The sequence below is a fragment of the Bombina bombina genome, chromosome 3 (assembly GCF_027579735.1).
Source record: "Bombina bombina isolate aBomBom1 chromosome 3, aBomBom1.pri, whole genome shotgun sequence".
NCBI classification, from domain to species: domain Eukaryota; kingdom Metazoa; phylum Chordata; class Amphibia; order Anura; family Bombinatoridae; genus Bombina; species Bombina bombina.
This window is the reverse complement of record NC_069501.1, coordinates 607,130,212-607,202,300: the sequence shown is the minus strand read 5'-3', so window position 1 is coordinate 607,202,300 and position 72,089 is coordinate 607,130,212. Positions and strand designations below refer to the sequence as shown.

The following is a 72,089-nucleotide window of genomic DNA, read 5'->3' as shown; positions in this document are numbered from 1 at the left end:
CAGCTATCTCAGGGTTTATTTTAACTATTTAATAGCTACCTAGTTAAAATAAATACAAATATACCTGTAAAATAAATCCTAACCTAAGTTACAATTACACCTAACACTACACTGTAACTAAATTAATTACCTAAACTAACTACAATTAATTACAATTAAATTAAATAAACTAAAGTATGAAAAACCCCCCACTAAATTACAGAAAATAATAAAATAATTACAAGAATTTTAAACTAATTACACCTAATCTAATCCCCCTAATAAAATAAAAAGCCCCCCAAAATAATAAAAATCCCTACTCTATACTAAATTTAAAATAGCCCTTAAAAGGGCTTTTTGCGGGGCATTGCCCCAAAGTAATCAGCTCTTTTACCTGTAAAAAAAAATACTATAACCCCCAACATTAAAACCCACCACCCACACACCCAACCCTACTCTAAAACCCACCCAATCCCCCCTTAATAAAACCTAACACTAACCCCTTGAAGATCACCCTACCTTGAGACGTCTTCACCCAACCGGGCAGAAGTGGTCCTCCAGATGGCCAGAAGTCTTCATCCGATCTGGGCAGAAGAGGACCTCCAGACGGCCAGTAGTCTTCATCCGATCCGGGCAGAAGAGGACCTCCAGATGGGCAGAAGTCTTCATCCAGACGGCATCTTCTATCTTCATCCATCCGGAGCGGAGCGGGACCATCTTCAAGCCATCCGACGAGGAGCATCCTCTTCCATCCGATGACTAACACTAAATGACGGTACCTTTAAGTGACGTCATCCAAGATGGCGTCCCTTCAATTCCGATTGGCTGATAGAATTCTATCAGCCAATCGGATGTAAGGTAGAAAAAATCCTATTGGCTGATGCAATACAGTTCACCTACCTGACAATGGTGCATGAATACTTAACAAACAACCATCCTTGAGGATATATCCTGTAGTGTACCAGCTATGTGTCACTGGAAAAATTGTGCACTGACAACTTGACACACTGCTAGATGTAATAATTTATTTATTAAAACTAACAGCAATGAGCTCTGAAGCTCATAGTAACATACAGTATACCATATATAACCTAATCACTTGAACAATATTCTATAGAACAATTTGTCATTAGTCTCTCAGGGGGAACAGTGGTGTGATTTCCAGAGGGGTTGCACAGTCTCTATTGATTAGCTTACTGACACACAGGTATTAAGCACATATGAAGGTAAATATGTGTCCTCAGAGGCAAACATCTGTTTAACTAGCTTAGGGCAGTCATCTTGTATGCTTCCACATGAAACTGATTCCAGCAGAGACTCAGGCCCTGTTGATCGAAAGTGCCACGAGGCGGCGATATATTCAAAAGGGATCTGTTGCCATGTCGAGCCAGCAAAATATTGCTAACTGCTAATACCCCCACCGCAAATTACCCCTAACAGTAAAATATTCCAAGTGGCTGCCAAGATTCCAAAATACCCCCACTGCAAACTACCCCGACAGCAAAATATTCCAAGTGGCTGGCAAGATTCCAAAATACCCCTACCGCAAATTACCCCTAACAGCAAAATATTACAAGTGGCTGACATCAGTGTTTAAAGGCAGCAACACTGAGAAGCATTTTACTATGCATAGCAATGGGTGGCAATTGTGGCAAAATATTCCAAGCAGCAATGCCACCTACATTGACAATATGAAGTAAATGATCCATTTTAAAAATATCACCAAACCTAATAAACATAACTTTTAATCCCCTAATCAACATAACCCCACACCGCAAACTATCCCCACACTACTTAACCCCTAACTGCCAATACCCCATCACAAACTACCCCTAATCTATTAACCCACTAACCTCCAATACCCCAATCGCAAACTACCCCTAACTTATTTATTGCCTAACTGCCAAAAACCCCACCGCAAACTATCCCTTTACTTTTTAAACCCCTAAACACCAATTCCCTACCACAAACTACCCCTAACCTATTAATACCCTAACTGCCAATACCCCATCACAAACTACCCCTAATCTATTAACCCCCTAACCTCCAATACCCCAATCGCAAACTACCCCTAACTTATTTACTGCCTAACTGCCAAAACCCCACCGCAAACTATCCCTTTACTATTTAAACCCCTAAACACCAATTCCCTACCACAGACTACCCCTAACCTATTAATCCCCTTACCACCAATAACCCCACTGCAAACTATCTCTACACTACTTAACCCCCTAATGGCCAATAACCTCACCGCAATCTAGCCCTAACCCATTAACCCCTAACCACCAATACCCCACTGCAAACTACCCTTAACCTGTTAACCCCCTAAGCACCAACCCACTTAACTACCTAACACCCTAACCAACAATACCCCCACCACAAACTACAACAACACAGCTACCCCCCTCCCCAAGTCCCTTAACCTAAGACCCCTTAAGTTACACAAAATAAAGAAACACTACCATTACCAATAAAGTCCCCTTTTAAAAAAGCTCACCCTTAAAAAATCTTATACTCTAAAAATTGCCCTGAAAAGAAGTGACTATTTCTTTTGCATCCAAAGTACCCTATACTAAAACTAAAGTAACTACCCACTGCCCCCCCCCACCCCAGAAAAACTCTCTTTAAAAAACCCTAGACTAAAAAAAAAAGATGCCCTTAAAAGCTATTTTACTAACAAATAAAAAAAATATATATTCTAATAAAAGATGCCCTGAAAGGGCATCAGTGATTAAGCTCTTTTGCTAACCCTAAACTAAAAAAAAAAAACTAACGCTAAATCCTAAAGTTCCTCTTCTATCTTCATCCATGGCAGCGCTACGCTGGGGCTTTCCATCCGACCCGTTTTCTTCTATCTTCCATCCGATGCTTCTTCTCATCTTGTATCTTCCATCTGATGTCCTCTTAATGCAGTTACCGCTGCACACTGAAGCTTGAATGTGAGGTACCCCCTTATATAGGGGTGCCCTTGCATTCCTATTGGCTGATTTCCAAATCCAAATTCACATCAGCCAATAGAATGAAAGCTTTTTCTAATGGCTGATTTGAATTTGGATTTAAAAAGCAGCCAATAGAATTGCAAGGGAATGCATTTCTATTGGAGGATTATATGTTTATACAATATTTAAATAATATTAAATTATATGCATTTTCTTGTATTAATGCATATAAGTTTAAGAATTATATAGATTTTAAACATTTAAACATTAATATTTATTTTTCTAAATATTATTATGTTATCAAAGTCTGTAGCCACAACTTTAAACATTTACATAACAGCACTTTACAAAGTTATACACTATGCAGTTATCTAACACTATAAAGTTGAGGCTACTATTTTTTCTAACATAATTATATTTTAGAATAAAAAATGTTAATGTTTAAAATAAAAAAATAACACAGGAATAGTTTAAAATCCATACAATACTTAAAATAATATGCATAAATTGCATATAATTTAAACATTATATACAAACTACACCCTAACTTCCTAACAGCTAACCCCCAACAGCCCTAACATAATGCCCCATAAGTTACAAAAACACTAACATTACCGAGAAAAAAACTACCAATACCGAAACCCCCCCAAAAAACTACTATTTCCAAAAATACAAAAACCTAACATTACAGAAAATAAAAAAGAAATTACCAAAAATAAAAAACCTAGTTAAGCCTATTCTAAAACACCTTAAAAGAAAAAACCCTATACTAACATTAAAGGTTACTATAGCAATAGCCCTTAGAAGGGCTTTTTGTAGGGAATTGCCCTAAAGTGATCTAGCTTTTTTTTAAAAAAAATACAACCCCATTCTACAATAAAAGTACACCCCCCCCCCAATAAAAAGCCTAGCTAAAAAAAATGCCCCAAAAAGCTCTTTTGCTGCCCAATAAAAACACAAAACCTATTCTACAAAAAAACTAAACCCCAAAGATAGTACCCACCAAACTTAAATAGGGCGCCAACTGCGGTGCTCCTTTTAATAGTGAGCCTATCTTCATCCTGGTGGCGACTGCATGAAGAGGACATCAGGGAAGGAAGATAAGAAGAAGCTAAACAGATGTATCGGTTGGAAGATGGATGAAGACTTACCCAAAGGTGCGGCGACAGAAGAGGACCACCGCCTCCATGAAGATGGAGCTGCCATAAAGAGGAGCACCCCATTCGGCGATCACGTAGGGGTTTAGATCTAGTTTTTTTTTGGGTGAGGTTTTTTAGGTTAGGGATTTTTTTTAAAGAAAAAGAGCTGCAATCGCTTTAGGGCAATGCACTACAAAATACCGTTTTCAGGGCAACCTTTTTTTTAGAATAGGGGTGTTTTTAGATTAGGGTTTTTTAGTATAGGGTTTCTTTTTCTCATGGGCAGGAAAAGAGCTATGTTCACTTTAGGGCATATGCCCTTCTAAGGGCACTGCCCAACCAAATGCCCTTTCAGGGCAATCTTTTTTTAGATTAGTTTTTTTTTAAAATAGGGTATTTTTCTCTTGGGCAGTAAAGGAGCTATGTTGACTTTAGGGGCCCTATTTATGATGGTGCAAGCGGACATGATCCGTTATAGCGGATCATGTCCACTGCACATCGATAAATGCCGACAGCATACACTCTCAGCATTTATCATTGCACCTGCAGTTTCTTGTTAACTGCTGGTGCAATACCACTCTCTGCAGATTTGCGGCCAATTTTGTTTTGGGGGGGGGGGGTGTGACTTTTATTGTAGAACTGGGTTGTATTTTTTGTGTGAAAAAGAGCTAAATCATTTTAGGGCAATGCTCTACAAAAATCCCTTCTAAGTGCTATATCTATAGTAATATTTAGTGTAAGTATAGGTTTTTTTTTATTTTGGGGTGCAGTATTTTTAAGGGGTTCTTTAGTTTTAGAATTTTGTTTTCTTTTCTGTAATTTTAGTTTTTTTCTTTTCTGTAATGGTAGTTTTTTTAATGCTTTAGGTTTGGGGTGTTATGGGTGTTAGCTGTTAGGAGGTTAGTGGGCACTTGGTGTGAGGGGTTGTGGCGGTTTTCAGTTTAATAGTGTAGCAGGGCAGTTTGCAATGTGGGGGTGTGGTGGTCTAGTCACGTAAAAAGTTTGAGTGCAAACTGCCGTTGCAATTGCATTTACTTTCAACTTGTAATACAAGTACACATTGCTGCTCGATGCCACCCATAGAAAATATGGGTAGCATCAATTGTCTTAAATTCACGCAAGCAAAGTTGTGGTAATTTAAACACTGCACTGTAATATGGATTTGAGCACAAAAAACACGTTTGCACTCCTTGCACTAACAATTGCCCACACTTGTAGCCTACCTTAAAAAGGTTTGCTATTCTGGATACATAAGTCCAACTTGACACTATCAACTTGGCAAAGCATCTCATCAGTCCGATAGGGCCAAGGTGCATGGCAGAGCCCAAAAACGCACATGGTAAGAGATCAACAAACATGTACACTGCACAGCCCTGAAGTTGTTAAGCAATCATGTGTATAGTCTTGGCCTCAGCTTGACATAAGTTCAGATTGCTTTACAAATAAACACAGAGGCTATTTTTAAATTCTGGTTTTACAAAACTTGAAACAAACAAGCATTTTTGATTATGACAACCCTATATGTGCTTCCTGTTTATACCAACATAGGGCTAGATTACGAGTGGAGCACAATTTATTGCTCCAACTCGTCCGTTAACTTTGTTAAATGTAGGCTTTTTGCGTGCGTCCAGCACACGCATATTTCAAGTTGAAAGTAAAAAGTTTTCGCACAAACGATATCCTGAAGTGCACAAAAAACACCTTTACTTGCGCACAAACCCGATCACATTTTCTCAAGTCACTAACCCGACATGAAATATGAATATTTCAGATTCCAATGTTCTTCACATAGAAAAATATGTTCTATTTATTATTAAATAAATATTTCTAAATATATTTGATGTTTTTTTGTAAAATATATAAGCATTAAATAGATTGTGCTCAAGCAAACAAGTTTATTTCTACTGATAATATGCACGCTACTTTTGATCCGTGCAAATAGCCACAATAAAACCCTTAGCACTTGCGCACAACAGTTTTAATGGCAGTGCACTTCAAATATTGGGGTAGATTCCGATCCTTTAAGAAAATGTATCTAATGATTTTCTACAGAAAATTCCCTTTAAAGTGTATGAGAACTTTTGTGTGTAAATGAGATGAACCAACTTCACTTTCCACAAAATCAGCTGCAGTTACATCTCCAATCCAGCAAGGGTCGCTGCTACGTATCACAACTTACATTGCCAGCGACCCCACCCCTTCCAATGAAGCCCTGCCCCTCAGTGTGTACATATATATATATATATATATATATATATAAAAATATATATAAAACACACATATAAACACACACATATATATATATATATATATATATATATATATATATATATATATATATATATATATATATATATATATAGAGAGAGAGAGAGAGAGAGAGAGAGAGAGAGAGACCATAAATACAGGGCCGCCATCAGGGGGTGACAGGGGTGACTTCTGTCAGGGGCCCCATGAGGCAAGAACTAAAAAAAATTTTTTTTTTTTTCTTTACATTTTGGCAGCCACCAGTGGGTACTACAGCAAAATGCTAATTGAGCATGGGAAATGTTATTACAAGGAATAAAGTATAAGCATTTGAGAGGATTTCTGAGTGTGCACTAAACCACTATGCACAGTGTGAGACAGACTTGGCACTTTGTTTGTACAGTGTGTGCCTGAGTCAGACGGCAGATCACTTTCATTTGTAGTGGAGGTAGGACTTACTTAGCAAATGTTTTTTATTTCTTTGTGCAATTTCGGATTGTAACTTCAGTGTGGTAGTAGTTGTATGGTGGGGCCAGGGGTCCATAAAAACACATTTTTTTTAGCAGCAGTGTATTTATGATTATTTGACAATGCTGTAGAAATTCTATATTTAAAACCATGCAGAAATGTTTCCTCCTCAATACACACATGGTAGGTGCCCTTTTGGCAGATATGCATTTTTTATTTTTATATATATATATATATATATATATATATATATATATATATATATATATTTATAAAATAAATTACAGTTTACTGCCCCTTTATGACTTTCCAGATGCAAGGAGGCATTTTAGCTAAGATTTTTACATCTGCATAAAATGTTATACTCTCAGACTCAGAAGATTGCTCAGTGTTTGAAATGAGACAGGTTAATTTAAAACTGTTCAGTTTACACTACAGCGGACTTAATTTTGAAATACATATCAACAAGCCTAAATCCTGCATTTAACCAGATCTAATGGTATGAGTACAACAGCTTATGGTTCCACCAAGACCATATAGAGTACAGCATTTTCAAAATCCATAAGTACAGCTGACAGATGGGAACATTTGTACACTATATTTGAAGTGGTGCTCTTGGTTGGGAAAAATGGGGAAAAAACAAACAAACATATGTCAACCTTTAAAAAGTACTTTTCTTCATCTAGCCATCTACCCAGATCATTAATGTACAATTTTGAATTCACAGAATTATTTTTATTTACACATTTACAAATATGATTCTTTAAAAAGTGATCGCTTAATTTCTGCATTTATTTTTATCATGCATGTCACACACTGTTGATTTAGGGGATGCAAGGTGCATACATGTTTCCTCCTGTGAGTGTTTCTGTGGGTGTCTGTGTTTATGTCTTTCTGCTTTGGTCTGTGTCTATATGAGTGTGTATGTATTTTTTTCTGAGTTTCTCTCTGTGGTAGGTGTGTATGTCTTTGTGCATTTTCTGTGGATGTCTGTGAGGGTGTGTGCATATGTCTTTGAGCTTTTTCTATGGGTGTCTCTGTGAGGGTGTGTGTATGTTTGCCTTTGTGTATTTTCTCTGGATGCCTCTGTGAGGGTGTGTGTGTATGTCTGTGTTTTCTGTGGATGTCTCTGTGAGGGTGTGTGTGTATGTCTGTGTTTTCTGTGGATGTCTCTGTGAGGGTGTGTGTGTGTATGTATGTCTGTGTTTTCTGTGGATGTCTCTGTGAGGATGTGTGTTTTCTGTGGGTGTCTCTTTGAGGGTGTGTGTATGTCTTTGTGTGTTTTCTGTGGGTATCTCTGTGTGTGTGTGTATGTCTTTGTGTGTTTTCTGAGGCTGTCTCTGGCGGTGTATCCTTGGCTGTATGTGCAAGTTTGAGTTTGTGTGTATGTGTGTGTCCATTGTCTGTTCCTTTTTAGGACATTTTGACCTTACTACTGATTATTCACATCTTTCTAAAGACTTTGAGACAAATGAGACCTTTACGGAAGTCACCAATCCACCATTTAACTTTTAAATTATTGTTTAGGCAGTTCAGGGCCCCTCCTTTCAACCACTGCATGCTGTTGTCATCATTTAGTTGGCATATTCCTTTGCAAAAAGATAATCACAACTCCATATTTTGTTTTCTAAATCTCCTTTTTTATTTTTTACAAAACTGCAGTCTACCTTATTACTTGTCAGGTCAATGTAAACAAGTGCTGAGTGTCTGTTTGGGTGTCTGTGTCTGAGTGTGTTTGTGTGTTTCTTTGCGTGTCTGCTAGAGTGTCTATATGTGAATCCCTATGTGTGAGTGTGTGTGTGTTTCAGTGTATGAGTGTGTCTGTGTGTTTGTATGTTACTACCTTTACAACATTTCCAAGTTTAAGAATAAAGTGCATATACATTTTAGTCACTTGGTCAGAAATTGCACATGTCAAGGGGGGGGGGGGCTGATCAATGGTTAAGTCAGGGGCCCCAAAATTTCTATATATATATATATATATATATATATATAGAGAGAGAGAGAGAGAGAGAGAGAGAGACAGACCTGATCAACCACTGGTAACATATAGCAAATCAGGATGAATGTATTCACAAATACTGTAGCTGGACATGAGAGGATCCATATATATATACAGTTGTGCTCATACGTTTACATACCCTGGCAGAATTTATGATTTCTTGGCCATTTTTCAGAGAATATGAATGAAAACACAAAAACTTTTCTTTCACTCATGGTTAGTGTTTGGCTGAAGCCATTTATTATCAATCAACTGTGTTTACTTTTTTAAATCATAATGACAACAGAAACTACCCAAATGACCCTGATCAAAAGTTTACATACCCTGATGATTTTGGCCTGATAACATGCACACAAGTTGACACAAAGGGGTTTGAATAGCTATTAAAGGTAACCATCCCCACCTCTGATCTGTTTGCTTGTAATTAGTGTGTGTGTATAAAAGGTCAATACGTTTCTGGACTCCTGACAGACCCTTGCATCTTTCATCCAGTACTGCACTGACGTTTCTGGATTTTGAGTCATGGGGAAAGCAAAAGAATTGTCAAAGGATCTGCGGGAAAAGGTAGTTGAACTGTATAAAACAGGAATGGAATATAAAAAGATATCCAAGGAATTGAGAATGCAAATCAGCAGTGTTCAAACTTTAATCAAGAAGTGGAAAATGAGGGGTTCTGTTTAATAACATATTGCATTCATCTTGCCATCAATTCTGACCAAATTTTCTGTGCCTTGGTAGCTCACACATCCCCAAAACATCAGCGATCCACCTCTGTGTTTTACAGTAGGAATGGTGTACCTTTCATCAGTCCTTGTTGACTCCTCTCCAAATGTAGCGTTTATGGTTGTGATCAAAAAGCTAAATTTTGGTCTCATCACTCCAAATGACTTTGTGCCAGAAGGTTTGAGGCTTGTCTCTGTGCTGACACAAAGCAAAATCCCAAAGCGCCACCCAAAAAAAATATAAATAGTTATAAGGAAAGAAACATGTATAAAATTCAAAAAGTGAGCACAATTCTATAAGACATTAATGAATAAACAATATATTACCACAATAGAACTGATCACATAAAACTCTTAAATGCAGAATAAAACAATAAAAGGTTCTTTCTTACCATACACTATTATACAGTCTCAGTACTGAGTACTAATGAATGATCACTTCAGTCCATATGGGTAAGAAATTTACAGTCTTAATCCACACCTCTCTGCTGCTCCTTCAAGATCCACTGGTGTATATTCCGTGGTGACAAAAGCAAAGACAAATCCCTGTTAAAAACAAGAAAAAAACAGGAGTGCAACTCCGTGCACCAAACAGTACACGGAAGATCTAAGTGTAGATTAAAAACAATTTATTTGGTTAACATTACATAGCAGGTTGAAAACATCAAATCAAACACTCACATCGATGCCCTCAAACATATGAGGTATGTGCATGCGGTGAATATAAGTAAATCAAAACTCCACTTCACTGGTCTCCTCCTCTCTCCTCCAAGAAGTATTCAATAGCCAGCGGGTGAGTCTCTGTATAAGTCTTTAGGACCCTCTCTGTTCCGTTCTGACACACACTGCTCTGAAAAATGCCGGCTCCAGTGCAGAGGCTGTCTATTACGTCAGAGTACGTCCAAGCGTATAATCAAGTGGGCGTGGCCTTACGCGTTTCGCGAGGCTCCTCCTCGCTTCGTCAGAGGCAATGCCCACATTGCTCATCAAAGCCCTTTTTAAATCGTTCGCATTGTTGCTTCTTCCCTATTATAGGTTGACATACCTTGTGATTTTAAGAACCGCAAATGTCCATATTGTTTTCTTCATTGATTGAACTAAACTTCACTAATAAATATAACGAGACACATAATAATAAAAACATGATAATAAAAACATGATGCCAAAAAACTTCCTATATGCACTTAATAAAATACATAAGCTAAAAACGTTCCATATTTGAATAATTAATACATAATAATAAAAGAACCTAACATTCTAAAATATATATATATATTCCATACACCATCACTGCATCTATCATTTGATAAAAAGTGAATTAATTACAAAGAGGGATATTGCACAAAATATATTGCATAAAGCATATAATGCAAATAGCAATAAAAAAACTCATGTAAAACACACACTGTGATCTCCAAATAATATTCCATACATTGGGAACAGTATATTTGGGGACAGATGACATAAATACATTGGGAACAATATATTTGGGGACAATAGACATAAATATAGAGGATAAGGTAAAAATATGAACAAATTAATCAATAAAGTGTAATTTTAATAACTTAGCCTAAAATATAATACAGATACTTCCTATAAGCCCATATATATATGGTGTATATATGGTAATAGACAGCCTCTGCACTGGAGCCGGCATTTTTCAGAGCAGTGTGTGTCAGAACGGAACAGTGAGGGTCCTAAAGACTTATACAGAGACTCACCCGCTGGCTATTGAATACTTCTTGGAGGAGAGAGGAGGAGACCAGTGAAGTGGAGTTTTGATTTACTTATATTCACCGCATGCACATACCTCATATGTTTGAGGGCATCGATGTGAGTGTTTGATTTGATGTTTTCAACCTGCTATGTAATGTTAACCAAATAAATCATTTTTAATCTACACTTAGATCTTCCGTGTACTGTTTGGTGCACGGAGTTGAGCTCCTGTTTTTTTCTTGTTTTTAACAGGGATTTGTCTTTGTCTCTGTGCTGTTTGGCGTATTGTAAGCGGGATACTTTGTGGCATTTGCGTAGTAATGGCTTTCTTCTGGCGAATCTCAACCATGCAGCCCATCTTTCTTCAAGTGCCTCCTTATTGTGCATCTTGAAACAGCCACACCGCATGTTTTCAGAGAGTCCTGTATGTCACCTGAAGTTATGTTTGTCTTTGCATCCCAAACAATTTCCCTGGCAGCTGTGGCTGAAATTTTAGTTGGTCTACCTGACCGTGGTTTGGTTTCAACAGAACCCCTCATTTTCCACTTCTTGATTAGAGTTTGGACACTGCTTATTTGCATTCTCAATTCCTTTGATATCTTTTTATATCCCTTTCCTGTTTTATACAGTTCAACTACCTTTTCCAGCAGATCCTTTGACAATTCATTTGCATTCCCCATGACTCAGAATCCAGAATTGTCAGTGCAGCACTGGATGAAAGAGTCCAGAAACTCATTGACCTTTTATACACACACATGAATTACAAGCAAACAGATCACAGGTGAGGATGGTTACCTTTAATAGCCATTCAAACCCCTTTGTGAAAAAAAAAAGTTTTGTGTTATCATTCATATTCTCTGAAAAATGGCCAAGAAATCATAAATTCTGCCAGGGTATGTCAATTTATGGGCACTACTGTACACACACACACACACACACATATATATTTATATATATATATATATATATATATATATATATATATATATATATATATATATATATATATATATATATATATGTGTTTACGTTCATGTTCATATATATGTGAGGTATCATTGCAATTAATTAATTTCTTAATTTTACTTGTAGTACAATTCAGTGGTCACGTGGACTTCAGTATATCCAATTTAGCATAGTTCCATATAGTTAGTTTAAGCAAACAATATAACAATTCTCACTGCAGTTGTATTATATTGTATTCAAGCTTCCACTACTTTGCAACATAGCACTTTGTCATTAATATGCTATTATTAAGCACTTGATTTCTTCCTTTTATTTCTTCCATTTATATCTAGGGGATCCTATGTCATTGTATTTAATTACCTTCTCATATTTGAGAGTAGAAGAATCTAGCCACAATATTAGGCATTTAGCCATTTTCTGGGAATTATTAGGACTATATTAAGAGGTCTTCCCCTCCTTCCCCTCTTAACTGGGTAGGTATGTTACCCTAACAGCACAGCCATTGGTCAAGCAGGAAAGGGCCCTAGTATCCAATCACTAGATAGGACTGCCTATATTTATTTGCATTATGTGAGGGGCAATACACAGTCTATGGGACCAATCTATCAAGTGCCCTATGGAGCTTGATGAGGGCCCGTGTTTCTGGCGAGCCTACAGACCCCTGCTCCATAACCCTGTCTGCCTGCTCTGATGATTCAGACAGGAATTGCTGGAATTCAACCCGATCAAGTACGATCGGGTTGATTGACACCCCCCTGCTGGCGGCCAATTGGCCGCGAGTCTGCAGGGGGCGGCGTTGCACCAGCAGCTCACAAGAGCTGCTGTGCAATGCTGAATACAGAGAGCATATTGCTCTCTGCATTTAGCGATGTCTGTCGGACCTGATCCGCACTGTCGGATCAGGTCCGACAGACATTTCATAAATAGGTCTCTATGAGTAAGATTCCACAGGAGCGGAAAAGCGTCAGACCCAGCCCACTATAGCCCTCCTGACGGCCCTATTACCTAGCCTTTACTGCCTTTTATAAGCTGTCATGCACTTGTTTTGAGCTTTGTCCAGATTTCTTCTTCTTTTATATATATATATATATATATATATATATATACACACATGTACATATGTATATATATATATATATGTACACACACTATGGGGCCTATTTATGATGGTGCGAGCGGACATGATCTAATATAGCGGATCATGTCCGCTGCACATCAGTAAATGCCGACAGCATACCCTCTCAGCATTTATCATTTCACCAGCAGTTCTTGTGAACTGCTGGTGCAATATGCCCCCCTGCAGATTAACGTCGGCCACTACCAGGGGGTGTCAATCAACCCGAACATATATACTGTATATATCCCTCTTGTATGCCAACGTAGTGAACACAATATAGGGACAGATGGACCATAACCAGGTTATTTACAATTTTAATGCACAAAAAAAACTTCTAAAGCACAATGTTTAAGCCCCTTAATTGTCAGAGAGGGTTGCACATCTGCAACATATTGCATAGCAGCCCTTTTCAAGCAGTTAAGGGGTTAAACAGTTTGTTTTAAGCAGACATCCTGACTCTCCCTAAAGTTCAGGGAGTCTCCCTCATTATAATAGCGGCTCCCTGATGCCTGCAAATGAAATGTAATCTCCCTGAAACTACAAATACCATGAACCAACTCTGCCCGAATCCAGAAACAGTGTTTTTTTAAGGAATGCCTCTAGTTGCGGTGAAGTCATAAAGAAGGAAGGCATTGTCACAGCAACTCTGTCTTTACTTTCAGTGTATTGGGTCTGCCACCCTCCCTCCTGCTGTTTGGAAGTGGCGATAAGGCAGCAGGCAACATCGGCTGCAGCATAAGCTGAGTGAGATCTGAGAAAGAGGGCAAAGAGACTGCGCCCCCTGTGATGGAGGAGGTAAACACCCCTGCTGTTATGGCCCATAACAATGCTTTTTCCCTAACGCCGCTATTACAAGTCTTGTCAGAATAGCTGTACGGCACACTTTTTTGGCCATCACGCAACGTCAGTACCACACTTTAAGAAAAGTCCTTTTTCAATGGGACTTCCATAGCGCCGGTATTACAAGTTTTGCTGTGAGGCCAAAAAGTGAGCGGTACAGCCTAAAATGACAAGATCCGTACCGCCATCTAAAGTAAGTAGTTATGAGTTTTATGCTACACAGCTGTAGCATAAAACTTATAACTAAACTGTCACAAAGTACACTAACACCCATAAACTACCTATTAACCCCTAAACCGAGGCCCTCCCGCTTCGCAAATACTAAAATAAATTTATTAACCCCTAATCTGCTGCTCCCGACATCGCCGCCACTGAAAAAATGTATTAATCCCTATTCCGCCGCTTGCCGACATTGTCACCACTATAATAAACCTATTAACCACTAAACCGCCGCCCTCCCGCATCGCAAACAGTATTTAAATATTATTAACCCCTAATCTGCCGTCCGCCCATGCCACCGCTATAATAAACCTATTAACCCCTAAACCATGTCATTCTACATGCTAGAAAACGAATTCTCCAACAGTGGATGTTACCTACACCACCTAGGCTGACGTAACTCAAAGAAGCAATTAGGAAACAGATGATATATGAACAACTTGATACACAAGGGGACATAGCATGGAGGATGAAAAATTTCATGACTAAGTGGGAACCCTTTATCAGTACTCTAGACCTCACACACCAAAAACATATAATCTACCCATTCAAAGACTCTGAGTACATCTTAAATGCGCAATTACTTGGAAAATGGAACATTTTCACCTAGAGGTTCTGAGAAAACATTTGATATTGGAACTGGCGGGGGGACTGGAGAGTGAGAGACCCTGGGAGTGATGCCCCGAGGAGGGATGGGAGATTGGGAACTTTTAAAGAAGGCGAATAAGAGATAGGAAGGGCAAGGGAGGAGGGATTTAAGAGTAATAGGCGCATGTCCAAAGTTCATCTCCTAATGAAAAGACTATTAACATCTCAGAGACATTACTAGCCCTATGGACATAAGAGGTTCATGGAAGAATTTAAAGGAGACACTGAAATACTAACCACCTTGAGAGAAGGAGAAGTTAATAACCTGCTAAGAGAGGCTATTTAGATCAACAGTTTGATGTCAATGGAAACAATGCATAGTCTTGAGATAGGAGTTCAAGGAAGTTAGGAATGGTGAAGGGAGGAGAATGAAGGGATCTGAGAGGGTTTAAAAAGAAAACCCAGTGTTAACTGCTATACCTTACAATGTTGGATTTGTAATTCTTGTTGCTCATTGATGTATACTGCACTGGAAAAAATAAAGTGTTTAAAAAAAAAAAAAAAGGTTCCATATTAAGCAGCCTTATATATATATATATATATATATATATATATATATATATATATATACATGTGTGTTTGTGTGTGTATATTTAAAATTTGTGTGAGTTCCCTTTAAAGCACTGGTTTTCAAACCTGTATTCAGGCCTCCCAAATAGGCTACATTTTCAATATTACCTTGGGTGAGAGCAGGTAAACCATCCTATAATATAAAAGGCCAGGTTTGTCCAAAGCTGTCATGAGCAGTAGAGACAGCACAAGGACAAACACACCTGGACTTAGACAAACACACCTGATCTGCTGTCCGCCGTGAGAATGGTGGGTGGGAGTGGGCATAGCCTGGACAAGGGGTGGGCATGGCTGGGGCAGGACCGGTCGGGAGCGGACGTGGTGGGGACAGGAGCGGCCGTGGTGGGGGCATGGTTGGGTGGGAGGGGGCGTGGTCATTAGAGAGAAAGCAAAAGAGGGGGAGAGAGCAAAAGAGAGAGGGGAGAGAGAGTAAAATAGGGGGAGAGAGAGCAAAAGAGAGGAGGGAGGAAAAGAGGGGGAAAGAGTGCAAGAGAGAGGGGAGATAGAGAAAAGAGTGGGGGGAGAGAGCAAAAGAGAGGGGGAGAGAGCAAAAGAGAGGGGAGAGAGAGCAAAAGAAAGGAAAGAGAGAGCAAAAGAGAGGGGATAGAGAGAAAAAGAGAGCAAAAGAGAGGGGGGATAGAGCAAAATAAAGGGGAGAGAGAGTAAATGAGAGAGGGATAAAGAGCAAAAGAGAGTGGGTAAGAGAGAGAGCAAAATATAGTGGGAAGAGAGAGAGCAAAAGAGAGGGGGGTAGAGAGAGAGCAAAAGAGAGAGAGGGGGAGAGAGCAAAAGAGAGGGAAGGGGAGAGAGCAAAAGAGAGGGGGAGAGAGACAGCAAAAGAGAGAGGGGGAGAGAGAGCAAAAGGGAGAGGAGGGAGAGAAAGCAAAAGAGAGTGAGGAAGAGAGAAAGCAAAAGAGAGGGGGAGAGCAAAAGTAATGGGGGAGAGAGAGAGAAAAAAGAGAGGAGGAGAGAGAAAAAGAGAGGGGGAATGAGAGCAAAAGAGAGGGGGGATAGAGAGCAAAAGAGGAGAGATAGCAAAATAGAGGGGAAGAGAGCAAAAGAGAGGGGGAGAGAGCAAAAGAGAGGGGAGATAGAGCTAAAGAGAGGGGGGAGAAAGAAACAAAAGAGAGAGGGGGAGAGAGCAAAAGAGAGGGGAAGAGAGCAAAAGAGAGGGGGAGAGAGCAAAAGAGAGGGGAGATCGAGCTTAAGAGAGGGGGGAGAAAGAAACAAAAGAGAGAGGGGGAGAGAGAACAAAAGAGAGAGGGGGAGATAGAGCAAAAGAGAGTGGGTAAGAGAGAGAGCAAAAGAGAGGGGAGAGGGCAAAATATAGGGGGAGAGAGCAAAAGAGAGGGAGGAGGAGAGAGCAAAAGAGAGGGAGAGAGAGAGCAAACAAGAAAGGGCAGAAAGAGAGAGAGAGCAAAAGAGAGAGGTGGGAGAGAAAGCAAAAGAGTGGGGGAGGGAGAAAGCAAAAGAGAGGGGGGAGAGCAAAAGAGAGGGGCAGAGAGAGCAAAAGAGAGGGGGAGAGAGAACAAAAGAGGGGGAAGAGAGAGCAAAAGAGAGGGGAGAGAGATCAAAAGGGAGAAAAAGAGAGGAGGAGTTAGAGCAAAAGAGAGGGGGATAGAGTAAAATAGAGGGGGGAGAGAGCAAAAGAGAGGGGGAGAGAGAAAGCAAAAGAGAGAGGGGGAGAGAGAGAAAGAGCAAAAGAGTGAGGGGGAGGAAGAGCAAAAGAGAGTGGGTGAGAGAGAGAGCAAAATAAAGGGAGAGAGAGAGAGCAAAATAGAGGGGGGAGAGAGAGAGCAGAAGAGAGGGGGAGAAAGCAAACGAGAGGGAGGGGAGAGAGCAAAAGAGAGGGTGGGAGAGAGCAAAAGAGAGGAGGAGAGAGAAAGCAAAAGAGAAACGGGGAGAGAGAGAGAGCAAAAGAGAGAGGAGGGAGAGAAAGCAAAAGTGAGTGGGGGAGAGAAAAAACAAAAGAGAGGTGGAGAGCAAAAGTAGGGGGGGAAAAAGAGAGCAAAAGTAAGGGGGAGAGAGAGAAAAAGAGATGGGGGAGAGAGCAAAAGAGAGGGGGAGAGAGAGCAAAAGAGGTGGAGAGAGAGCAAAGGAGAGGGGAGATAGAGCAAAAGAGAGGGGGAGAGAGAAACAAAAGAGAGATGGTGGAGAGAGAGAGAGCAAAGAGAGAGGTGGGAGAGAAAGCAAAAGAGAGTGGGGGAGAGAGAAATCAAAAGAGAGGGGGGAGCAAAAGAGAGGGGAGAGAGCAAAAGAGAGGGAGAGAGCAAAAGAGAGGAGGGGAGAGAGAGCAACAGAAAGGAAAGAGAGAGCAAAAGAGAGGGGAGAGAGAGAAAAAGAGATCAAAAGAGAGGAGGAGAGAGAGAGCAAAAGAGAGGGGGGATAGAGCAAAATAGAGGGGAGAGAGAGCAAATGAGAGAGGGATAAAGAGCAAAAGAGAGTGGGTAAGAGAGAGAGCAAAATATAGTGGGAAGAGAGAGAGCAAAAGAGAGGGGGTAGAGAGAGAGAGCAAAAGAGAGGGAGGGGGAGAGAGCAAAAGAGAGGGAGGGGGAGAGAGCAAAAGAGAGGGGGGGAGAGAGCAAAAGAGAGGGAGAGAGAGAGCAAACAAGAAAGGGCAGAAAGAGAGAGAGAGAGCAAAAGAGAGAGGTGGGAGAGAAAGCAAAAGAGAGTGGGGGAGGGAGAAAGCAAAAGAGAGGGGGAGAGAGAACAAAAGAGGGGGCAGAGAGAGCAAAAGAGAGGGGAGAGAGATCAAAAGAGAGAAAAAGAGAGGAGGAGATAGAGCAAAAGAGAGGGGGATAGAGTAAAATAGAGGAGGGGAGAGCAAAAGAGAGGGGTAGAGAGAAAGCAAAAGAGAGAGGGGGAGAGAGAGAAAGAGCAAAAGAGTGAGGGGGAGAAAGAGCAAAATAAAGAGAGAGAGAGAGAGCAAAATAGAGGGGGGAGAGAGAGAGCAGAAGAGAGGGGGAGAAAGCAAACGAGAGGGAGGGGAGAGAGCAAAAGAGAGGGTGGGAGAGAGCAAAAGAGAGGGGGAGAGAGACAGCAAAAGAGAAAGGGGAGAGAGAGAGAGCAAAAGAGAGAGGAGGGAGAGAAAGCAAAAGTGAGTGGGGGAGAGAAAAAACAAAAGAGAGGTGGAGAGCAAAAGTAAGGGGGGAGAAAGAGAGCAAAAGTAAGGGGGGGAGAGAAAAAGAGAGGGGGAGAGAGCAAAAGAGAGGGGGAGAGAGAGCAAAAGAGGGGGAGAGGGAGCAAAAGAGAGGGGAGACAGAGCAAAAGAGAGGGGGAGAGAGAAAAAAAAAGAGAGATGGGGAGAAACAGAGCACAAGAGAGAGGTGGGAGAGAAAGCAAAAGAGAGGGGGAGAGAGAAACAAAAGAGAGATGGGGAGAGAGAAATCAAAAGAGAGGGGGGAGCAAAAGAGAGGGGGAGAGAGCAAAAGAGAGGGAGAGAGCAAAAGAGAGGAGGGGAGAGAGAGCAAAAGAAAGAAAAAAGAGAGAGCAAACAAGAGGGGAGAGAGAGAAAAAGAGAGCAAAAGAGAGGAGGAGAGAGAGAGCAAAAGAGAGGGGGGATGGAACAAAATAGAGGGGAGAGAGAGCAAATGAAAGAGGGATAAAGAACAAAAGAGAGTGGGTAAGAGAGAGAGCAAAATATAGTGGGAAGAGAGAGAGCAAAAGAGAGGGGGGTAGAGAGAGAGTAAAAGAGAGGGAGGGGAGAGAGCAAAAGAGAGGGAGGGGGAGAGAGCAAAAGAGAGGGGGAGAGAGACAGCAAAAGAGAGAGGGGGAGAGAGAGCAAAAGGGAGAGGAAGGAGAGAAAGCAAAAGAGAGTGAGGAAGAGAGAAAGCAAAAGAGAGGGGGAGAGCAAAAGTAAGGGGGGAGAGAGAGCGCAAAAGAGAGGAGGAGAGAGAAAAAGAGAGGAGGAGAGAGCAAAAGAGAGGGGGAGAGAGAGCAAAAGAGGGGGAGAGAGCCAAAGAGAGAGGGGAGAGCGAGAGAACAAAAGAGAGGGGGAGAGAGAGCGCAAAAGAGAGGTTGAGAGAGCAAAATAGAGCATGGGGGAGAGAACAAAAGAGAGGGGGAGAGAGAGAGAGAGGGAGAGAGAGAGCAAAAGAGAAAAGAGAGAGGTGGGAGGGAAAGCAAAAGAGAGTGGGGAAGAGAGAAAGCAAAAGACATGGGGAGCAAAAGAGAGGGGGAGAGAGAGCAAAGGAGAGGGGGAGAGAGAGCAAAAGAGGGGGCAGAGAGAGCAAAAGAGAGGGGAGAGAGAGCAAAAGAGAGGAGGAGAGAGAGAGCAAAATTGAGGGGGGATAGAGCAAAATTGAAGGGGGAGAGAGCAAAAGAGAGGGGGAGAGAGAAAGCAAAAGAGAGAGGGGGAGAGAGAGAGAGAGAAAGAGCAAAAGAGAGAGGGGGAGAAAGAGCAAAAGAGAGTGGGTGAGAGAGAGAGCAAAATAAAGGGGGAAGAGAGGGAGCAAAAGAGAGGGTGGGAGAAAGCAAAAGAGAGGGGGAGAGATAAAAAGAGAGGGGGAGAGAGCAAAAGAGAGGGGGGAGAGAGAGCAAAAGAGGGGAAGAGAGAGCAAAAGAGAGGGTAGAAAGACAAAAGAGAGGGGGAGAGAGAGCAAAAGAGAGGGGAGAGAGCGCGTGCAAAAGAGAGGGGGGAGAGAGAGAGCAAAAGGAAGGGGGAAGCTAAAGAGAGGGGGAGAGAGAGCAAAGGAAAGGGGGAGAGAGAGCAAAAGAGAGGGTGGAGAGAGCAAAAGAGAGGGGTAGAGAGAGCAAAAGAGAGGCGGGAGAGAGAGCAAAAGAGGGGAAGAGAGAACAAAAGAGAGGGTAGAAAGAGCAAAAGAGAGGGGGAGAGAGAGAGAGCAAAAGAGAGGGGAGAGAGAGAGAGCAAAAGGAAGGGGAAGCTAAAGTGAGGGGGAGAGAGAGCAAAAGAAAGGGGGAGAGAGAGCAAAAGAGAGGGTGGATAGAGCAAAAGAGAGGGAGAGAGAGAGCAAAAGAGGGGGAGAGAGAGAGCAAAAGAGAGGGGGAGAGAACAAAAGAGAGCAAAAGAGAAGGGGAGAGAGAGAGCAAAAGAGAGAGGGGAGAGAGAGAGAACAAAAGAGAAGGGGGAGAGAGAGAGCAAAATAGATGGTTAGAGAGCAAAAGAGAGGGAGGGGGAGAGAGCAAAAGAGAAGGTGAGAGAGAGAGCAAAAGAGAAAGGGCAGAAAGAGAGAGAGAGCAAAAGAGAAAAGAGAGAGGTGGGAGAAAAAACAAAAGAGGGGGGAGAGCAAAAGAGAGGGGGAGAGAGAGCAAAGGAGAGGGGAGAGAGAGAGCAAAAGAGGGGGCGGAGAGAGCAAAAGAGAGGGGAGAGAGAGCAAAAGTTTTCTTTCATTTTACATTAAATGGCCCTTGATTTGATTTAATATGCACAACATACATTTTAGCAATTAGAATTTGGTAAAACAGAATTCTAAGGCCTAGATTTGGAGTTTGGCGATAGACGTGAAAACCAGCGTTAGAGGCTCCTAACGCTGGTTTTAGGCTAACTCCGGTATTTGGAGTCACTCAAAAAAGGGTCTAACGCTCACTTTTCAGCCGCGACTTTTCCATAACGCAGATCCCCTTACGTCAATTGCGTATCCTATCTTTTCAATGGGATCTTTCTAACTCCGGTATTTAGAGTCGTGTCTGAAGTGAGCGTTAGAATTCTAACGACAAAACTCCAGCCGCAGAAAAAAGTCAGTAGTTAAGAGCTTTTTGGGCTAACGCCGGTTCATAAAGCTCTTAACTACTGTGCCCTAAAGTACACTAACACCCATAAACTACCTATGTACCCCTAAACTGAGGTCCCCCCACATCGCCGCCACTCGCTTAAATTTTTTTAACCCCTAATCTGCCGACCGCCACCTACGTTATACTTATGTACCCCTAATCTGCTGCCCCTAACACCGCCGACCCCTGTATTATATTTATTAACCCCTAATCTGCCCCCCACAACGTCGCCGCCAACTCCTTACAATAATTAACCCCTAATCTGCCAACCGCAAAGCGCCGCTACTTACATTATCCCTATGTACCCCTAATCTGCTGCCCCTAACACCGCCGACCCCTATATTATATTTATTAACCCCTAATCTGCCCCCCACAACGTCGCCGCTACCTACCTACACTTATTAACCCCTAATCTGCCGAGCGGACCGCATCGCTATTATAATAAAGTTATTAACCCCTAATCCGCCTCACTAACCCTATAATAAATAGTATTAACCCCTAATCTGCCCTCCCTAACATCGCTGACACCTAACTTCAAACATTAACCCCTAATCTGCCGACCGGAGCTCACCGCTATTCTAATAAATTTTTAAACCCCTAAAGATAATTCTAACCCTAACCCTAACACCCCCCTAAGTTAAATATAATTTAAATCTAACGAAATAAATTAATTCTTATTAAATAACTTATTCCTATTTAAAACTAAATACTTACCTGTAAAATAAACCCTAATATAGCTACAATATAAATTAAAATTACATTGTAGCTATTTTAGGATTAATATTTATTTTACAGGCAACTTTGTAATTATTTTAACCAGGTACAATAGCTATTAAATAGTTAAGAACTATTTAATAGTTACCTAGTTAAAATAATAACAAAATTACCTGTAAAATAAATCCTAACCTAAGTTACAATTAAACCTAACACTAGACTATCATTAAATTAATTAAATAAAATATCTACAATTACCTACAATTAAACCTAACACTACACTATCAATACATTAATTAAATAAAATACCTACAAATAACTACAATGAAATAAACTAACTAAAGTACAAAAAATAAAAAAGAACTAAGTTACAAAAAATAAAAAAATATTTACAAACATAAGAAAAATCTTACAACAATTTTAAACTAATTACACCTACTCTAAGCCCCCTAATAAAATAACAAAGCCCCCCAAAATAAAAAAATGCCCTACCCTATTCTAAATTACTAAAGTTCAAAGCTCTTTTACCTTACCAGCCCTGAACAGGGCCCTTTGCGGTGCATGCCCCAAGAAGTTCAGCTCTTTTGCCTGTAAAAAAAAACATACAATACCCCCCCCAACATTACAACCCACCACCCACATACCCCTAATCTAACCCAAACCCCCCTTAAATAAACCTAACACTAAGCCCCTGAAGATCTTCCTACCTTGTCTTCACCCTGCCAGGTTCACCGATCGGTCCAGAAGAACTCCTCCGATGTCCTGATCCAAGCCCAAGCGGGGGGCTGAAGATGTCCATGATCCGGTCGAAGTCTTCATCCAAGCGGGGCAGAAGAGGTCTTCCATCCGATTGAAGTCTTCATCCAGGCGGCATCTTCTATCGTCATCCATCCGGAGCGAAGCGGCAGCATCCTGAAGACCTCCGACGCGGAACATCCATCCTGCCCGACGACTGAACGACGAATGACGGTTCCTTTAAATGACGTCATCCAAGATGGCGTCCCTCGAATTCCGATTGGCTGATAGGATTCTATCAGCCAATCGGAATTAAGGTAGGAATATTCTGATTGGCTGATGGAATCAGCCAATCAGAATCAAGTTCAATCCGATTGGCTGATCCAATCAGCCAATCAGATTGAGCTCGCATTCTATTGGCTGTTCCGATCAGCCAATAGAATGCGAGCTCAATCTGATTGGCTGATTGGATCAGCCAATCGGATTGAACTTGATTCTGATTGGCTGATTCAATCAGCCAATCAGAATATTCCTACCTTAATTCCGCGGGTCCTTACCGACAAAACTCTAAATCTAGCCGTAAGTAAGCAATCATTTTTTTACACTGATTTAAGGTTTACAATTAAGTTGCATTTTTATATATTTTTTGTTTATTTACTTGTGCATCTTCCACAAAGCAAAACAATGATATCCACATATTCAGACATAACAGCCATGTTTTTAAGAATCTAGTTTTCCAATAATTTGCCTTACTGGTGAAAGGGAGATAAAACTTTACTAGTACAGTACGGCTAAAGACATTGAGATACTTTTAGTCTTTTGTGTAGAATTCATTAGACTTTCTTACATTGCCAAGTACATTACACTAAAAATCGATATACTATTCATTATAATTATGTCATAAAGAGTTTCCAAAAAAAGGATGAAAAAAAGTCCACACATTTTCTCTTGTGTCTATTTAGAGAACTGTGAGAGGTGTGCAATTGCATTCCTAAAGAAAATTCTCTCCACCTTAAGTTGGACACACCCCATCTGATTCACATCAAAGACTCAAAGGTAAAATGGATATGACTTCGGAGCTATGATGCCCAGCAGCAAATACACAGCCGTAACTCAAGACCCAGCATGCCCTATGAGACCCTTGAACAGGTAAAACAATGTTTTCTATTAAGTCACAGAAGCTTTAAAAACCTCTTTATACTCCAAAAAAGTATTAGTCTGTGTTAATAGAGAACACATCTCTCTGTATGTATTAAGGGAACATACTTTACACTAGAGATCTACTGACTTATTGGCTAGTATGAGGAGTGTGTGATGCTTTATATTTCTCTTTATAAAATTAGATAGACTGATCTTTATTGTTAAACAAAATCTAGGAAAGTAGATTTAAAGGGCAAGTAATTTGCTCCATGGTAGAAGAGGACTGCAGAACCTCAAACAGACTATACAATTCTGAACTGATTTTGACAAATTAAGATCTTTACAATGTAGTGAATAGAATATAAATACATAAAATAAGGCACTGGATACCTGTTTCAATGCAAAAAAATGCTTCCTTACTGTATATAGCCTGTTGTTTATGGAACGAACAACTAGACAGATAAAAGATTTAAACCTATACAATCATTTACTATTTGTGACATAAATAAGGCTGTAAAATTAAGGTGGCTGTATATACAGCATTCAGATAATAAATAATTTCTAATAAAATATGCACTGCATTTTAAATATAATATACTAAATATATAAGCTATAATATAAATTTGTTGGGATATGTGTCATGTTTGGAATGAGGAAGGTGTTTTAATTATAGCTGTATTTGTGACATACCTTATATACACTGTGAGAAAGTATTTCAAAACCCATATTATTTAAAACAAAATGTTTTCATTACTACAAAAAACAGCTCTTAGATTAAAGATTGAGGTGTTTGTTGTTTTGAAAAATGTTTACATTCATAATGGCAAAATACATTTGAGGCAAAACATTCATAAATATTTAATTATACACACACATACAAATATTGTATTATTTATAAATTAAGTACAGGTCTTTTTGTTCATGCTTGTTAATATATAATTCAGATACTGTTTCAGACATTCACTATGAGAAATCACCTTGCATTTTATTTTACATTATGCTTTGTATAGGTTTTTTTTTTTAGACCATAGCAAAAATAAATATTTTTTATTCGTAGAAAAAGCATAACCTGTTTTACTGCATACAAACATATTTTCTCCCTTTTAATTTCTTTGTCATCCCTCCCAGTCCATTCCTTCCTATACAAAGGGCTTGATTACAAGTGCGATATTTGCGCTCCACTCATTAATACCGGCGCACGCAAATATGCGCTTGTATTACAAGTAAAGAGTAATGCAAACATAAGGGAGAGCGCGCTTCCATGGGCTCCAATGGGAGCCTCGTTCTCATGCCATGAGACACGGCTGAGAACCTAGCGCAGCAAAGGGGGTAAGTCGCACAGCGATGGGCAGCAAAGTGTAAATATATATATATATATATATATATAGAGAACACACTGTCCCAAAAAGACCAATGTAAAAACACTCTTCTGTGCCGTTTCTTTTTTTTTCTAACACCCCACACCTGCTGAATTTAACCCCTAAAAATTACTTTGTTCATTTTTTTTAATAAAAATGCTAAAAATTAAATTTTCCCGAACCCACACTAGGCTAAAATTAAGGGCAAATTGATCTCTGCTAATTTCTAATTGACATTTGTAAGGGCTGGTTATTTATTGTGCGTCCGAAAATGTGCGAATTTGCCCATTTACGTGCAGGCGACAAATTAGCTCTCCACTTGTAATCTAGCCCAAAATAATTTGCCACATTTTTGCTTAGTTTTAATATTAGAGTTTATTGGACAATATAATGTAGAATTGTTTTCCCCTTAATGTGTTTCCAATGACTTGTTATAGTAGCTGCAGTGTATACAATATATTTTTTTAAACTTTTAGTTTATGATTATTTTTATATATGAAATAGCCATTTTGCTTGTAAAACTGCAACCGATTAAAATATGCTGTGCTTGCTGGGAGAGCAGACATCCTTATGTTTTCCTCTTTCCACAATGGTCAGCTTATCTGTATGATTACATATTGCAAGCACAATGGAAAATTTTAATACAAATATCTCACACTTCAACACTGGGATTGCAAATTTTTCAGCTTCATATTTATATAGCTTTAATATAGCCAATACTATGTACTGAATTTTTCAGTATAGGTGGGGATTCAATGGGCAGAAATAGCTATTTCAAATTATAAAATAAAAGTTAAGGAGCTATTTGTAAATAATTTAATACACTCCAACTGGTAAAATGTATAACGAAGAAGACAATAAAGGGGGAGCATTTACAGTACACTGTCCCTTTAAACAGCATGAGGCCCTTTGAAGTATATTGGTTGCCTATGTTCCATTTCAATTGATATGAGTTCCCTTGAGAAGTGCATCCAGTGGGTTTTCATGGGGTTTATGAATTCAAGCAAATTTTAAATAGTTTGAAAACTCAACTATAGCATAATTATCTTTTCAAATATATTCATGACACAAAAAAAACACTCTGTGTACTTTTGAGGGGGCAATTCAATATTAATATTCCAATAAGGGGGGGTCAGATGTTTATCAAAGGATTTTGGACTTTTAAAAATTTACACCATGGATCTGCCTACATTATTTTCACAGATTTTTGTCAGTGGTAACGTGCTTGTGCATGTTCAGTTTACATGTTAATAAAGCAGAGTTTTTTCTGTTTGTTTTAATAAAAAAAGAAAGCTCAATTCCCATTTGAAACAAACGCATACATTAAATATTAATTTATGCTTATAATGATGTGTTTGGAGCATGTTAATTATAAATTGCTCCAAATGAAACAAAATTATTAATTGAACACATCATGATTTAATATTATTGTTTAAAGGGACAGTATAGATCCAATACATAATTTTGATTATTTATTGTTACATTCCAGAAAAGCATACTCCAACTGGTCCCACATCTATAAGAAGTACATGAAACAAAAAGCCACATGCTCCACCCACCTATTGTGTGTATATTTTGGTATTTTATGTTTCTCCAATAAAAATAGACTCGTGAATATGTTTTCCTACTTGCACATGCTGATTTGTGCATGTGTAATTTGAAATCGCTAACTGAAAAAAATTAAAAATGCAATGCTAAACTGTCATACAAGAAAACAACTAACTGAACAAGAAGAAAGCTGTGGGCAGAGCTTGGCAGCCACTTTCGTCTGCTTACAAACGAAGCTTATTTTAAAAATGTTATGTACTTATTACAAGCTTATAGATGTGGAACCCGTTGCTAGATGCGTGTCTGGTATGTAACAATAAGTAATAAAGAATAAGTATTGGGTCTAGGCTGTCCCTTTAAGTCAGTGTTTTTCAACTCCAATCCTCAAGGCCCACCAACAGGCCAGGTTTTTATGATATTGAAACTAGAGTACAGGTGAAATAATCAACTGATCAGTAACCATGGCTGATTATTTCACCTGTGCTCAGTGCTTTTTGTTTGTTGATCATCTGTTCCACTTGATGTAGCTGTAATTTTCTAATTTAATTGATTTAAATTAAAATTAGTTAAAAAAAATGTATAAACACAGAGCTGCCTTTACAGTGTTTTCAGATAGTTTTCTAAAAAAAATTAAATTGGAATGCTCCTTACACATACATGATTATTGGTGGAAAGGAGTTGTAAATAATATTTTAAATTCATTAAACAATAAAAACCTTAGGCTAGATCCTATGATGCAATGCTGTTGCTATCAGCTCATGTTCAAACTTCTGTCACCAATAAAGAAGACAGCAGCAGGCAGTGCTTTTTATGGTGGTCGCTAAACAATAACAGGGAAGGCATCTCATGCCTGCCATTAGGCATGCGAATTTGGAGGTTTTGGATGTCTCCGAATGTGGAAAAAGGCAGCCATTTGCAGCGTTCGGTTCTATTATTTGCACCTCTTGTGAAAGAGCAGCACACTAAGATCTGTGCAAATCCAGAACTGAATGCTGTGAGTGATGTCTTCTTCTTCCTCATTTAGAGGCATCTGAAACCCCCAAATTCACATGCCTGCCTGTCGCTATTGCGAGCCATGCAAAACCCCTGCTTTTTAAAGGAACATCCTTCACCTAGTCCTTACCACATGGCAGCCTAAATCTTAATGAAGCCAGACTAAAAATAAATAATCTTCTGCATAAATTTGCAGCTATATCATATACAATATGTGACAGGGTGGGAGGAGGGTATATTAGCAGGATTATTATAATATATACTAGTTATTACATGAATGGATTATACAGTGGCATCACTAGGGTTGGTGTCACCTGGTGCGGTAAGTAATGGTGTCACCCCCCACCCCCCAGAAAGCAGACACACAAACACAAAAACACAGGCACACACATACAAACACTCACACACACACACACTCAGACACACTAAAAAACACACTCAGATGCAAACACAAACACTCAGAATCACACTCAGACACACACACACACAAAAACACTCTGACACACACAAACACACTCAGTCTCTGACACACTCAAGAATAGTGGAACTAGAGTTGTTCCACTGAAAAGTATGCACGTTTAGCACTCTGATGCCTAGACTCAAGGCCTAGCTTACCGTATAATAATAAAATATAACTTCTATTGGTATATTAAAATGTGAAACAAAAAACAAAAACCACACTCAAATAGTTAAAATCACAAGTGACATTTAGAACCTCAATGTGAATTTGTGTGATATTGGTTATGTAACTATAACCAATATAAATCAGTAATTTCTAATGCCTGAAATAAGTAGCTCAGATTCGGTGAGATTAAGGAGTACTATATAGTGTGTAGGCTTGTGGCAAGATAGGTTTGTTGGGCACAAAATAATATCTGTGTTGGTATGTGTATTCTACAATACTTGCAATGTGTTCTTGCACTCAAGTAGAATTGTACTACATAATAATATAGTTAATTACCAATATCTCTGATACTTATGAACAGTGTGAGACTTATGAACAGTGTGAGCCTGAATGGGCCACTTATATATTGTTCCACTATATATTCAAGACTCACATCTCAGTGTGGTCTATAATCGCTCATAATGTGGCTGTATAGTACGTGCCGTTCTTACATACATCCCACTGATATTACTTGCAATTGCTATAATATGGGCAGCTAGCTCACAGTGGTTTTAAATAAAAATATTAATATTGGTTCTTGACAAGTGGCAATACTCAATATTGACAGCTATAAAGTTAAGTGATTTGAGTCGTCGTTCAATCACTGTTATAGAGTCCCAATATCATTAATGTAATTGTATTATTATATAATGATCTTGCCCATGATCAAATACTGTATGACTACTTTATTATTAGTAGTATTGAAATAGTGATTAATAACGAATGTAGTAATGTATACAAGTATTTGATCCACAGTGTTATAATGACAGTATTGTTTGAGTGTCTCCAGAGGTATGACACTCTGGTGGGATGTAATTGCTCGACTATCAAATTGTAAGTCAGTAATATTATATCTACTGTCGTTTGTCCACCAAGTTTACTCTACTGTCACTTCACATAACCTTCTTATAATTGTAACGTGTGATAACACTCATCTTTCAGTTACTATGACATATATAGATATATTTCAGCGATTAACGTATATGTTTTTTACTAATATCCTATATCAATTGACATTTGATGTAATCATATAAGTATATTTGCAATTTTTTGGTTAGAGGTATGAACAATATCGTTATGAGCTGACCGCTGAGTTTATTAGAGTTGCGAGTACAGATGTACTGATATTCCGTGTGCTTGTCAGCATTTGCACTATTGGCTCGTAGTAAAAGTTGTTATATCCAATATGTGCCGATACTAGGCCCACAATGTAACAAGTATCACTATATGAATAGTATTCCTTTATTAGGATAGTGCTATCTACGGTAACACTATGGTTACTTTAGTAATTGTATTTAGGGCTATTCATTTATATAATGAAAAAGAAATAAGCCGAGTATTCGGCCAATGTTATATACAGTGTCGTTTGTATGTTAACTTTGTTGCTTAGTAAAATTGTGCGTGCAGCCACATCGATATTAAATATGCTTCAGGATATTAATGCTTGCAAATTAACGAAGAAAGTAATTGTTAGACATGTGCATGGCGAAAAAAATTTGGTTCGGTTCTGATCGATTCAAATTTTTTCGAATTTCGGTTCAGAGCGATTTGAATTCAGAAAAATTTGAATCGATTCGGTTTGGATTTGTTTCGGATTCATTCGGATTCGAATAAATTCGGTTCGGATTTGTTTCGGATTCATTCGGATTCGAATAAATTCGGCTGGATTCGGTTCGATTCGGTTCGGAAATTCGGAAATTCGGAATTTCGGTAAGTGTTAGGTGGGATTAGACTAGTATTATGTACTAAATTTGGCTGGATTCGGTTCGATTCGGTTCGGTTCAGTTCGGAATTTTGGTAAGTGTTAGGTGGGATTAGACTTATACTGTACAATACTAGTGTAAAACATGGTCATCCGAATTTACCGAATAAATCCGAAGTAATTCGGATTTATTCGGTATATTCGGCAGTATTTTAATTCGGAAATTCGGTTCGATCCGAATCGCCGAATTTTCTGAATTTTCCGAATTTCCGAATCGATCCGAAACGAATTGCACATATCTAGTAATTGTCATATACTACATCCACATAACATCAAGCGCCACTGTGTGATCTCTACAATTTCTATTTAGTAGTTGTGTATACAATGGCGTTACCGCTACTCAGTTGTTTGTGTTTAAGTTAACATTAGTATTTTATAACGAGTCTGGCTATATATAGTAGCGTTCAGATTGCTCAATTATTATTGTTTAAGTTAATCATTAATGTTCTATGCCGAATCCGGCTAACAAACTGAGTGAATACGCTCACGGCCACACTATAAATGATAGTATCAATGTTAGGTATACACAACCATGTTGCCACTATATTGCCACTATATTGATACAGTCGTCTCCTTTTTATTTTTACCGAACATAGTTAGTAAGGCTAGAAAAGGTTCTAATTTTAACACATGCTAATTAAAAGTGTCTTAAAACACCACACTGACGCGTTTCACCCTTTCCAGGCTTTTTCAAAGGCAGCAAGCCGCCCGGTGTGTGCATATTTATGTGTTTTCATATCCGGAAGTACAGCCTCTCCGATATTGACATTCACTATTGCAGCTGTCACTCAACTTGGCTGCCTGTGGTTTAAAGGTGGTATATACCTGATATTCAATTTAGCATTCTTGAATCCCAATAAACAAGTGTTATATGATCATTTGAATAAGTCTTAATGGTCAGGAGTCAATTTTTTAGTTATAATGCTTGCCTTTTCACATAACAATTATTATTTATAAAATATAGTCTTAATATCATGTTGACTATTGATTTAACTTACTATGGACATATTAAGCTGATAGTTAGTAGAACTACAACATTGTCATATCTATTGTTATCATAATTATGAATATTTTTATGGGTTTGATGTATATTACCTCAGTGTCTGTGTGTAATCTTTATCTATTATACAATACCTGCTAGTGTCTCGAATGTTAGACATTTGATGTTTATAGTGCAGATAATTCTATATGAATTTTCTATTGTTCATATGTACATGACTTTATATCCAATCTTGTTCTATAGCTTAGAAAGGAGGAATGATCAGTGTAATGTTGTGTGACATGTGTGATACTGTTATATAAATACAAAAATGTGTGTGAAAATTATAAAAATATATATTGAGGTGATAAATACTATCAATGAAAATTGTATGAAAAAATTATTAATAAAGAATATATTTTTTATATAAAAAGAAGTGAATGGTGATAAATGCTACAAAATGGTGAGGATGATACATATTACTATAAATGTGGGGGGCTGTGGGGAAAGTGCCAATGTGGTGTTTGTGAGTGGATTGTGTAAATCAGAGTGTGCTAGATAAATAATCTCCTGTAAATAACCTCTGTCAAATAAGAGGTTAGTAGTGAATAAACCTGCAATATATGAATATAATCAATTCACCTTAAAATTAATTGTGACTAAGAATCAGGTATCTGATATAATGTATATATTGTATATTTGTGTGAATAAATGTGCTATTAGTGATATGTATTCTGGATACTAGTGATAATAATGCAATGTGTGGTGAAGATTGAATGAGTAATGGAAGGTGAGGGACGTGTAAATATATTTACTTGAAATGTGATTTCTGTGGTTATCACAATGATACTATTTTTATCAAAATTGTGTTTGATAATTTGTCACTTGTCACTGATATACTATAGAAAAATATAATAGTTGATTTGTTCATTCATGCCTTTGGGAAAGACAGTATTGAGTAGGTAGATCCATCTACTCTCAGCTTTTAAAAGTGCTGATTCTAGATCACCTCCTCTAATTCCTAGACTGACTTTTTCAATGCCCCAGCATCGTAATTCTTCCTTATTAGACTGATGGTACTTTAAGAAATGCATGGCTACACTGGTAGGAGTTTTGCCATTTTCTATATCTCTTACTGCATTTTTGATGTTACATAGGTGTTCCATTAGTCTAGTTCTTAGTTTTCGTGACGTCATCCCTATGTAGATAAGGTTACAGCTGCAACGTAGAGCATAAATGACTCCTTCAGTGTTGCAGCTGATATACCTAGAAATGTAAATTTACCACAACTTGATGTATTTAATACTCTGGTATGCGATGAAATTACGGAAATGCATATAACCCCTGTATATACCAATTTAACTTACAAGGAACGTAAAGCCCTCAAAGAATTAAAACAAAAAGATGAAATTATCATTCGTAATGCAGATAAGGGGGGCAATATAGTGATCTGGCCCCTAGACATGTATCTCAAGGAAGCCCAAAAACAATTAAGAAACCAAAGTTGCTACATGAAACTATTACATAATCATACCATGGGCTATATGAAGATATATAACAACTTAGTTAAAAAACAAGCATCCTCCCAAGGCATTATCACAGAAAAAGAAAAGAGATTTCTTACTGTATTGAATCCCAAAATACCTACTTTCTATCTGATCCCAAAGATCCATAAAGATCAGAAAAATCCACCGGGGAGACCTATAGTCTCTGGAATTGGATGCTTGAGTGAAAAAGCAAGTCAATATGTGGACTATCGTCTGAGAGAATATGTTCATGAATTACCATCTTACAAGATACTATGCAATTACTCCAAAAATTGGGAAGAGATTAACCTCAATGAGTCAACCTGGCTGGTCACCACTGATGTAGAATCGCTTTATACCTCTATTGACCACAAAATTGGGGCAGCGGCTTTCAAATACTTTCTCGACCTGAAATCTAAGGAAGATCAAGAACATAACAATTTCATAATCAAATTACTGAATTTTATATTGAACTATAATTTTTTCATATTTGATGGAAAATTTTATTTACAAACCCAAGGGACAGCCATGGGTACGGCATGTGCCCCCACCTATGCTAATTTATTTCTAGGCTGGTGGGAGGCTGAACATGTCTTTACTGATGCCAACACAGAATATACAAATATGATCCCCATGTGGCTGCATTTTATTGATGACATCTTCTTCATCTGGGAGGGGAGTTATGAAAAATTAAAGGAATTCTTAAACCACCTGAATAATAACAACTTAAATATAAAACTCACATATGAGGCAAGCCAAATGAAAATAAATTTTCTAGATGTCAAAATATATAAAAATACTGAGGGTGATATTAAAACAGATCTCTACAGAAAAAAGACTGCAACAAACAGCTTATTGCACAAGACAAGTGCCCATGCACCAGGAACCACTAAGAGTTTACCTGTCGGTGAATTCTTGAGAATTCGAAGAAACTGCTCAGATGAACAGACATTCAGAATATGAGCACAAGAATTAACAGACAGGCTAATCCAACGAGGGTATAGTAAGAGAAAGATCAAAGAGGCAAAATACAGAGCATTGCATACCAATCGGAAAGAGTTATTGTACAAAAAAAACAAAACAGGATCACAAGTCCCCAGACTCATCCTTACTTACAGTGATCAAACTCCTGAGGTACTGAAAGTCATTAACAAATACTGGAACATTCTAATGACCGATCCAATACTAAAGTCAGAATTAGGTGACAAACCATCGATTGGTTATAGACGTTCAAAAAATATCAAAGACTTGATCAGTAGTAGTCATCTGCAGACCAAAAAAAACAGATCAACATTCAGACCAGGTTCATATCAATGTGAAAATTGCAGCACATGTAAATATATGATACCAACTACCGAAGTGATGGACAGGTTTGAAGTAAGACATACTATCAAAAGGTATATCAGCTGCAACACTGAAGGAGTGATTTATGCTCTACGTTGCAGCTGTAACCTTATCTACATAGGGATGACGTCACGAAAACTAAGAACTAGACTAATGGAACACCTATGTAACATCAAAAATGCAGTAAGAGATATAGAAAATGGCAAAACTCCTACCAGTGTAGCCATGCATCTCTTAAAGTACCATCAGTCTAATAAGGGAGAATTACGATGCTGGGGCATTGAAAAAGTCAGTCTAGGAATTAGAGGAGGTGATCTAGAATCAGCACTTTTAAAAGCTGAGAGTAGATGGATCTACCTACTCAATACTGTCTTTCCCAAAGGCATGAATGAACAAAACAACTATTATATTTATCTATAGTATATCAGTGACAAGTGACAAATTATCAAACACAATTTTGATAAAAATAGTATCATTGTGAAGACCACAGAAATCACATGTCAAGTAAATATATTTACACGTCCCTCACCTTCCATTACTCATTCAATCTTCACCACACATTGCATTATTATCACTAGTATCCAGAATACATATCACTAATAGCACATTTATTCACACAAATATACAATATATACATTATATCAGATACCTGATTCTTAGTCACAATTAATTTTAAGGTGAATTGATTATATTCATATATTGCAGGTTTATTCACTACTAACCTCTTATTTGACAGAGGTTATTTACAGGACATTATTTATCTAGCACACTCTGATTTACACAATCCACTCACAAACACCACATTGGCACTTTCCCCTCAGCCCCCCACATTTATAGTAATATGTATCATCCTCACCATTTTGTAGCATTTATCACCATTCACTTCTTTTTATATAAAAAATATATTCTTTATTAATAATTTTTTCATACAATTTTCATTGATAGTATTTGTTACGGTTGCCTCCAGGCTGGCTGGAAGTTGGACCGTAGAAAAGGATGCTCCTAGCGCTCACCAAAGGAGCAGCAGCACCGTAGACTCTATAACTGCTGCGTAGCCACCATAAGTAATGCAGACTCTATGAACCACCGCTGCTGGGCTGGTATCTCGCCGTCTGCTCTGCGCCCTGGACCTATGACCAGGCTCCAGTAGGTGAACCTCTTCCTTCTGTAGCAATCCCTGTAGCTAAGGGAGTATGAAGAGCATAGCAATCCCTGTAGTGATTATAGCTGAAGCTGTCCCCTACAAGCATGAGTCAAAGCTGCAAGTTAGAGGGTCAAAAATAGGTCTGATGTGCTGGAGCACACAGCCTGCTTTTATTCAGGTTACATGCAAACAGGACACTCTCAGGGGGAGGCATAAAATCCCCCATCACACATTTGATATTAGATAGAGAGACACTCCCTTTGACAGGCCACAACATTTACTTCAGCAGATAACATTACACACAATAAAACAATGCAGTCCACCTTATCAATACTAGTCTGATTAGACAATGGGAAAGTTGATCACTAAACCTAATTAGAGCTAATCCCAGCAGACTTGTATTTAGAATAGGTTTCTTGAAGCTGAACAAAATTGAACTCTTAATGGCACACAATGAAACTGAACCAAGTGGGAGAAAGCCAGGGACAAGTCATTTCACAGGTCTGGGGACATAGTCTTAAAGGGGCATTGTTCATCAAAGTCACAATATGTCCCCAGATGGTTCTTAAAGGGCCACACACACCCAACAAAAGTCAATATGTCCTCAGGGGCACAATCTTCCAGGGGCCATAGTCATGTGGAAGGAGGCTGGCAAATAGGCTTCTCCAAAATCCAGGGAAGCAGGGCAATTTTTCATTTAAAGGGCCAGTTACAAACAGCAGTTTGTAACATATCTCCCCTTTTGGAGGGAGACTAACCAGGCACCTGACCTTCTGCCGGTCAGTGCCCAAGTTAGTCTCGCAACCCACCCCACAATACGTAGTACTGGCCTGTAAGTTCCAGGTTGCAGGATGAAAGTGCAGCATCCTCGGCCTTCCTGGCGCAGCTGGGCAAATAGCTGATGGTACTTGGGGGGCAGAGGCCAGCGGCACTCTGCCCTGGTGCCAGCGCTTCTGCTGGGGTGAGGGGTTTGCAGGCCAGTCCTGTAACAAGGGGGTCTGTAGGGCAGAGGCCAGCAGCGCTCTGTCCTGATGCCAGCTCTTCTGCTGGGGGAATTGGGGCATAGTCCTGCCCGGTGGCAAAGGGAACGTGGGGGTCAGTGGGGGTTAACATCTCCACTGTTAACCCTGGGCCCAAGTTAGGAGTTAGCTGGGGAGGGGGAGATTGGCTTACCTCCTCCTCCTGATACTCCGGCGGCCGTTGGGAAGGGAGGTCGATGCTCTCCTCTTCCTGTGGAACATGCTGCGGCTGGGGAGAGAGACCGGTTGTCTCCTCTCCCTGGAAGGCACACTCCGGCTGGGGAGGGAGGTCGATGCTCTCCCCTCCCTGTAGCTGGGTCTGTCGCTGGGGATCTGGGCCGCCTGCCCAGCATCCCTGTAGGGCCGGTAGAGAGACTGCGGTCCCATCTCCACCTGCCTGCTGGGGGTCCTCCCAGGACCAGTCTATGAGGCCTGCTGCCTCTGGTATCTCTGGTTGGGGTTGGGGAAGGAGACCGGTTGTCTCTTCCCTCTGCACAGTATACTGCCGCTGGGGAGGGAGGTCGCTGCTCTCCTCTCCCTGTGGAACATGCTGCGGCTGGGGAGAGAGACCAGGTGTCCATACCCTCAAACTCCACAGTTGGCGCTCAAAGGCTCGTGCCGCTTTGTTCTCCGTATCCAATTCCCGGATGATGCGACTGACTACCTCCTGCGCAGGGTCTGGACCATATCGGACTAGCCGCCTCTTTACCTCTGGAACGAAATCCGCGCCCTCATAGCGACGGATCCGGTTGAGGTGCTCTTCACATGGTTCTGACCAGTATCTTCTCAGCTCCATGCTGCTGTAGGTAGGGACGCTGCGCAGTGGCTAGCGTTGCCCTCAATTACTCTCCTACGATACCAGTGCTGTTGTGGTGCTGCTCCTTGCGCTAGGACGCCAATCCCACCGCTGCCGCCAAATGTTACGGTTGCCTCCAGGCTGGCTGGAAGTTGGACCGTAGAAAAGGATGCTCCTAGCGCTCACCAAAGGAGCAGCAGCACCGTAGACTCTATAACTGCTGCGTAGCCACCATAAGTAATGCAGACTCTATGAACCACCGCTGCTGGGCTGGTATCTCGCCATCTGCTCTGCGCCCTGGACCTATGACCAGGCTCCAGTAGGTGAACCTCTTCCTTCTGTAGCAATCCCTGTAGCTAAGGGAGTATGAAGAGCATAGCAATCCCTGTAGTGATTATAGCTGAAGCTGTCCCCTACAAACATGAGTCAAAGCTGCAAGTTAGAGGGTCAAAAATAGGTCTGATGTGCTGGAGCACACAGCCTGCTTTTATTCAGGTTACATGCAAACAGGACACTCTCAGGGGGAGGCATAAAATCCCCCATCACACATTTGATATTAGATAGAGAGACACTCCCTTTGACAGGCCACAACATTTACTTCAGCAGATAACATTACACACAATAAAACAATGCAGTCCACCTTATCAATACTAGTCTGATTAGACAATGGGAAAGTTGATCACTAAACCTAATTAGAGCTAATCCCAGCAGACTTGTATTTAGAATAGGTTTCTTGAAGCTGAACAAAATTGAACTCTTAATGGCACACAATGAAACTGAACCAAGTGGGAGAAAGCCAGGGACAAGTCATTTCACAGGTCTGGGGACATAGTCTTAAAGGGGCATTGTTCATCAAAGTCACAATATGTCCCCAGATGGTTCTTAAAGGGCCACACACACCCAACAAAAGTCAATATGTCCTCAGGGGCACAATCTTCCAGGGGCCATAGTCATGTGGAAGGAGGCTGGCAAATAGGCTTCTCCAAAATCCAGGGAAGCAGGGCAATTTTTCATTTAAAGGGCCAGTTACAAACAGCAGTTTGTAACAGTATTTATCACCTCAATATATATTTTTATAATTTTCACACACATTTTTGTATTTATATAACAGTATCACACATGTCACACAACATTACACTGATCATTCCTCCTTTCTAAGCTATAGAACAAGATTGGATATAAATTCATGTACATATGAACAATAGAAAATTCATATAGAATTATCTGCACTAGAGACACTAGCAGGTATTGTATAATAGATAAAGATTACACACAGACACTGAGGTAATATACATCAAACCCATACAAATATTCATAATTATGATAACAATAGAAATGACAATGTTGTAGTTCTACTAACTATCAGCTTAATATGTCCATTGTAAGTGAAATCAATAGTCAACATGATATTAAGACTATATTTTATAAATAATAATTGTTATGTGAAAAGGCAAGCAATATAACTAAAAAATTGACTCATGACCATTAAGACTTATTGAAATGATCATATAACACTTATTTATTGGGATTCAAGAATGCTAAATTGAATATCAGGTATATACCACCTTTAAACCACAGGCAGCCAAGTTGAGTGACAGCCGCAATAGCGAATATCAATATCGGAGAGGCTGTACTTCCGGATATGAAAACACATAAATATGCACACACCGGGTGGCTCGCTGCCTTTGAAAAAGCCCGGAAAGGGTGAAACGCGTCAGAGTTGTGTTTTAAGACGCTTTTAATTAGCATGTGTTAAAATTAGAACCTTTTCTAGTCTTACTAACTATGTTCGGTAAAAATAAAAAGGAGACGACTGTATCAATATAGCGGCAATATAGTGGCAACATGGTTGCGTATACCTAACATTGATAACCATCATTTATAGTGTGGCCGTGAGCGTATTCACTCAGTTTGTTAGCCGGATTCGGCATAGAACATTAATGGTTAACTTAAAGAATAATAATTGAGCAATCTGAATGCTACTATATATAGCTAGACTCATTATAAAATACTAATGGTTAACTTAAACACAAACAACTGAGTAGCGGTAACGCCATTGTATACACAACTACTAAATAGAAATTGTAGAGCTCACACAGTGGAGCTTGATGTTATGTGGATGTAGTATGTGACAATTACTTTCTTCGTTAATTTGCAAGCATTAATATCCTGAAGCATATATAATATTGATGTGGCTGCACGCACAATTTTACTAAGCAACAAAGTTCACATACAAACGACACTGTATATAACATTGGCCGAATACTCTGCTTATTTTTTTTCATTATATAAATGAATAGCCCTAAATACAATTACTAAAGTAACCATAGTGTTACCGTAGATAGCACTATACTAAGAAAGGAATACTATTCATATAGTGATACTTGTTACATTGTGGGCCTAGTATCGGCACATATTGGATATAACAACTTTTACTACGAGCCAATAGTGCAAATACTGACAAGCACACAGAATATCAGTACATCTGTACTCGCAACTCTAATAAACTTAGCGGTCAGCTCATAACGATATTGTTCATACCTCTAACCAAATAATGGCAAATATACTTATATGATTACATCAAATGTCAATTGATATAGGATATTAGTAAAAAACATATATGTTAATCGCTGAAATATATCTATATATGTCACAGTAACTGATAGATGAGTGTTATCACACGTTACAATTATAAGAAGGTTATGTGAAGTGGCAGTAGAGTAAACTTGGTGGACAAACGACAGTAGATACAATATTACTGACTTACAATTTGATAGTCGAGCAATTACATCCCACCAGAGTGTCATACTTCTGGAGACACTCAGACAATACTGTCATTATAACACTGTGGATCAAATACTTGTATACATTACTACATTCGTTATTAATCACTATTTCAGTACTACTAATAATAAAGTAGTCATACAGTATTTGATCATGGGCAAGATCATTATATAATAATACAATTACATTAATGATATTGGGAATCTATAACAGTGATTGAACGACAACTCAAATCACTTAACTTTATAGCTGTCAATATTGAGTATTGCCACTTGTCAAGAACCAATATTAATATTTTTATTTAAAACCACTGTGAGCTAGCTGCCCATATTATAGCAATTGCAAGTAATATCAGTGGGATGTATGTAAGAACGGCACGTACTATACAGCCACATTATGAGTGATTATAGACCACACTGAGATGTGAGTCTTGAATATATAGAGGAACAATATATAAGTGGCCCATTCAGGCTCACACTGTTCATAAGTATCAGAGATATTGGTAATGAACTATAATATTATGTAGTACAATTCTGCTTGAGTGCGAGAACACATTGCAAGTATTGTAGAATACACATACCAACACAGATATTATTTTGTGCCCAACAAACCTATCTTGCCACAAGCCTACACACTATATAGTACTCCTTAATCTCACCGAATCTGAGCTACTTGTTTCAGGCATTAGAAATTACTGATTTATATTGGTTATAGTTACATAACCAATATCACACAAATTCACATTGAGGTTCTAATTGTCACTTGTGATTTTAACTATTTGAGTGTGGTTTTTGTTTTTTGTTTCACATTTTAATATATCAATAAAAGTTATATTTTATTATTATCCGGTAAGCTAGGCCTTGAGTCTAGGCATCGGAGTGCTAAACGTGCATACTTTTCAGTGGAACAACTCTAGTTCCACTATTCTTGAGCATAGTTTAATTTATGCACAAGCACCTACCCACTGAATTAATTCAAACGATAGAGTGTCAAAATTGAAACAACAATACATTCAATTTTCACCATATTAATACTTGAACCAAGTGGGGTCCCGACAGTAGTAGTGCCATTGTTAACCTTCTCTTTGTACACTCTGACACACACCAACACACTCTGACACACACAAAAACACTCAGGCACACACACACAAAAACACTCAGGCACACACACACAAAAACACTCATCACACACACAAAAACTCAGACACACACACATACAAAATATGTAAACTGCACTGCATTAATTATAAAGATCTTGCCTAGAGCTGCTCCCTGGCTCAGCAGAGCATCAAATGAAAGATAAACAGTGCACTCTAAAAATAAATCACTAAAGAAAAGGTTTAGGCGCGCAAACTAAAAAAATTCTGCTCTCTGACTCTGTTCCAAGTCTGTCAGTGCACAGCCCCGGGTCGCGTGCCTACCACTTCTTATGGCCAATCACCTCTGCACTCTGCCCACCCCCAGACCCCCGCCTGCCCTCCCCTCCTACCTCTTCAGTGTGCACTTAGTGTACCGTAACCGTACCGGTCTGGTGGGCATCATACGTGGCTCCTTCACTTTAGAGACAGTGTCAGACAGTCATGCGGTCAGGTGCCAGGTATCCCCCTCATGATTTCCCGGTTCCCGTTTATAGAGACAGCACAGCAGTGAGTGACTCCACTGCTCCACACATCACTGAGCAGTGAGCACAGATAGGCAGGCAGGTTTAGGCTAGCAGCGCAACTTCGCAAGCCCCACGGCACGCCCCCAACATTCATAGTGAAATTGGGCAGGGGAGGAGCAAAGTACAAACAAGCAAAAGCAGCTGGGAAAACTATTTGTGGAAATTGCAACACTGGCTCAAGGGGCAAAAAAATTAAGTGTGTCTACAACTTCCCCAGTCCCACTAATGTTCACAAATGCTGGCCCCTCTAATAAAAAAAATCTATGCATCTCTTCATTGTATTTCTTTGAATTTCAATAAATTTTTAAAAAAAAAAAATCAAAAAAATAATTCCTGGTGGTGTCACCCCCTGGAGGGTGTCACCCGGGTGTGGCCCGCACCCCTCTAGTTACGCCACTGGGATTATATAATCCCCAAACTGCCCACTGCATGAAAATTAACCTGCCCCCAACACAAGACTGGACGGGCTTAGTTTTTACAAGAAACTATATCACTGCAATCATAGTTTTTGAATCCATTAAACAAAGACTGCAAGGGATGCTGATGCTACTTGCTGGAAGAAGTTAAAGATAGTCATTATGGGAATGATAGATAAAGTAAGGATATTTGGTCTTATTTAGGTCTTATAAGTTTCTGTTTTTATGGTGTTTCAAGGGAGAGTTTAAGTGTTAAGAAATCACTGGAGTAAAATGCACCATAGTTGTCTTTAGAGTGCTCCAGGTCACATAGTAAGGTTGGGCCAGCCCAGGATAGTGGGGCTGAGCTAATTAGGGCCAGTTATGTTAAGAAACAATTCCACTATCTTTGGGGGTTTCATTTGGTGGGGAGGTCACAATTAGGATTACTACACAGCAACACTGGTATCTACATGATAGGTACAATTAAATGTCTTGCATGTGGTCAGAAGCTTCTTATTGGCTGGACATTATAATCAATCATAAATTATTGTGATTAATTACATGTAAAATGCTGCCAGTAAATAATTGGATCTCCTTATGGCTGATGATAGTTGTCCCAATAGGGCTTGTTTGTTTATTGATACTGGCATTTTAGCATCTGAGCAGGATAGAGCCCTTTATTAACCGAACACAAAATATAAAGTAAAAAATTAGCAGGCTAGAACCATAACCATACCAGTTATTTAGCCAATATTAACATATCTTTAAGAATAAACTTTGTTAACAAATTTAATTGTTTGTACCAATTCAGGGCTAGATTATGAGTGGAGTGCTATTTAGCGCTTCCGCTCGCATGCTAACTGCGGTAGAAGTAAGCTTTTTGGGCTCGTCAAGCTGTACTTGTACTACAAGTTGAAAGTAAACTGTTTTTTACTAGCGTGCTAACCCGATGTGTGCAAAAAGCCGATCGTAGAATATTTTGCATGTGATAAAGTATTATTACTAGAAGTCAATGGAGCAAAATAAGTGGGGAAAAGCTAACACCCTACTCATGCGCAAACCCGCATATTCTCAAGTGTGCTAATCTGACATCAAAATATGAATATTTCACATTCCAATGTTCTTGGCATAGCAGAACATATTCTATTTATTCATATATACATATTTCTACATATATCTGATGATATTTTGGTTCAATATATATCTATACTTATATATATATACACACACATATATATATATATACAGTATATATACATACACACAGTATATATATATATATATATATATATATATATATATATATATATATATATATATATATATATAGGAATATCTATTTAAAAATACAAAGAACGTATTCAGCTATTTGCAGAACATTTGAATGTGAAATATTTACAGTAAATACAATTTAATAATTTATTAAATATGAATATTGCATTAACATGCTTTTACAGGTTTTCATCTACTTAATTAGAAAGGGGTCAAATGCACTTATATATGTGTCTATATATGTATACATATGTATCTATGTGTTTATGTGTATATGTAAATACATCTGTACATACATATTTCAGTGAAATATCATGAGATCACAGCAAAGTAAAGCATAACCTTAGCACTGCTGATGCTGATTGGCTATTGTTTTTTTTTTCAACTTGCAGATGGACAGTAGCTGAAGTATAGCTGTTCACAGAGCACTTACTCTGTTCAGCAGAAGACAATTTGAAGTAAAATATCTTCCCTTTTTACATAGAAATGTTCAGGTGATATTTTCATGTCAGATTTTCACAGTTATGCACACTTTCAAGAGATTTAGCATATGACGTATTACGATCTTTTAACCAAGGTAACTTGTAATAAATGAATATTTAATGAGCATTGGATTGTTTCTTTTCTGTGCTTAATTAAACATTTATGGTAGGTTCTATTTTGAGTGTTATGTCCCTTTAATTTGTGCACACAGGTACTTGTCACCAAAAATCCATGTTTATATATGATTCACCAACACCCACATCATTCTCATTTATATCTTGAGGTAAAATTATCCAGCTGTGCCAAGGTAACTTGCAATACACATTGTCCTTGTTATTTATTGAGGCCCTATAGAACAGTCATTTACCGACGATACAAAGGAAACACTTTGCTGAATATTGTACAAAATATCTGATGGTTCATTTAGACAGTTGACTTGGAAGCATTTCAGGGGATTAACATTAGCAATCACCCATGCATTGGATATATTCTTATTTTAAATCTGTGGTCAAACTGTTTCCAACCCAAACCTGACAGTAACTTGCAAATCTTGAATATACTTCAGCAACACACCCACAAACATCGTATCTGCAGAAGGAAAGGCAGGAGGGGAACCTTGCTGCTTTTTTATATGGAATGGAGGAGAAGAGGGGAATTCTGCTTCTTTTTCCCAGGAAGAGAGGACAAGAAAGGAACTTTGCTCCTCTTATTCACAGAAAGGAGGGCAAGAGGGGAATTTAACTCCTTTTTGCCACAGATGTGAGGGCTCTCTCTCACTTGCTGATATTAACTTTGTGAGTTTTTGTTAATTCTCTGTGTTTCTCTTACATGGGCACCAATCAGCTAAGTTGTAGGCGGGGCGTCCGTCTGGCACATTAAAAATATGTTATTATTATTTTTATTACAATTACTTTAATATTAAATTGTAATTATATATTATGACTCAACTGTCAGATGTGAAAAATATTCTGTTTACAATTAGTTTAATATTAAATTGTAATTATATGTTATGACTCAGCTGTCAGATGTGAAAAAAGAGTATACATTTTTTTAGTGATATCCATATCTTGAGAACTGCTGATGTTAGGAGCAAGCATGTAAACTTACATTATAATGAAGAATTTAAATTATAATTTTTACTTTTCTAACATTTTTGGTTTTTGAGATATACAGTGTCCCACAAAAGTGATTACACCCCTTACATTTTTGTAAATATTTTATTATATCTTTTCATGTGACAACACTGAAGAAATTATACTTTGCTACAATGTAAAGTAGTGAGTGTACGGCCTGTATAACAGTGTAAATTTTCTGTCCCCTCAAAATAACTCAACACGCAGCCAATTAATGTCTAAACCGTTGGCAACCCCCTTAGGGACGTAATTTCCAAAAATCCTTCCATAGTGAGTGTCTACATCATAAAAACAACGTACCTTCCAAGTTTCAGGTTCCTAGGTTAAACGGTTTGAGCTGGGCATTGATGAGACAGTCAGTCAGGACGTCTTCTTTTATATATATATATATATATATATATATATATATATATATATATATATATATAATATAACATATAATAATATTTAAATGTAACTTTATCTTTACTTTTTATGCGGAAAAAAAATCTATGTTTAGATATTTCTTTTTTATAAACTAGACAGACACAAATTTTTGAGAAGTGTCCCTTTAAGTAAAAAGTATGAATCATGTTGAGTAAGACAAAAGTACATCCTACACCTACATGTACAATACGGAATAGCCAGACTGGGTGGGGTAAGATATACTGTTGCAATCTAGGTGCAGCATCTTTGTATAAAAATTAGTTTGTGTATAAGTCCTTTCCGTAAAGCAACATTAAGACAAGTTATATGAGAGAAATTTACAGATAGCAGTTTATATTAATACATGAAAGTTGCATTTGTAGAAAGTGTACAGTTTCTAGTTCCCTTTATATTGTAAAATTAAAAAATGTAGAATAAAAAAAAAAAAGAGAAGCAAGTTGCAAAAGAGTTAAAAGATGTGTATTTTTTCGGGTAAATCTTGAAATTGTACATTAAAGGGACTTGATACCCAAATTTTGAAGCACTTGAAAGTAATGCAGCATAGCTGTAAAAAGCTGACTAGAAAATATCACCTGAACATCTCTATGTAAAAAAACATTCGGCTAGATTACGAGTCTTGCGTTATGAGTAAAAAAGCAGCGTTAAGCCTCATAACGCTGCTTTTTTACTACCGCTGGTATTACGAGTCTTGAAGATTTAGGGGTACCGCACACTTTTTTGGCCTTACCGCAAATCAACTTACGCAAATTGCGCATAATCTTTTTTCTATGGGACTTTCATAGCGCCGGTATTACAAGCTTGTCCTGGGAGACCAAAAAGTGAGTGGTACACCCCTATCCCGTCAAGATTCGTACCGCATTCTAAAGTCAGTAGTTATGAGTTTTACACTACAACATTGTAGCATAAAACTCATAACTAAAGTGCTAAAAAGTACACTAACACCCATAAACTACCTATTAACCCCTAAACCGAGGCCCTCCCGCATTGCAAACACTAAAATAAAATGATTAACCCCATAATCTGCCGCTCCGGACATGGCCGCCACTAGAATAAACATATTAACCCCTAAACCGCCGCACTCCCGCCTCGCAAACATTAGTTAAATATTATTAACCCCTAATCTGCTGTCCCTAACATAGCCGCCACCTACCTACACTTATTAACCCCTAATCTGCTGCCCCCAACGTCGCTGCCACTATATTAAATTTATTAACCCCTAAATCTAAGTCTAACCCTAACACCCCCTATTTTAAATATAATTTAAATAAATCTAAATACAAATTGCTATCATTACCTAAATAGTTCCTATTTAAAACTAAATACTTACATATAAAATAAACCCTAAACTAGCTACAATATAACTAATAGTTACATTGTATCTAGCTTTGGGTTTCTTTTTATTTTACAGGCAAGTTTGTATTTATTTTAACTAGGTAGAATAGTTACTAAATAGTTATTAACTATTTAATAAATACCTAGCTAAAATACATACAAATTTACCTGTAAAATAAAACCTAACCTAAGATATACCTAACACTACACTGCAATTAAATAAATTACCTAAATTAAATACAATTAACTAAATTAAATAAAATTAGCTAAATTACAAAAACAAACAAAAACACTATATTACAGAAAATAAAAAACAAATTACAAGATCTTTAAACTAATTACACCTAATCTAATAGCCCTATCAAAATAAAAAAGCCCACCCAAAATAAAAACCTAGCCTAAACTAAACTACCAATCACCCCTTAAAAGGACCTTTTGCGGGGCATTGCCCCAAAGAAATCAGCTCTTTTACCTGTAAATAAAAATACAAACAACCCCCCCAACAGTAAAACCCACCACCCACACAACCAACCCCCCAAATAAAACCCTAACTAAAAAAACCTAAGCTCCCCATTGCCCAGAAAAGGGCATTTGGATGGGCATTGCCCTTAAAAGGGCATTTAGCTCTATTCCAGCCCAAAGCCCTAACCTAAAAATAAAACCCACCCAATACACCCTTAAAAAATCCTAACACTAACCCCCGAAGATCCACTTACCGGGAGAAGTCTTCATCCAAGCGGCAAGATGTCCTCAAGGAAGCCGGCAGAAGTGGTCCTCCAGATGGGCAGAAGTGGTCCTCCAGACTGGCAGAAGTCTTCACCAAGATGGCATCTTCTATCTTCATCCTTCCGACGCAGAGCTGCTCCATCTTCAAACATCCGGCGTGGAGAATTCCATCAGCCAATCGGAATCTAAGGGACGCCATCTTGGATGACGTAATTTAAAGGAACCTTTATTAAGCAAGAAGACGTCGATTGAAGAGGATGCTCCACGCCGGATGTCTTGAAGATGGAGCCACTCCGCGTCGGAAGGATGAAGATAGAAGATGCCGTCTGGTTAAAGACTTCTGCCCATCTGGAGGACCACTTCTGCCCATCTGGAGGACCACTTCTGCCGGCTTCCTTGAGGACATCTTGCCGCTTGGATGAAGACTTCTCTCGGTAAGTGGATCTTCGGGGGTTAGTGTTAGGATTTTTTAAGGGTGTATTGGGTGGGTTTTATTTTTAGGTTAGGGATTTGGGCCGCAATAGAGCTAAATGCCCTTTTAAGGGCAATGCCCATCCAAATGCCCTTTTAAGGGCAATTAGGGGACTTAGGTCTTTTTAGTTAGGGTTTTATATGGGGGGTTGGTTGTGTGGGTGGTGGGTTTTACTGTTGGGGGGGTTGTTTGTATTTTTTTACAGGTAAAAGAGCTGATTTCTTTGGGGCAATGCCCCGCAAAAGGCTAAGGGCTATTGGTAGTTTAGTTTAGGCTAGGGTGATTTTTATTTTGGATGGGCTTTTTCTATTTTGATTTGGCTATTAGATTAGATGTAATTAGTTTAAAGATCTTGTAATTTGTTTTTTATTTTTTGTAATTTAGTGGGGGTTTTTTGTAATTTAGCTAATTTTATTTAATTTAGTTAATTGTATTTAATTTAGGTAATTTATTTAATTGTAGTGTAGTGTTAGGTGTTAGTGTAACTTTGGTTAGGTTTTATTGTACAGGTTAATTTGTATTTATTTTAGCTAGGTAATTATTAAATAGTTAATAACTATTTAGTAACTATTCTACCTAGTTAAAATAAATACAAACTTGCCTGTAAAATGAAAATAAACCTTAAGCTAGATAAAATGTAACTATTAGTTATATTGTAGCTAGTTTAGGGTTTATTTTATAGGTATTTAGTTTTAAATAGGAATTATTTAGGTAATGATAGTAATTTGTATTTAGATTTATTTAAATTATATTTAAGTTAGGGGGTGTTAGGGTTAGGGTTAGACTTAGATTTAGGGGTTAATAAATATAATATAGTGGTGGCAAAGTTGGGGGCGGCAGATTAGGGATTAATAAATGTAGGTAGGTGGCGGCGATGTTAGGGGTGGCAGATTATGGGTTAATAATATTTAACTAGTGTTTGCGATGCGGTAGTATGTCGATTTAGGGGTTAATATGTTTATTATAGTTGCGGCTACGTTGGGGCAGCAGATTAGGGGTTAATAACATTATGTAGGTGTCGGCGATGTTGTGGGCAGCAGATTAGGCGTTAATAAATATAATGTAGGTGTCGGCGATGTTGGGGGACAGTAGATTAGGGGTTCATAAGTAAAATGTAGGTGGCGGCGATGTCCGGAGTGGCAGATTAGGGGTTAATAAGTATAATGCAGGTGTCGGCGATGTCGGGGGCGGCAGATTAGGGGTTAATAAATTTAAGATTAGGGGTGTTTAGACTTGGGGTTCATGTTAGGGTGTTAGGTGTAAACATAAAATGTGTTTCCCCATAGGAATCAATGGGGCTGCGTTACTGAGCTTTACGCTGCTTTTTTGCAGGTGTTAGACTTTTTCTCAGCCGGCTCTCCCCATTGATGTCTATGGAGAAATCGTGCACGAGCACGTACAACCAGCTCACCGCTGACATAAGCAGCGCTGGTATTGGAGTGCGGTATGGAGCACAATTTTGCTCTACGCTCACTTCTTGCCTTTTAACGCCGGGTTTAGAAAAACCTGCAATACCAGCACTGTAGGTAAGTGAGCGGAGAGGAAAATGTGCAAGTTAGCCCCGCACCCCTCATAACGCAAAACTCGTAATCTGGCCGAAAGATATTTTGCATCAAAATTTCTTCAGTAGACACATCGATCCCATTCAGGATGCTAGTCCTGGGACTCGCAAAGGAACATGAATCTGGCATGTACAGTCACAGTTAGTGATGTCGCAAATAGTCTGCCGGCGAATAGTTCCTGGCAAACATAGCATGTTTGCATTCGCCGCGGCGGGCGAACATATGCGATGTTCGAGCCACACCCTATTCATCATCATTGAGTAATACTTTGACCCTGTACCTCACAGTCAGCAGACACATTCCAGCCAATCAGCAGCAGACCCTCCCTCCCAGAACCTCATACCTCCTGGACAGCATCCATTTTAGATTAATTTGGAAGCTGCATTCTTAGAGAGAGGAGAGACAGTGTAGCTGCTGCTGATTGAATAGGGAAATCGATAGCTAGGCTAGTGTATTCAGTGTCCACTACAGTCCTGAAGGACTCATCTGATCTCTACTGTAAGGACAGCACCCCAAAAAGCCCTTTTTAGGGCTAGAACATCAGTCTGCTTTTTTTTTTTTCATGTGTAATCTAATTGCATTTGCCTGTCTGCCAGCGTGTGTGTCAGGCTCACAGCGTATACTGTGCACACTTGCCCAGTGCCACCACTCATATCTGGTGTATCAGTAGTGTAGATTTAAAAAAAAAAACACTTTTTTGACTGTGTTATAGCAGTCAGTTTCCTTCACATGTGTGCGTTTCAGTGCCTGCCTGCCAGGGCACAGTGTCACCCCAGTGCAACTCATATCTGGTGTAACAGTAGTGTAGATTTAAAAAAAAAAAACTTTTTTGACTGTGTTAAATAATAGCAGTCAGTTTCCTTCACACGTGTGCGTTTCAGTGCCTGCCTGCCAGGGCACAGTGTCACCCCAGTGCAACTTATATCTGGTGTAACAGTAGTGTACATTTAAAAAAAAAATTTTTTGACTGTAATAGATTGAATAGCAGTTAGTTGTCTGCAAGCGTGTGTGTCAGGCCACTCATATCTGTTGTCACAGTAGATTGCACGCATAGGACCACTAATCGAAAAAAAAATGACAGGCAGAGGCAGGCCACCCCGCAGGGGCCGTCGTGTTCGTGGTGCTGTGATTCCCTTTGGCCCTAGAATAATGTCCAGTGTTCAGAGGCCACGTACCCCGAACTCGAACATTTCTGAGGACATAGTTGACTGGCTAACACAGGACACCCAATCTTCTACAGCGTCCGCTCGGAACCTTGACGCACCATCCTCCTCAAGCTTAGCTTCGGGCACCTCTCAAGTTACTACTCACCTGCCTGCTGCCACCACCAACACTAGCACCACAGCTGCTTCACTTGATCTGTCAGAGGAGTTATTTACATATCAGTTGGAAGAAATGAGTGATAGTGATGCGCAACCATTATTGCCAGAGGATGTAGATAACAGGGATATGTCTCAGTCAGGCAGCATTACACACATGGACGTACGGTGTGATGATGATGATGTTGTACCCGCTGCTGCTTCCTTTGTTGACTTGTCAGATACAAGTGAAGCGGTTGATGAAGACGATGCGTCCGTGGATGTCACGTGTGTGCCCGCTAGAAGAGAAGAAGAGGGGGAAAGTTCAGATGGGGAGACAGAGAGGAGGAGGAGACGAGTTGGAAGGAGGGGGAGGTCATTGCAAGGAGCTAGTGGCACAGTCAGACAGCATGCATCGGCACCCGGGGTCAGCCAGACAGCACGCCAATCAATGCATGCTGTTGCCACCACCAGAATGCCGTCATTGCAGAGCTCAGCATTTTTTTTGTGTGTCTGCCTCTGACAACAGCGATGCCATTTGCAACCTGTGCCAAAAGAAACTGAGTCGTGGGAAGTCTAACACCCACCTAGGTACAACTGCTTTGCGAAGGCACATGATCGCACATCACAAACTCCTATGGGATCAACACATGAGTACAAGCAGCACACAAACTCAAAGCCGCCATCCTCCTCCTGGTCCAGCATCTTCAGCCACGTCAACCACTGCTGTCCTCCTTGCCCCCTCTCAACCATCCGCCACTCCGTGTCTTGCCTTGAGCAGTTCCTGCTCATCTGCCCACAGTCAGGTGTCTGTCAAGGACATGTTTGAGCGTAAGAAGCCAATGTCACAAAGTCACCCCCTTGCCCGGCATCTGACAGCTGGCTTGACTGAACTCTTAGCCTGTCAGCTTTTACCATACAAGCTGGTGGAGTCTGAGGCGTTCAAAAAATTTGTAGCTATTGGGACACCGCAGTGGAATGTACCCGGACGAAATTTCTTTGCACAAAAGGCAATCCCCAACCTGTACTCGATTGTGTAAAAGGAAGTAATGTCATGTCTGGCACACAGTGTTGGGGCAAGGGTCCATCTGACCACTGATACCTGGTCTGCAAAGCATGGTCAGGGCAGGTATATCACCTACACTGCACATTGGGTAAACCTGCTGATGGATGCCAAGCATGGAATGCGTGGCTCTGCAGAGGAGTTGGTGACACCGCCACGACTTGCAGGCAGGCCTGAGCCACCTCCTCTACTCCTCCTACTCCATCCTCTTCCATAACCTCCTCGGCTGAGTCCTCTTCTGCTGCTGCGTCTTGCTCCACATCAACGGCACCCCCCCCAGCTCCCCAGGCACTATTCCACATCCCGGATACGGCAGTGTCACGCCATCTTGGTGTTGACTTGCCTGAAAGCAGAGAGTCACACCGGACCAGCCCTCCTGTCCACCCTGAACGCACAGGTGGATCAGTGGCTGACTCCGCACCAACTGGAGATCTGCAAAGTGGTTAGTGACATAGGAAGAAATTTGGTGGCGGCATTGAATTTGGGCAAGTTGACACATGTGCAGTGCATGGCACATGTGTGTAATCTGATCGTACAACGCTTTGTGCATAAGTACCCAGGCTTACAGGACGTCCTGAAGCAGGCCAGGAAGGTGTGTGGCCATTTCAGGCATTCCTACACAGCCATGGCGCACTTTTCAGATATCCAACGGCAAAACAACATGCCAGTGAGGCGCTTGATTTGCGACAGCCCGACACGTTGGAATTCAACACTCCTAATGTTCGACCGCCTGATCCAACAAGAAAAAGCTGTTAACGACTATTTGTATGACCGGGGTGCTAGGACAGCCTCTGCGGAGCTGGGACATTTTTTTGCCACGTTATTGGACGCTCATGCGCAATGCCCTGTAGGCTCATGTGTCCTTTTGAAGAGGTGACAAACCTAGTCAGTCACACCGAAGGCACCATCAGCAACATCATACCATTTGTTTTCTTCTTGGAGCGTGCCCTGCAAAGAGTGCTGGATCAGGCCATAGCTGAGCGTGAAGAGGAAGAGGAAGAGTTGTAGTCACCATCACCACCAGAAACAGCCTTATCAGCATTGCTTGCTGGACCTGCGGCAACGCTGGAAGAGGATTGTGATGAAGAGGAGTCAGAGGAGGAATGTGGCTTTGAGGAGGAGGAGGAAGACCAACCACAGCAGGCATCCCAGGGTGCTTGTTGTCACCTATCTGGTACCCGTGGTATTGTACGTGGCTGGGGGGAAGAAGATACCTTCAGTGAGATCACTGAGGATGAGGAACGGGGCATGAGTAGCTCGGCTTCCAACCTTGTGCAAATGGGGTCTTTCATGCTGTCGTGCCTGTTGAGGGACCCTCGTATAAAAGACTGAAGGAGAATGACCTGTACTGGGTGTCCACGCTACTAGACCCCCGGTATAAGCATAAAGTGCCTGAAAGGTACAGAATTATCGCAAGTCAGAAAGGATGCAGCAGTTCCAAAATAAATTAAAAAGTATGCTTTACACAGCATATAAGGGTGATGTCACAGCACAACAGGAATCTAACAGGGGAAGAGGTTAAAGTAATCCTCCTCCTCCCACCACCACAGACGTGTTGTTGATGGAGGACATGCAGAGCTTTTTAAGTCCTACGCATCGCCACAGCCCTTCTGGGTCCACCCTCAGAGAACGACTCGACCGTCAAGTAGCAGACTACCTCGCCTTAACTGCAGATATCGACACTCTGAGGAGCGATGAACCCCTTGACTATTGGATGTGCAGGCTTGACCTGTGGCCTGAGCTATCCCAATTTGCGATAGAACTTCTGGCCTGCCCCGCTTCAAGTGTCCTGTCAGAAAGGACCTTCAGTGCAGCAGGAGGTATTGTCACTGAGAAGAGAAGTCGCCTAGGTCAAAAAAGTCTAGATTACCTCACCTTTATTAAGATGAACGAGGGATGGATCCCGAAGGGACTGACAGTGGGCGATACATTCGACTAAAAAAGGCCTGATGAGATGAGCTGCCTTGGGCTGAAAATGGTCCACACGCTGCTGTATTTTATCTCTGAATGCTGGATGACTTGCGTGACTTATCCGCCACCAACTAGGGTTCAAGCCGCAATGTTTTAGGACACTTTCTGCCTGGGAAACAAACATCAATTTTTCTGGCCGCTGCTACAGCAGCGGCTGCAACAATACCTAATTTTTCAGGCATGTGTACATGCCTAATTTTTCTGGCCTCTGGTGCTGCACTGTGGCTTCAAAAACCAAACCAAAAAAAAAGGCACATATCAGGGATTAAACTGATAGGAATAGTAATACTTAACACACCACTCCTATCTGGTGGCACATTAGATTGCACTCACAGTGCCCCAAATTTGAAGTAGGAGGACCGACCAAGCATCTTTTTCCATCTCCCGGTTCCTAAAATCGATGCCATATACATGTCCCCTGATAGGGGACGTAACAGGGATTAAACTGATAAGAATAGTACTACTTAACACACCACTCCTATCTGGTGGCACATTAGATTGCACACGCAGTGCCCCAAATTTGAAGTAGGAGGACCGACCAAGAATCTTTTTCCATCTCCCGGTTCCTAAAATCGATGCAATATACACGTCCCGACGTAACAGGGATTAAACTGATAAGAATAGAACTACTTAACACACCACTCCTATCTGGTGGCACATTAGATTGCATGCGCAGTGCCCCAAATTTGAAGTAGGAGGACAGACCAAGCATCTTTTTCCATCTCCCGGTTCCTAAAATCGATGCCATATACACGTCCCCTGATAGGGGATGTAACAGGGATTAAACTGATAAGAATAGAACTACTTAACACACCACTCCTATCTGGTGGCACATTAGATTGCACGTGCAGTGCCCCAAATTTGAAGTAGGAGGACCGACCAAGCATTTTTCCATCTCCCGGTTCCTAAAATCGATGCCATATACATGTCCCCTGATAGGGGACGTAACAGGGATTAAACTGATAAGAATAGAACTACTTAACACACCACTCCTATCTGGTGGCACATTAGATTGCACGCGCAGTGCCCCAAATTTGAAGTAGGAGGACCGACCAAGAATCTTTTTCCATCTCCCGGTTCCTAAAATCGATGCCATATACACGTCCCCTGATAGGGGACGTAACAGGGATTAAACTGATAAGAATAGAACTACTTAACACAGCACTCCTATCTGGTGGCACATTAGATTGCATGCGCAGTGCCACAAATTTGAAGTAGGAGGACCGACCAAGCATCTTTTTCCATCTCCCGGTTCCTAAAATCAATGCCATATACACGTCCCCTCATAGGGGACGTAACAGGGATTAAACTAATAGGAATATTACTACTTAACACACCTTATAATAACACAGAGAGAGGCAATGCAGAGAGAGGAGTCTGAAGAAGAGGAGTCAGAGGAGGAAGATGGCTTTGAGGAGGTGGAAGACCAAACACAGCAGACGTCCCAGGGGGCTTGTTGTCATCTTTCGGGGACCCTTGGTGTTGTACATGGCTGGGTGGAGGAATAGACCTTCAATGACATCAGTGAGGACAAGGAACGGGACATGGCTAGCTTGGTATCCAACCTTGTGCAAATGGGGAGTTTGTGGTTGTGCAAATGGACTGTTTGCGGAATAGAACTACTTAACACACCACTCCTATCTGGTGGCACATTAGATTGCACGTGCAGTGCCCCAAATTTGAAATAAGAGGACCGACCAAGCATCTTTTTCCATCTCCCGGTTCCTAAAATCAATGCCATATACAGGTCCCGACGTAACAGGGATTAATCTGATAAGAATAGAACTACTTAACACACCACTCCTATCTGGTGGCACATTAGATTGCACGCGCAGTGCCCCAAATTTGAAGTAGGAGGACCGACCAAGCATCTTTTTCCATCTCCCGGTTCCTAAGATCGATGCCATATACACGTCCCCTAATAGGGGACGTAACAGGGATTAAACTGATAATAGAACTACTTAACACACCACTCCTATCTGGTGGTATATTAGATTGCACACGCAGTGCCCCAAATTTGAAGTAGGAGGACCGACCAAGCATCTTTTTCCATCTCCCGGTTCCTAAAATCGATGCCATATACACGTCCCCTGATAGGGGACGTAACAGGGATTAAACTGATAAGAATAGAACTACTTAACACACCACTCCTATCTGGTGGCACATTAGATTGCACGCGCAGTGCCCCAAATTTGAAGTAGGAGGACCGACCAAGCATCTTTTTCCATCTCCCGGTTCCTAAAATCGATGCCATATACACGTCCCCTGATAGGGGACGTAACAGGGATTAAACTGATAGGAATAGTACTACTTAACACACCTTATAATAAGGCAGAGAGAGGCAACGCAGAAAGAGGAGTCTGAAGAAGAGGAGTCAGAGGAGGAAGGTGGCTTTGAGGAGGTGGAAGACCAAACACAGCAGACGTCCCAGGGGGCTTGTTGTCACCTTTCGGGGAACCTTGGTGTTGTACGTGGCTGGGTGGAGGAAGAGACCTTCAATGACATCAGTGAGGACAAGGAACGGGACATGGCTAGCTTGGTATCCAACCTTGTGCAAATGGGGAGTTTGCGGTTGTGCAAATGGACTATTTGCAGTTGTTTGCAGTTGTTTGCGGTGCGTTAAAGGGACAGTCTAGACCAAAATAAACTTTCCTGATTCAGATAGAGCATGTAATTTTAAACAATTTTCCAATTTACTTTTATCACCAATTTTGCTTTGTTCTCTTGGTATTCTTAGTTAAAAGCTTAACCTAGGAGGTTCATATGCTAATTTCTTAGACCTTGAAGCCCACCTCTTTCAGATTGCATTTTAACAGTTTTTCACCACTAGAGGGTGTTAGTTCATGTATTTCATATACATAACACTGTGCTCATGCACGAGAAGTTATCTGGGAGCAGGCACTGATTGGCTAGACTGCAAGTCTGTCAAAAGAACTGAAAAAAGGGGCAGTTTGCAGAGGCTTAGATACAAGATAATCACAGAGGTTAAAAGTATATTATTATAAATGTGTTAGTTATGCAAAACTGGGAAATGGGTAATAAAGGGATTATCTATCTTTTAAAACAATACATTTCTGGTGTAGACTGTCCCTATAAACGGGGAGTTTGGTCTGTCACTGTGAAGCGGGCGTAACCCTTACACTACCTGATCGATACAACATCATACCTGATGTTTTAAAGCACGTTATTCCAAACAATTTAGGAATGTTAGGTGATTTTTGCCCTTTCTGGCTTAAAACCAGACTCTGCATCAACTATGTAATTTTCCATGGGAGTTTTGCCATGGATCCCCTCCGGCATGCCACAGTCCAGGTGTTAGTCCCCTTGAAACAACTTTTCCATCACTATTGTGGCCAGAAAGAGTCCCTGTGGGTTTTAAAATTCGCCTGCCTATTGAAGTCTATGACGGTTCGCCCGTTCGCGAACAGTTGTGGAAGTTCGACATTTGTAAACCCAAATTTTTAGGTTCGCGACATCACTAGTCACAGTTTATTTTCCTCCTCGGTTTAAAGGGACAGTCAACACCAGAATTTTTATTGTTTAAAAAGATAGATAATCCCTTTATTACCCATTCCCCAGTTTTGCAAAACTAACACAGTTATAATAATACACTTTTTACTTCTGTGACTAACTTGTATCTAAGCATCTTCTGACCTCTCCTAATCACATGACTTTTAGTTATTATCTATTGACTTGCATTTTAGCCAATTAGTGCAGTGTCTGCCAATAGCCACGAGCGTGATCACAATGCTATCTACATGGCCTACATGAGCTTGCTCTCCCCTGCTGTGAAAAGTAAATAAAATAGAGGCGGCCTTCAAGGGCTTAGAAATTATCATATGTACCTTCCTAGGTTTGCTTTCAACTAGAATACCAAGAGAACAAAGCAAAATTGTTGATAAAAGTAAATTGGAAAGTTGTTTAAAATTACATGCTCTATTTGAAAAATGAAAGTTTTTTTTGGACTTGACTGTCCCTTTAAGGAAGTTTACAATGAAATCTCATGAGATTTCAATGAAACCTCATAAGATCACAGTAAAGCAAAGTATGACATTAGCACTGATGAAGCTGATTAACTGTTTTTTTTTAACATGTAGCTGACAGTAGCTGAAGAATAACTGTTTGCAGAGCTCTTACTCTTGTGAGCTGAAGACATTTTGAAGTAAATGTTATTTTATTTTTTTGCTGCACCACTTTCAAGTGAGTTAGCATATGGGTATTATGTCCCATTAGCGTAATAATCAAAAGTTATAAGAATAGCAAATATTTCAACAAATGATCCAAGGATCTAAATATATTAGATAATAAGAAAGTATATGTCCAATAAGTAGTGCAATCAATTCCGGTGATCTTGAAATATCCTCAAAAAAAAGAAAAGGAGATATATAGAGGGATATGTATCAAAGTATCAAAGTACTATATTGCATTGGCGGGTGTTAATACGCTCGCCTAAGATTGCCAAACATCGCAGCCGCGGAACTCAATACAATCTCCATATTTATAAATAAAGACGTCAAAAACACGCGCACCAAGTACGGGGCGATGAGCATCGGACTGTTGTTAACTAACAGTCATTGATCTTGCGTCTATTTGTGTTTTTCCCAACTTTATTTATAACATGTCACTAAACACGGCCACTATACTAAAATGTTTAACCCTATTCCGCCACTCCCCGACATCGCCGTAACCTAAATAAACGTATTAACCCTTATTCTGCCGCTCCCCGCCACCGCCGCCACTAAATAAATGTTTTAACCCCTAAATCTCTGGCCTCCCACATCACCACCACTAACTAAACCTATTAACTCCTAAACCGTCAGCCCCTACATCACCAAAAACTAAATTAAGCTATTAACCCCTTAACTCTAAATTAAAATTACAACATCTCTATCTTAATATAAATTAAAACTTACCTGTTGAATTAATATAAACTAATTTTAAACTATTAATTAACCTACCCTAACTATTATACTAACATTTAATTAAACTACCAATTAATTAAAATTAATTACATATAAAAAAACCTAACCCTACTAAAATGATATAAATATACTATTAAACATTATTAAAAGTACTACATTACAAAAAAAACCAAAACACTAAGTTACAAAAATACAAACACTAAATTACGAGAGAGAAAAAACACAAATTATCAAAAATAATTTTTGTACACCTAAGCTAATAGCCCTATCAAAATATAAATTCCCCCCCAAAATAAAAAACCCTAGCCTACAATAAACTACCGATGGCCCTTAAAAGGGCCTTTTGTGGGGCATTGCCCCAAAGATATTAGCTATTTTACCTGTAAAAAAATACAAACACCCCCCAACAGTAAAACCCATCACCCAAACAACCCCCCTAAATAAAAACCCTAACTCTAAAAAAAACTAAGAGACCCATTGCCCTGAAAAGGGCATTTGTATGGGCATTGCCATTAAAAGGGCATTTAGCTCTTTTAAATTGCCCAGACCCTAATCTAAAAATAAAACCCACCTAAAAAAACCTTAAAAAAACACTAACCACCGACGATCCACTTAGAGTTCTTAAAGTCCCGCTTGAAGGATCTATCCAGCCGGCGAAGTCATCATCCATGCGGCAAGAAGTCTTCATCCAGGCGGCCTCTTTTATCTTCATCCAGTCAGCAAAGTCATCATCCATGGGGCAAGAAGTCTTTATTCAGGCGGCCTCTTCTATCTTCATCCAGCCGGCGAAGTCCTCATCCATGCGGCAAGAAGTCTTTATCCAAGCGGCCTCTTCTATCTTCATCCATCCGGCGCGGGTCCATCCTGAAGACATCCGGGAGCATCCTCTTCATATGGTTCCCGCCGTACACTGGAACTTCAATGCAAGTGACGCGATCCAAGATGGCATCCTTTGCATTCCTATTGGCTGAAAAATTTGAATCAGCCAATAGGAATTAGGGCTGCTAAAATCATATTGCCTATTTAAATCAGCCAATAGGATTTAAACAGTTCTCATTCTATTGGCTAATTTGAATAAGATGTTAAATCCTATTTGCTGATTTGAATAGCCAATAGGATTTTAGCAGCCCTGATTCAAATTTTTCAGCCAATAGATATGCAAGGGACGCCATCTTGGATTGCGTCACTTGCATTCAAGTTCCAGTGTATGGCGGTGATGGTATGAAGAGGATGCTTTGCGCCGGATATCTTTAGGATGGACCCGCTCCGGCTGGATGAAGATAGAAGAGGCCGCTTGGATGAAGACTTCTTGCCGCATGGATGAGGACTTCGCCAGCTGATGAAGATAGAAGAGGCCGTCTGGATGAAGACTTCTTGCCCTATGGTCGATGACTTCGCCGTCTGGATGGATCCTTCAAGCTGGACTTCAAGAACTGTAAGTGGATTGTCGGAGATTAGTGTTAAGTTTTTTTAAGGTTTTTTTGGGTGGCTTTTATTTTTAGATTAGGGTCTGGGCAATGTAAAAGATCTAAATGCCTTTTTAAGGGCAATGCCCATAAAATGCCCTTTTCAGGGCAATGGGTCACTAAGGTTTTTATTTGGGGGGTTGGTTGGGTGATGGGTTTTACTGTTGGGGGGGTGTTTGTATTTTTTTTTACAGGTTAAAGAGCTGATATCTTTGGGGCAATGCCCCACAAAAGGCCCTTTTTAGGGTCATTGGTAGTTTATTGTAGGCTAGGTTTTTTTTTTGGGGGGGGGGTTATTTTGATAGGGCTATTAGCTTAGGTGTAAACATTTTTACTTTTTATAATTTTGTTTTGTTTTTCTCGTAATTTAGTGTTTGTTTTTGTAATGTAGTACTTTTAATAATGTTTAATAGTATATTTAAATAATTTTAGTAGGTTTAGGTTTTTTAATATGTCATTTATTTTAATTAATTGGTAATTTAATTTAATTTTAGTATAATACAGGGAGTGCAGAATTATTAGGCAAATGAGTATTTTGACCACATCATCCTCTTTATGCATGTTGTCTTACTCCAAGCTGTATAGGCTCGAAAGCCTACTACCAATTAAGCATATTAGGTGATGTGCATCTCTGTAATGAGAAAGGGTGTGGTCTAATGACATCAACACCCTATATCAGGTGTGCATAATTATTAGGCAACTTCCTTTCCTTTGGCAAAATGGGTCAAAAGAAGGACTTGACAGGCTCAGAAAAGTCAAAAATAGTGAGATATCTTGCAGAGGGATGCAGCACTCTTAAAATTGCAAAGCTTCTGAAGCGTGATCATCGAACAATCAAGCGTTTCATTCAAAATAGTCAACAGGGTCGCAAGAAGCGTGTGGAAAAACCAAGGCGCAAAATAACTGCCCATGAACTGAGAAAAGTCAAGCGTGCAGCTGCCAAGATGCCACTTGCCACCAGTTTGGCCATATTTCAGAGCTGCAACATCACTGGAGTGCCCAAAAGCACAAGGTGTGCAATACTCAGAGACATGGCCAAGGTAAGAAAGGCTGAAAGACGACCACCACTGAACAAGACACACAAGCTGAAACGTCAAGACTGGGCCAAGAAATATCTCAAGACTGATTTTTCTAAGGTTTTATGGACTGATGAAATGAGAGCGAGTCTTGATGGGCCAGATGGATGGGCCCGTGGCTGGATTGGTAAAGGGCAGAGAGCTCCAGTCCGACTCAGACGCCAGCAAGGTGGAGGTGGAGTACTGGTTTGGGCTGGTATCATCAAAGATGAGCTTGTGGGGCCTTTTCGGGTTGAGGATGGAGTCAAGCTCAACTCCCAGTCCTACTGCCAGTTTCTGGAAGACACCTTCTTCAAGCAGTGGTACAGGAAGAAGTCTGCATCCTTCAAGAAAAACATGATTTTCATGCAGGACAATGCTCCATCACACGCGTCCAAGTACTCCACAGCGTGGCTGGCAAGAAAGGGTATAAAAGAAGAAAATCTAATGACATGGCCTCCTTGTTCACCTGATCTGAACCCCATTGAGAACCTGTGGTCCATCATCAAATGTGAGATTTACAAGGAGGGAAAACAGTACGCCTCTCTGAACAGTGTCTGGGAGGCTGTGGTTGCTGCTGCACGCAATGTTGATGGTGAACAGATCAAAACACTGACAGAATCCATGGATGGCAGGCTTTTGAGTGTCCTTGCAAAGAAAGGTGGCTATATTGGTCACTGATTTGTTTTTGTTTTGTTTTTGAATGTCAGAAATGTATATTTGTGAATGTTGAGATGTTATATTGGTTTCACTTGTAAAAATAAATAATTGAAATGGGTATATATTTGTTTTTTGTTAAGTTGCCTAATAATTATGCACAGTAATAGTCACCTGCACACACAGATATCCCCCTAAAATAGCTAAAACTAAAAACAAACTAAAAACTACTTCCAAAAATATTCAGCTTTGATATTAATGAGTTTTTTGGGTTCATTGAGAACATGGTTGTTGTTCAATAATAAAATTAATCCTCAAAAATACAACTTGCCTAATAATTCTGCACTCCCTGTAGTTAGGGTAGGTTAATTAATAGTTTAAAATTAGTTTATTTTAATTCTACAGGTAAGTTTTAATTTATATTAAGATAGGGATGTTTTAATTTTAATTTAAAGTTAAGGGGTTGTTAGGTTTAGCCGTTAATAGCTTAATTTAGTTTTTGGCGATGTGGGGGGGGGGGGCTGATGGCTAAGGGTTAATAGGTTTAGTTAGTGGTGGTTGTGTGGAAGGCCAGAGGTTTAGGGGTTAATACGTTTATATAGTGGCGGCGATGTCGAGGAGCGGCAGAATAGGGGTTAATACATTTTATTTAGGTCGCAGCAATGTCGGGGGTGGCATATTAGGGGTGTTTAGACTCGGGTTTATGTTAGGGTGTTTAGGTGTAAACGTAACTTGTTTTCTACCATAGAAATCAATGGGGTATATTTAATTGTCTTGCAGCATCGAACATAAGCTTTCGGTCCTTTCAGACTCCCATTGATTTCTATGGCATCCGCGGCTTCGAGGGTGGCAGATTGAAAACCAGGTACGCTGTGTCGGAATAGCCGCGTGCGTACCTGTTAACTATTTGATAAATGGAAAAAAGTGTCAAATAGAGCCGAATGTGTTTTCGGAACATCTGTAATGACATAAGCATCGATCTGCGTCGGATTGAGTTCATGGGATTGTATGTTACGTCACAAATTTCAACATTTGCCAGTCTTGAGGCTTTGATAACTAGGTCGGATCAATCTCGCAACAATTACAATGCGGAATTCCGGAGTATTTGCAGTTGACAGCTTGATAGATATGCCCCATAGTGTAATACTGTGATGTACCAATGATTTAAAGGTCGTTATTGACGGTATCCTACACATGAGGTGGAACTATAGTTTGTGATCGCCATCTTTGTTGAGGGCAATACCATTCTAGTCTCAAAATAAACATATTTGGAGACTAGAACAGTATTTTCCTCAACAAAGATGGTGATTGCAAAAATTGCAACTTCCTGTTCCTGTATTCTGACAGTTTAAAAGACCTCTGTTCTCATCGTCTCACTATATTCCTTAACAAAGCCGTTGGTTAACGGTGAAACATATGTCGGACCATTGATTATTATATCTCCCTCACGGGACTCATCCTTATATACTCAATTATATCAGAGGAGGAGTGTGGATCCTGCAGGTATTTGGAGCGGTACCTGAGAGCAGTGTCAACACTGCCCAGAATCCGCATCCATCCATACTAAAGGAGAACCTTTAACAGTTGATACTAACTGTTCCTATATAGGACTCTGATTGCACAAATTTATCTTGGTGTATTGGATGTTTTAATATGTTTTATATATTTTAATAAATTGCATATTTTATAGCCATTGGGAGACTGTTTGCCTGCCAGTATAAAAGCAGGTGTGCGCAGTGAATGAGCTTACTATAGCTCCACCTCATGTGAGTAGGATACTGTCAATAACAAACTTTAAATAATTGGTAATTCACAGTATTACACTATATATCTCCTTCTTTTCTTTTTTTTGAGGATATTTCAAGATCACCGGATTTGACTGCACTACTTTTTGGACATATCCTATCTTATTATCTGAGGATGGGGTGAATACCTCGAAACATCACGCTAGTAAATATACTATTTGTTTTCAAAACCAGAGAGTGCTTATTATCATTATTTGCACCCTGATGTCTACCTGACCAGTTTGGTGAGAGTGCTTTGTCACTTGAAGATTTCTATCTTGTTACCTAATAGATTTAGATTCTTTGATCATGTGTGGAAATATCTGCTATTTTTAAAGTTTTTGATTATCACGCTATCATATTTATTGTCAATTTTTTTTATTTTTTTTATTGGTTTACACTTTTTTTATATATTATGTCCCTTCAACCAAATAATATTTCAGAAATCTATTTGGCTTTCATTTAAATCAGATCTGGCTTGGTATGCAAACTTGTACTGTGTCTCTCTTAAGATCATAATGTAACAGGTTATTAATAATAATAATAATAATAAAAACATAATGATTGGTGTGCTAATTTAGAGCAGTAATCATGAAGGGTTATTTCAATATAGTATGTTTGTATTCTGAAGAGGTTTCAGAGTTCCATGTCATTGGTCATTATGCTATATATGAATGTAGGGATGGATATACAAAAGAGAAAGTGAAAATGATATGTTCTGATACAGTACATTGGTAGTTTCTAATTTCTATTAAAATGATGGTAGCAATAAATTAACTAGTTCATGCCTTTTCCTTCTTACAGAATCATAAATGATATAGAGTCATCATGAACTGGAGTGTATATGAAGCACTTCTGACAGGTGTTAACAAGTACTCTACAGAATTTGGACGTATTTGGCTTTCTATAGTCTTTATCTTCCGGATCCTTGTTTATGCCGTTACTGCAACCAAGGTTTGGGGTGATGATCAGAAAGACTTTGAGTGCAACACAAGGCAGCCAGGATGTGAGAATGTTTGCTATGACCATTACTTCCCAGTATCCCATATCCGGCTTTGGGCACTTCAACTAATAATGGTCACTTGCCCTTCTCTCTTGGTTGTTATGCATGTTGCTTACAGAGACAACAGGGAGATGAAGAACAAAGAGAAGCTGGGGGAGAAGTATAGGACACTTTACACAGACACAACCAAGAAACGAGGAGGCCTGTGGTGGACATATCTGGTAAGTCTTTTAATAAAAGCGACTATAGATTCCATCTTTATCTACATCTTCCACAGGCTGTATGAGAACTTCTATTTGCCTAGAGTGGTAAAATGTGCCATCTCTCCTTGCCCGAACATTGTAGACTGTTTCATATCCCGACCAGCTGAGAAAAACATCTTCACCCTGTTTATGATTATTACTTCTGCTGTCTGTATCCTGTTGAACCTTGTGGAGGCAATATATCTAGTTGGCAAGAAGTGCAAGGGAGCTGCACTGGCTCGTACAACACACACAGCCAAGGTGGAAGCAATAGAATGCACTCACATCTGCATCAAAGAAGAAAGCAAACTCACAGAGTGTGAGATACATGATATCAAGAAAATGGATACTGAGACCTTGAACACTGATAAAAAGAGTGACAGTACCACAAAGAAATGATTTGTTGCTCAGTGTTAGATTTTGAACAGATCAGAGACTTTCATATGGATGTCAAAAAAGTTATGTTAGTCATTCCTCTGGTAATGTTGACCAAAAGACAATTTACCTGAATGCACCGTTTGTGAATGTTGTTTGTAAAAAGATAAAAACAAAACATAATCACTTAATGTGTACAACCTAATAAAGCTCTGCCATAACTATGTCACATAAAATTAACATACTATGTAAAGACAACACCTATAATTGTATTATTTGTTAGTATTACCACCAGTTTGAATGTTGGCTTATAATAGATAGCAGCTTGTCATACTTAGGTTTAACTATACGTCTACACTGTATGCAATGCACACATTAATGACAAGGTTTATTCTACCAGAGTGTATAGAAATACATTTACACAAAAAGAAGAGAATGTATTCAGTTCTCATATTATCATAATGCATGTTTTATGTCAGCCTCATCACACACGAGGCAAAAGTACAACGGTGTAGCTCTTTTTTCTGGCTTTCCACTTTCCTAGCCAAAACAACTCCTCTTCCCAGTTGCAACACACATACAGGTAGATTACGAGTTTTGTGTTCCGGTTTTAACGCTGAAAAAATTGCCATTTCAGCGTAAAAAAACGGAAAGCAGCCATTACAAATCATGTCGGTATAGCTGCACCGCAAGTATTTTAGCCTGTAACGCAACGTCAGTCCCGCACTCAAAAAAATTACGTTTTTGCATTGGATTTCCATAGCGCTGCCATTACAAGTTGTGCGGTGAGGCTAAAATACTTGTGTTACAGCCTATACCGACACGATACGTTCCACAATCTGAGACCAGTAGTTATGAGTTTTGTACCACAAAACTGTTATACAAAACTCATAACTAAACTGTTACAAAGTACACTAACATCCATAAACTACCTATTAACCCCTATTTCACCACTTCCCGACATCGCCACCACTAAACAAACTTATTGACCCCTAAACCTCTGGCCTCCAACGTCACCGCCACTAAATAAACCTATTAACCCCTAACCTGCCAGCCCCCCACATCGCAAAAAACTAAATTAAACTATTAACCCCTAAACCTAACAAATTACAATATCCCTATCTTAAAATAAATAAAAACTTTCCTGGGAAATTAAAAAAAAACTAAGATTAAACTATATATTAAACTAACATTACTATTAGATTAAAATTAAAATAACTACAAATTAAATAAACTAAATTACACATTAAAAAAACCTAACACTACTAAAAATAAATAAATCTACAATTACAAAAAATAAAAATACTAAATTACAAAAAATAACGGAATTATCCAAAATAAAAACAATTACACCTAATCTAATAGTTCTATAAAAAAAAAGCCCCCCCCCCCCCAAATAAAATCCCTAGCCTACAATAAACTATCAATAAACCTTAAAAGGGCCTTTTGTAGGGCATTGCTCCTTTCCCTGTAAAAAATAAATAAATACAAAGACCCCCGAACAGTAAAACCCACCACCCAAATCAGCCAATAGGATGAGAGCTACTGAAATTCTATTGGCTATTCAAATCAGCCAATAGAATTTTAGTTCTAATCTCAGTCCTTGGATTTTGTGTGGTATGGAGCTCATCGCAACCATAACGCACGCACAAGGCTGCTTTTTAAAAAATTGTAATGGCAGCTCTATGGAGGGTGAAATAAGGCCACTTTTGTTGCGTTCGTTTTGCACCCACTATATCGCAAAAATCTAGGTGAAAGTTTTCTTCTTCCCTGTACTTGGCTTACCCTATGCTCTCTGCGTTCAACGTACATATTTGAAGGTTTGTGTATAAATGTGGCACTTATCTCAATGAAAAAATGTTTGTTTAAAGTTTGTTTCCATAGAAGCATATATTTTGCTTTGATTAATAGAGTTTCATTGTGGTTTCTCCTATTAAAAGGTTGTGTACCCCTTATTTATGTCTTATGTGTTCAACTCAGCGTTTTCAGTACTGCACATCTTTGACATCACTGACTTGTCTGGTGGGCATCTTAATTGCAGATCTATTTGCTTGTAGGGTCTTTAAACTTCATAAATTTCTATTATGCATATGAAAAAATTCTATTTAAACATGACAATGACAATAGGCACATATGTGTAGTCACCAACAGTAGCTAGTTCCCAGTAGTGCATTTCTGTACCAAAGCTTATCTAGGTATGCTTTTCAGCAAAGACTTACAAAACAATGAAGCACATTAAGAAGTAATAGAAGTAAATTGGAAAGTTGTTTAAATTTGTATGCTGTATCTGAATCATGTCCCATTAAACCTGTTTACTTTGATTTTTAATCTAATAGGAAATGCTCACTGCTATTCAGTTGAATAGAAGCTTACTCAGATCCTGACGGTCTGCAGGTCTACGTTTATTTACACCTACACTAACTAGCTCAGGCAATGTTTGTCTCGGCAGCTGATAGCTGGCAAAACAAACATGGCCGCTACCTTCCTTGCAACTGGCACTTTGCTGCTTTGAACATATCAATCTTGTGTCGATGTGTCCAAAACAAAGGGCAGGATACATACTCCCTCTAGCATGCCTCGCTAACTCCCCCTGAATGCCTATTTCTATGTCGTGCTTAAGCTACACTCCCCCTGCTCTGTCTAGCTACCGACCACCTACGTCACGGCTAACCTACACTCCCCCTGCATTGCCAAGCTAACTCCCCCTGACCGCCTACACCTACATCACGCCTAACCTTTACACCCACAGAATGCCCAGCTAAGTCCCTAATACTGCCAACACTTATGTCATATCTAAACAACACTTCCCCTGTAACGCCCATCTAACTGCCTACTGTCAAAAAAATAACCAACTATATTAAACAATACTATAAGTAAGAAACATATATAGTTATGCCACTAAGGTTGTCATCATTGTTTAAATAATGTATCACAGAGATGCACTAAAAGACTGGTTGCACTGGAAAAAACTGCTTGGCCTATCTGGGCCTCTAGAAATCAGTGCCAGTCCGGAATTGAGCCCAAGACCGGTGGCGGCTTACCACTGGTGGACCAGCAGAACTTGCTTGACCTATTTGGGCTTCTGGAAATCAGTGCCAGACCGGAATAGAGCCACAGACCTCCGGCGGCAGCTTGCTGCTAGAGGTCCGGCAAAACCTGCTGAGCCTATCCGGGATTCTGGAATTCAGTGCCAAACTAGAATTGAGCCATGGACCACTAGCTGTGGCCAACTGCCGGAGGACCGTCAAAACCTCCTTGGCTGCCGGCTCAATTCCGGTCCAGCACTGAGTTCCAGGAACCAGGATATGCCAAGGACATTTTAACGGTCCCCGCTGGTCTAGGGCTCAATTCCAGTCCAGCACTGAGTTTTAGGATAGGCCAGGAGAGGTGAATGCCTAATACATGGTAACCATCAATAATCACCTAATCAACTCTCATACAGGTATGGGGGGGTATGTAATTAAGGGCTTATAAATGTTAACATAAATAATCACCTAATCAACCCTCATACAGGTATGAGGAGTGGTTAGTTTATTAAGGCCTAAAAAATAATAACTAACAATAATCACCAAATCAACCCCCATACAGGTATAGGGGGTTAGGAGATTAAAGCCTACAAATACCTAAATAAATATAATCACCCAATAAACCCCCATACAGGTATGGGGGGTGGTTAGGAGATTAAAGCCTACAAATTCCTAAATAAATCTAATCAACCCCCATACAGGTATGGGGTTGGGTAGGAGATTAAAGCCTAAAAAATTCCCAAATTAATTTAATCACCCAATCAACCCCCATACTTATATGTGGGGTGGTTAGGAGATTAAATCCTAAACTGTCATCTCCTAACGCAAACTAGATTTACACTAACAACTAAACCTCACTCTAAACTAACCACCCTCTACACTAAACCCCCTCTAAACTAACCCCACTAAGTTACAAAAATAAAAAAAATAAAAATAAAATGAGTTTCAGAAAATAAAAAATTATACCTAACAATAAACTACATGCCCCATAAAATAAAAAAAATAAACCCTAAATTACAATAGCCCTTAAAAGGGCCATTTGTAGGGCATTGTCCTAAAGTGATCACAGCTGTTTTGCATTTAAAATAAAAGTTACAAATCCCCCCACTTCCCCTCCCAAATAAAAAAATCTAATTGATAAAACCAAGACTAAGAAATAAAATTAAAAATAACCTATCCTGAAAAATAAAAAACCCACCCCAAAAAAACATAACTAACTCCACAATTGTTATTCATTGTTGATGAGGACTCCGGCTCCTCTTTATCCGTTACGGTTCCATCTTCATCCAGGCCTCAGGGACCCATCTTTGTGGAGGCGGACTTCAGTGGCTTCTTGCCCGCCTCTGCTCTGCAATCTTCATCAGTGGCGGGACCCATATTCATTCATCTTCCAGGCGCCAGGGGCCTATCTTCCCGGTGGGCTTCAGCAGCCTCTTTTACCATGCAATCTCCATCAGTGGCAGGGCCCATCGTCATCCATCCTCCAGGTGCCAGGGACCCATCTTCCACTGCTTCTGCTTCACAGCTTCTTTTCTTCTGCTCTCTTCGGACAGCCCTCCTCTTCATGCAATCTCCACCGCACACTGAAACCCGGAAGTGTGGAACCCTGATATATAGGGGAATTCCTTAATTCCAATTGCCTGATTTCAAATCAGTCAATCCCTATTGGCTGATTTGAATCAGCCAATAGAAATAACTTTTTTAAATTTAATTTCTAATCATCTAATAGAAAAGGATAATTAGAATTTAAATTTTAAAATGTTATTTCTATTAGCTGATGATTTAAAAGGGATTGACTGATTTGAATTAAGTGGTACCCCTATATATATATTGGGGTTCTATGCTTCAAGGTTTCAGTGTGCAACAGAGATAGCAAGAAGAGGGGGGTTCCCCAAATAGAGCCAAATAAAAGAAGCTGTGGAGTGAAGGCAGCAGTAGAGGCCACTGAAGTCCATCTCCGCCACCGTGAAGATGGTCCCTCAGTGCCTTGAGGATGAATGAAGATGGGCCCCGCTGTTGATGAAGATTGCGGAGCAGAAGCGGTGGAAGGGGCCACCAAAGTCCGCACCTGTGAAGATGGGCCCACAGCACCTGGAGAAATGGATGAAGATGGACCCGCGGCAGATCAAGAGGAGCCGGAGTCCCCATCAGATTTTAGTAAGTTGTTAGTTTTTTGTAGGCTAGGATTTTAGGGTTAGATTTTAAATTTTTATTTTGGGGATGTGGTGGTTTCCTTTAATATAAGTGGGGTTTTTGGTAACTTTGTTATTTTGTCAGCAAAAGAGCTGAGGGATATGCCATCCAAAAGGCCCTTTTAAGGGCTATGGTAATTTATTTTAGAGTTAGGGTTTAGGGGTTTATTTATTTTGGGGGGCATGTAGTTTAGTGTTAGGTATAATGCTTTTTTTGGATAATATAGTTTCTTATTTTTTGTAACTTATATTTTTTTTAATTTTGTTTAACTTAGTGGGACTAGTTTAGAGGTCGGTAAATTTAGAGGTTGATTAGGTGTTAGAGATTTTGTTTGGGTTTTTTCTGGTCTAGGGTTTATAGTTAATTTATTTTGGTGGGCATGTGGTGGTTTGGGGGTTAATAGTTTAAGACTTTAGGTGGGTTCTTGACGGCATAGGGGTTAATAGTTAATACTTGAGGTGGGTTGATGGTGGCATAGGTTTTTTTTAGATAGCTCTTGCAGTGAGTATGTGGCAGTTTAGAGGTTAATAGTGATTTGCAGGTGGTATGTGGCAGTTTGGATGTTTATTAGTTTAGTGTGCAATCGTACGGTACTTCGATTTAAGGGAATTAGGAGTGGAGATTTACTATACATCGCCAATATGGTCAGCGATGCTTGGTGTTGCTTAAGCCAGCATCACCGACCAATGGTGTGTATAGTAAACTCCTCTCATCAATGTGGCTATGTTGAGAGCTTGAAATACTCCGACAACTAGACATGTGCATGGCAAAAAAATCGGTTCGGTTCGGATCGATTCAGATTTTTTAGAATTTTGGTACGGAGCGATTCGAATTCGGAAAAATTTGAATCAATTTGGTTTGGATTTGTTTCGGATTCATTCGGATTCGAATAAATTCGGTTCGGATTTGTTTCGGATTCATTTGGATTCGAATAAATTTGTCTGGATTCGGTTCGGTTCGGAAATTCTGAATTTCGGTAAGTGTTAGGTGGGATTAGACTAGTATTATGTACTGTACATTAGGTGTAACCCATAGCAGAGTGATATAACCTAATATACTGTACAATACTAGTGTAATCCATGGCAATCCGAATCTACCGAATAAATCCGAATAAATCCGAAGTAATTCGGATTAATTCGGTAGATTCTGCACTATTTTAATTCGGAGATTCGGTTCGATCCGAATCTCCGAATTTGCTGAATTTTCCGAATTTCCGAATCGAACCGAACTGAATCGCACATGTCTACCGACAACCTCGCTCAACATAGCGGCAGATCGCTTATAGTATTTTGTCGCTTCGTAGTACTTTCCAGACATCAGGGCCTCACTGTTAAGGACAATTCCCAGAGCAATATTGGTGGTCAGTGACATGTCCCACAAGCATAAAAACAAAAAATATGTATTTTTGTATCAATCTAAAAAAAACAAAAAACTGTAATAGAATACTCTTTTTTAGATAAAGAGACAGAAAAAAATTACTATAATGTCCATTGAAAGGGACATAACAGGCATAAATGTATTTTGTTTTTGAATAGAAGCACTTTTTTAATAAATTTGTATTATCAAAATATACTGGTAGTAACATTTATTATTATTTCAGGGGCATATACACATATGCTGTGCATGCCCAGTGCATCTGCATTTAAACACTGCGCCTGCTCAGACAGCTGGTGGTGGTTCGGTTAATGTTAATTAGGTCATACAAATCACCACTGCACTGAGCACACACAGGGTGTATACATATGCCATTGACACAGTAA

General features: G+C 39.6%; 1 protein-coding gene across 4 annotated transcripts; it reads left to right on the top strand.

The window, feature by feature from the left end:
* Positions 1-23,794: 23,794 nt before the first annotated feature.
* Positions 23,795-67,065, top strand: LOC128653748 (gap junction beta-5 protein-like). Of its 4 annotated transcripts, none has more exons than XM_053707215.1 (3): positions 23,795-23,900; positions 43,533-43,598; positions 64,295-67,065. In XM_053707215.1, exon 3 carries the CDS (start codon positions 64,319-64,321, stop codon positions 65,132-65,134), a length of 816 nt encoding a protein of 271 aa, XP_053563190.1. In that variant the 5' UTR covers positions 23,795-23,900; positions 43,533-43,598; positions 64,295-64,318; the 3' UTR covers positions 65,135-67,065. The 4 variants fall into 4 exon arrangements, with proteins under 4 accessions (XP_053563190.1, XP_053563193.1, XP_053563191.1 ...); XM_053707218.1 differs by having other exon boundaries at positions 43,533-43,634; XM_053707216.1 differs by having other exon boundaries at positions 43,533-43,717.
* The last annotated feature ends 5,024 nt before the right edge of the window (positions 67,066-72,089 follow it).

What these genes read in the sequence shown, in the direction of transcription:
- LOC128653748 (XM_053707217.1), top strand. Translation starts at nt 64,319, where the DNA reads ATGAACTGGAGTGTATATGAAGCACTTCTGACAGGTGTTAACAAGTAC.